This window comes from Crassostrea angulata, chromosome 8 (genome assembly GCF_025612915.1).
Source record: "Crassostrea angulata isolate pt1a10 chromosome 8, ASM2561291v2, whole genome shotgun sequence".
In the NCBI taxonomy this organism is placed as follows: Eukaryota; Metazoa; Mollusca; class Bivalvia; order Ostreida; family Ostreidae; genus Magallana; species Magallana angulata.
In genome coordinates, this window is record NC_069118.1 from 25467726 (window position 1) to 25539814 (window position 72089).

General features: G+C 33.0%; 1 protein-coding gene and 2 long non-coding RNA genes across 3 annotated transcripts; all 3 read right to left on the bottom strand.

Annotated features, from left to right (window-relative positions):
* Positions 1-1528: 1528 nt before the first annotated feature.
* On the bottom strand, positions 1529-4797 carry LOC128157713 (uncharacterized). The gene is made up of 2 exons (XR_008239850.1): positions 4381-4797; positions 1529-3085 (listed from the first exon to the last, which is right to left on the bottom strand). It is a non-coding gene; the product is annotated as an uncharacterized LOC128157713 (long non-coding RNA).
* A 23707-nt stretch (positions 4798-28504) lies between these two features.
* LOC128160841 (uncharacterized) lies at positions 28505-29341 on the bottom strand. Its single transcript, XM_052824156.1, has one exon. The coding sequence runs from the start codon at positions 29339-29341 to the stop codon at positions 28505-28507; it is 837 nt and encodes a 278-aa protein (XP_052680116.1).
* Positions 29342-46907: 17566 nt separating this feature from the next.
* LOC128160680 (uncharacterized) lies at positions 46908-48085 on the bottom strand. Its single transcript, XR_008240321.1, has 3 exons — positions 47742-48085; positions 47441-47566; positions 46908-47024 (listed from the first exon to the last, which is right to left on the bottom strand). It is a non-coding gene; the product is annotated as an uncharacterized LOC128160680 (long non-coding RNA).
* Between the last annotated feature and the right edge of the window lie 24004 nt (positions 48086-72089).

Below are 72089 nucleotides of genomic sequence, written 5' to 3' on the forward strand. Positions count from 1 at the left end.
ATAATTTACTTTGAGAACAGTATATATAAGTGTTCTCAAAAAATGATAAAATTTTTAGTGAATCGTGCATAATTGTGAAGCTGTGTTACTAAAAATAGATCCACTCTGTCACAGTTTTTAAACACAATGAAAACACTATGGTATGAAGATCTGACAGGATTTTCAGAAATTCAGTGTCAATTCATTTATTCAAAAATGTTGGTATGAAGAGAAGACAATGCCCTCTTCTTTTTTCTAATGTTAAAGATGTAGTATACCATTGGTTTCCATGGCAACCACGACAATAATGAGCCATACAGTCTTTAAAATTAGAGAAAAACGATCACTTTTATGTCTCTTTTTAAAAAAAACAGCAAACATATATGACTGTGTATTATTAATAAATGAATAAAGGATATTCTGAAATATTTTTTTACATAATAAAAAGTTTTGAAAAATTAACAGACGGTTTACATAATCTAAGCAATCATGTGGGATTCCTAACAAAATTTTAAAAATCTTTATCATTTTTACATGTATCTAAGAGTAATATTATAATTATATTGCATATTCATAGTTTCATTTTAAAACAAGGATTATACTTTAATTTCATTGATGTGTAAATGTTATTGTTTTAACCCATTACCTGTGAAAATGTGATCGTACATCATTATTGATCGGGATCGGAATACCAAATATTGTGTTTCAAATTTATACCGAATTTTCTCAGACTTCTAAAAGATACGTTCATAAAGTTATCAAAAGTTTAGTTTTCAACAATATTTAATGATGTATCACAAGTCTTAAAACAATATATAAGTATGTCTGTCAAAAAATAATGGAAGTAGCCAAAGTTAGCAAGTCTTACGATAACTAACAGGGAAAAGGAACATTATAAACTGTCCGACCTGCTGTATATCATGGTTATAGTGAGTAATATGTACAACCATTAAAAAACTTATATACAATATTGTTTGTCTCGGTAGTCAATAACACCTGAACCTACATGTACTTTTGAGGAATTCATATTATTTTTACGTAATTTTAAATGAGGTTGTTGGGGATGTTGACTTTAAAAAAAATAACACAATTCTTTTTTTTAACAAAGATGTCTGCAGATTTGTTAAATACCATGTACACCATATTAAGCAATTAAAATGAATTTATCTTTTTATGTGGACCCTTAGCCCAGCCTTTCCAATCAAAAATAAATATATTTTATACTATTACAATGTACAGTAAAACAGGCTCATATCTGATATATAAATTTAGAATATGTTTGTAGACTATATGGGGGGGGGGGGGGGGTCCTCAGTAAGCATCAATTTATTGTAAGCGTAATTATTGTAACCCTGTATTAGTTTATATAATGTGCATTGGATACAGTTTAATCATTAAGGGCATGCTTTATATTCCAGAATTTAACAAAACATATAAGCATTTTTCACTCCCTTTATATATATATAAATATAGATATACATTTTTAGATATTTATTCAAATATACTACAAGGTAGTATACTTAATAAAAACAACCATATGTAGAAAACATGTGTGACACCATAACAAGTACTTTATTAAACTGACTTCCAGTCATACATATAATAAACAAGTTGCACATGAATAACTCGATATACATGACACCATACATGTCAAAATGTATCACACATACTATAGATGGCTATATCAAACATCAACCAATAGATTACATATTGATTTTTTTCCCTCAATTTGGACCCTGGAAAGGCTAAAAGTTTACAATTTTTTAAAAAGAAAATCCTAAGTGAACGATTGCACACAAACAAGACATGTTTGTGAAACAACTATGCCCCCTCCTTTGGAAACATCTGAGAAGAAAATGCAAATAATTGGAATTTTTTTTAATTCCAAGGTCAAAAATTGCTCAATCATACCCAAAAAATAACTTTGCCTAGATCTTATTCAGATAAATCTGTATACCAAATTTCATTTCAAAATGTGGAACCCCTGTGAAGAAAATGAATGATAACTGTTGGTGGACTGGCCGTCTGACCAACAGACAGACAGAGAGAGAGACGCACAGCAGCAAAGTGATATGCCATACCTTCTTCGAAGGGGGGATAAAAATAGTGCATACATTTATATGAATGTGCAGCAGTTGGGTAAATGCTGTGTATACAAATTTATGCTATTAGAATATTCCTATATACATGTATATGTAGTCCAAAAATGTAGCTACCATCATGGTAATTACATAAATACAAAATATGAATTTCATGAAAATGCATTAATTATAGTGCATATCATGCAGTACATTTCATCAGATGGTTATATTATTTTTACCCGAAGTGTTTTTGCCCCAGTGTGGGCCCTTTAACACTGCACCGTGCACCTACTCTGACAAATTTCCCCCCATGCATCAAACATTTTCTGGGGAAAACACTGTATGTAGTCCAAATAATGTAGCTACCATCATGGTAATTACATAAATACACATATTAGTAATTAAAGATGAAATCATGATATATCATGATAAGTACAAAGTATTTCACTTGTTATTATATAAATATCATAGCATTTTGAGATTCTTTTTTTATATTAGAAATTCAATTAACTTAATCATTAGTTATTGTTCTGTCTTCCTTGGTTATTAACCATGCAGCTAAATTTGTCTTTCTTAATGCTAATTACACATAATTTTTCTTGAAGTAATGATCAGATATAAAATTTCTTTATTCTTTCTATACATGTATAATGGACAATCAGTGAAAAAGGGACTTACATATATGCACTTATCTTCTACATAAATTAGTTATACATGTACATCTTATTACTGTTATATATATTAACATAGTTTTTTGACATTGAAAAAATTTGAGTGTGAAGTTCAATGTTAGTTATCTCCTCATATACATGTAGTTTGTAAGCTCTTTATCTGTTGGAGTTGTTTAAGGTCCTAACATAATCAATTGTTTTAATTTCTCTGATTGCCCTGGTGCAATCAGATTAAGCACTGGGTCAACACATTCTTCGACTTTTCGCTTGTTGAAACATTCTGTAAGATATATTCTGCCTCATCAGTCCAGTTTGATGTTCTGACAGGGTCTGTGATTGTCAAAGTTCTGAGTCCTGAAATAGAAAGATTTAAAAACTAGAAATATTGTTACTTGTCATATGTAATGTAAAACAACATATAAATATTAATACACCAGTCATGTCAACAAAGCCTAGATAAAACATTGATTCCTATTCCAGTCTGAAAAGAAAGAATCAGTAGATAGGGAAAGTTGATGGTTGGGTGGATTGGTCAATGGGTGGATTGGTCTATGTTAATAAAATTGAAGGTAGGGCCAATTGTGGAACCCTATTAGACACAATTAAATCAATGTAATCTTAGATGAATATTAATCAAAGAAGATTTGAACTTCTGCAATAGGATCTAAACCCATGACCATTTATGATACACTGAATGGTTTGGAATAGGGAAAAACAACAGGGGATACTTGCCAAACCATTACATAAATTAAATAGATCTTCAAATACCAGCAACAAATATAATTGTTAAGGGTGTGGTACGTGTGAATTGACCAATGAATTATAAAAATATGGGATAAGAGATAACCCCCGGGCATTTGCATACCAAAGTAATCGCCACGTCTAATCATGAGCTGTATCAAAGAATTTACATGTACCCGTACATTTAGGGATGGGGATCTCTACTGGAACACAGCGAATTACCAGTATATATTAAGGGGGTGGAAATGACCTAATCATTATTTTAATCTTTGCAATTATTTTATGAAATTATATTATCAGTCAAATATTGTTAAAAAGAAATTTCTAAAAGAGTGAAAGTGTTTTGATTATAATATACTTGTACTTTTATCCACATCAATACCGACAGGTGTTCATACCCCCAAGTTTAGTGAGGGAAAAAAACCCACCTTATTTTTACCCCACAATGAAAACAGCTGTGAAAAAAAACTACAATGTGGAACTTTTCATTCAAGATTGACTGGTGTTTTGTTTCAATTGTTGATTGAGGCATGAACATATATTAGTTTCTAATATACATGTAGGGATACATCATTTTTCAATGTATCTGAAAACAAAGGGCAGTGTAAGGCTACTGCAGTACATTTATTCAAATCAAGATATGAATATAAGTCATAACAACGCACCTTTTATAATTAGACTTGTAAATGAACAGATGAAAGCATACATTCGTAAAGTATACAGTTATATTTGATTGCCAAAATCAATCGCTTTGATGTTCTAAAAATAGATTCGGGGAAAACCAGTATGATCACCGATACATGTAGTGAAATATGCCAATAAAACAAGAACTTCACTGCAGTTGTTAGTGAACTTATATCACTGTTTGAAAAAGCTTATTTCATTCAACATGTATAGCAATAATATACCTGTATATAATGTGATTCTTTGGGGTATGACTTCCTTCGCTGTCCGCGGCTGGGTTGGCAGGTTGTTTGTCGGCCATCACTAAGTTTTAAACCTTGCAGATGTCTTGTTATGTCTCTGCAACAATTACAAAGGGTCACTGGAGTTGTTTATTCTGGATCGGCTTTATACAGACTTGTGAAACTGTTTGCGTAGTGTCCCGAAACCGTGTAGTCTACTCGAACTTCCATTTTCGCGCACTAGCGTACGTAGCAACGAGGCGCCATCTAGCGACGATATTGTGAATCAACCAAGAAAGACAACCAGATTTCACTCGAATTTGCTAATTTTAACGGCAATTTAAACTCGAAACTCAAACTTTTCAATACTTTTTAAAATTGGAAATCATTGTGCTGAGTGAGTTTCGTAATTATTTATAATCAAATTCTCTCGTAAGGTTTGCTGTTTTTAGTAATTTGATAAAAATATATGCTATTTTACTAAGACTTGCACGGCGTCAAAATTGAGCGCCTTGTCAATATATCGGGCCCGTATTCAAAAACGAAACGGAATATTTCAGAATAATTTGGCATATACATTCTAAACATCCCAGTTTCTTGCTGGGTAAAATTTCGTTTTATTTTGCGTCTTATCACTTATCACAAAATTTCGATATTGCCTGATTCTTACGTGAACCTGTACTTAATTATTTCTTTTCAAAAATTTCAAAAAATTTTGAACTCCTTGTTATAACCATTTGCTTAAATAGCAACTTAAGAGTAGCGCAATATCAAAAGAAAGATAACTCCAGAACTTTACAAGTAGCTACACTTCTAATTTCCGGAGGAATATTTTTAAAAAAAAATATTTTAAAGTAAGTATTCATTTGTCGGACACCAAATTTGGTATGCCTTCAGTATTTATACTCTTTATTCTTACAGCAAAGCGGGAAAACTCTTTCTAATTTTTTATTGGAAATTTTAACAAGTTATGATCTTTAGGCCTTTCAAACCTCTATAAAGGGTCAAAAAGTGGCCCCTCGGACCATAGTTTAAAGATTGTACTCTTTATTCTGAACAATAAACCGAAATCGGACAAAGAATAAAAAAGATACAGCTAAAGGGCTGTTTTGAACGTTGGCCCTTGCACATCCCTAATATTTCCAAATTGTGTAGCCAAAACCTTTTCCGATCTGCGCATTGTGTGTTTTATTATACTAATGAAATATTGTAATGTTTACTTGAAAGGTTTTTGAGAAAACGTGGAACGCGTGATTTCAATTTAACATTGAAACTCCCATAGACGATTCTCATCAACTCATAAAACCGGAAGTACTCGATATTATTTGTTGAGACTTAGAGCGTATTTTAACTACTCCTACGTTAACAATATCAATGCGTCATCTTAAATTTCTAAGGTCATTTGTATTTTTTTGTTTTTTCATCCCCACTTTTCTAAAGTGTGAGGTCTAATATCTCAAAAACGATAACACTGTCAGTTTTGTACAGCTTGACAAGATACATCTAATTCTAAAATTTGATTGCTCTAACTCATCAACAATTGCTCTAGGAAAGTTGAATAATTGTTTTAATTTTCTTTTCCGTTTTTAAAAAATCGCTGACACAAATCCTGTCGAGAATGATAATAAAAAAAGACGAAAACAATAGGTCTTTTCGACTGAAAGTCGAAAGGCCTTAATAAAACATTAAAATAACAATAGGTCTTTTCGACCGAAAGTCGAAAATCCCTAAAAATGTCGATACTACAAAGGATACTGTGAACAATATATGTTTTTTTTTTTAAATCATGGCGGTCGAGGGATATAACTCTAGAAAAGTGTGGATTGGTCTTTAACTGTATCAATAGATAAATGGAGGATGTCATTTTTGACTTGCATTTAATCCTCAAACTTTTGGTACTGACTTCTTTTGTTCATCACTGATTGCGTTCTTATATCATGTTAAGAAAACCGGCTTTACCGCTTTCACCACTTACATGTAGCTCATTCCTCACCTCGAGTCGTGCATATATTTGATGCCAATACTGAGACACGAGGCAATTATTGAACTGTCAGAAAGTATGTTTCGACAGGGCATGGATTGTTTATTGTGGAAAATCTTCCTTATCAAATTACGATAAATCAAGTCCTAAATATTACAAATAATCACAGCACACTGTGGCATAAGACAAAAAAACCATGATCCTACTTCTGATAACCCTCACATATATCAATAGCAAACTGACGTGACGGTAATTGGATTGACAGCAATATGTCACTTCGAGAACTTGGATTAAAATATGAGTATTTCCAAAAACATTCTGTAAAGTGATCTGGTATCATGAAATATTTTATTAATGTACGGACATCAAAAATTGTGAATAAATCATGCTCACTTTCCGCCTCTTAATGAATATCACTGTTCGCATAATAAATAAATGCACTTTTATTTTACGAATGATGAAGCAAATTTGTATCAGTAATCCTTCTTTAATCTTACATGTCATTAAATAAACCAGATAATCATATAAAACAATCCAATTATTCATAAAAGTGCCAAATACATTTCAAGGATATTCTTAGAACCTTTAAAACAAGACATTGTTTTTAACATGTATTTACAATCCAGCGTGTTGCTGAACAACCATTAAACTTACATTTGATACTTCAATGTCTATTTCGTAATTAATATACATGTATATATACACCAATGGATAAATTTAATCATTTTTAAAAGAAGCGAATTGATTTGAGGCATTGTTGTTCGAGTGTAAGATAAAATACCCGATTTTGCTCGTTTCAGTTGAACTTGGGTACCATAAACACCGTTAATCCATTAAAACGTTGCATCCTAATAAAAAAACACAAACCATTCAAAAAACATTATATATAATTGTTATTTATAGTTATTAGTTATTTAATCTGATTTCATATTACTAGTTGTTAAAACAATAAGAGAATTTGATCTTGATTATTTTTCTGATGCAGTGTTACTGCTCTCTTAATGAAGTAAATCATCTTAGCGCATGTTTCTACCACAGTAAAGAACCAGTCATAGTTTCTTAAACCTCAGTGTATTTAATAATTCAAAAAAAAATTGCATTCTATTAATTAAAAGTACATTAATGGATCAGATGATGTTGGGTTTTTTTAAATAGTGGATGTTAGCATCAAGCAAGTTATAGTTTAAATTCAATGCTTTTTGATGATTTACAATATAACCTCATTTCATCTGCATTGAAGTTCTAAATTAGAAAGGACGAGTGCACTAAGTCTTATGGGCCCCGGTAAAAACTGAAAAAATGAAGATTCAAATTAAGCATAATTTTTTACCTAACATTACCTACTGATATCTAATCCATAAGAATCAGTAAGTTTTAACGCTGAATTTACTGTATATAAAAAGCACGAAGCTTTAGAACATAGTAAGGGTCAGCCGACATTCGTGGTTTTGTATAGTAAATCGAGGACCGGCATTTATTTCAAAGTCTTTGTTTAGTAAGCCTAATCGAGTACAAACTTGTGGAAAAGAAAATTATGCATTTAGAAAACTCCAGTGAAAATAAGAAGTTTGTACTACATTAGGCTGGTACCAAAAAAATGGAAAACGTATGGAAATTTCATTGACCCATGTTTGAACCTAAGCATGGAATAAATGATTTCAAACAATCACGTGGGTTCTATCTATGTAGACGTTTGTCAAATGTGCTCACTGTAAAACATTTACACGTATTAAATCAACTTGGTATGGTAAGGACACAGGATGAATCTCTGCAATTCAGTCAATTGAAAGGTGACTGAAAGGTAACTGAAATGTGACTGAATGGCTTATGTGTGCCATTCAGTCACCTTTCCAGACCATTCAGTTATCATTCAGTTGACTGAATGGCAGAGATTCATCCTGTGGGAATGTTTGTTTGATCACTTTGGTAATATGCAACTTCAAAGCTTTATTCAAGCTTTTTTTCAGATCACGTAAAATAATGCATAAAGTATTATTCAGCAAACGTTCTAATCGATCCACCAACAGAAAAATGCTGATTTAAATGTCTCCTCCTTCTGATTTAAATAGACACAATTCAAGTAGGTTCGGTTCGAATTTTCCGGATTTATATCATTTAAAGGGAAAAAAAATCCTGAATTATTTGAACTGTATGCTAATTTTGGTAAATTTAAGCGTGCATATAAAAAAAGAAATATCCATCAGGGCTTACCTATTACAGGAAAAAAAGCATTTGTTGATATTTTCTAAATAAAAATGGCATTGAAAAAGCGCCCATTCTTTATAGTTTAAGTGCACTTGTTCTTAATGAAACAATTTAAAGAAATACATAACAATTTTTAATATATAAACTGTTTCTCTATAAAATACATTTCAATTTTAAACAGGCTTCATAAAAGTACTACACTGGCTTTATTAGTCCCCTACCGGTTTTCACCGGAGGGGACTATAGCTTTTTCATATAGTCAACTTCTCTATTATTTACTTTTTATGCAAATCAACATAAAGGTTAAAACAAAATACACAAAAGAGAACAGAACTGATATGTTGCATTTCTGTAATGGGTTCTTCTGAGAAAAGTGTGTTATACGATTGATAGAAATATACAAATGTTGAAAATGATTTGCAAACTGTAGTTGATCTACCAAATATATATATTTTTAACAATTTATAATCCCCCAAAATATTTCCCGAGGAAACCTCTGGATTTTTTCATTTTAGCGGTCAATTTTTTTTTAAAAAATTCACGTCACTCTGTGTTTTTTTTTTATTTCACTTTTAGAAATCATCGTTACGATGATCAACGTTGAAAGGAGTCGACGACAATTATGTTCTTTGTGTTACCTGCAGGTGCAAGCCAGGCTGTGGTATAAGCCTATATAATGCATGCTGTGAAAACATAACCTGTGATCAGTTGATGCAAACAGCGAAGTTGTGAATCTTTTATTCTTGAATTTTCATCATATTACACAATAACACAAACCATTGATTAGATTTGTCTTAAGGCGTTTTGTTTTTGTATACTTGTAGGAAATATTTCTCTTTGCCGAGTCAAATCCTGAAGCTTTTCAATCGCGTTTGCTGAAAGGCCATTGAAAGGGCTATTAAAGTTAGTCTGTGAGACTGGCATGCATATATGTAAAAGAATAGTCACATTCCACGCCACTTAGTTCAAAAACCAATTTCTGCTAAATATCGTACACGCCAAATATTATACGTTTGCAATACCCCCGAATAGGAAATAGCGAACTTGTTGTTTGCTTATATACGAACTGATGTTAAATCTTCGACATGGGTAGTTTAATCATCGTTGAACAGTGTAGTTGACAAAAGGTCTATTAAAACAATTAAAAGTTAGAATATATACACTTTTTGGATCATAACAACACAAAAATGATATTCATGGTTATGGTATTGTTGTAAATACTTTTTCCTGTTCAGATTGTGTTTTGTTACATACTATGCATCAACCCCCGAGTACTCTTTAGGCATAGAACATGCAACCTTATTAAGGTCTTCCGTTTCCAACGGAAGACCTTGTACTGATTCTGATGGTTCTTCTTCATTATAATTTTTCTTCTTCTAGACGTTTTTAAATCCTCAATAACTTTTTTGTTTGTCATCTGATTTCATTCAAATTTTCACGGTATATTGTAAATTGAATTAGGTTTCTAAAGCACAAAAAAAATTGAAATAGCAACTTCCGGTTTTGAGTTATTCCCCTTTTTCTAAAATTTTAGGGGCGTTAGTTTCCAGACAAAGGCTCCGAAATGGTCCGTTGCAAATAATTTATAGTTAAAAATCTTTATTATTGACACTTTGAATATTGTCCTCTGATTTTTGGATTTTAGTTTCTTCCAATTATTCCACTCGAATTAATCAATCGAAATCTTTGTTTTAAAAATAGCGAAATTTTTCACATGTTTTAGCTTCGTAACTTTTTAAATTGAAATATTTCCTAAATACATAGAACAAAAGTTGTGCATAATGTTAAGGGTTTTCATTTGACACCAATAACAAAGGGCTGGCCCCTTAAATTAAGGGCCAGTAGCCCTCAAAAGAGTTTGCTTATTAACACAAAAACGGTTAGGATTTCGATATTGCTGTTGCTGGAAAAGTTGTTTGTTGGGATCTTATAAAGGTCGTTACAATGTTATTTTGTAAGTGATTTGTGTAGTTTGAGTGTAAAAAGCTTTACATGTTAACATGTACTTGCTTTCATTTGGCAAGTTAACGAAAGTCTTTGCGCGTAAAACTGGCAAAAAGTTACCACAGAAAGTACGATGGTTTATACAGGAGGCTTTAATTCATGAGAAAAAAATTAGAACACAAGCTTTTTTTTTTTTTTAGAAGTTAAAGTCATTGTTGTTTAGTTCTTATAGTGCACAATCCTTAAAGACGAGAATCGAAAAACAAAACATTCTTTTTCTTTTCTAGTAAAACACAAAATACTTATTGAAAAAAAATTCTGTGCATTACATTTTACATGTAGTTATCATACTGCATGCATTTAAAATCCACCTTGAATCAGAGATGTGTATTATTACGTAAGCTATCCCTCGCCCACGGCCGAGAAAATTGGTCACAATGGTCGCGGCTGGACTACCTAGCGGTCAGCGGTTATCTAATACACGAGAGTTGCGTCTCTCATATATGAGTTAATCCAGCTGCGAACTGAAGAATTATTTCAGTTTTGATTACACATAAAGGTTTATTCTTCAATTGGATTAAACGATATGGTGTCAATTAAGAAATCGTTCAGTTAATTAATAAAAGCAATGCCATTCTCAATATAATGCAATATCAGACATACATGTATATATCAATTGTGGGTTTTAAGTAAAAAAAGAATTTCTATTTGATAGAATTTAGTCGTTAAATTGCAAACTTTTCAAATCTTCCTAGGTTCTGAGCTGTGCGTGTGTATGCGTTAAATCTTTATGTAATCTATCCTTCGCCCGCGGCCGAGGAAATCATCCACGGCTGCACTACCTAGCGGTAAACGGTTATCTAATACACAAAATTCGCACCCGCACACTTACCTGAATATGAACGTGTTTGAGTTTATATAGCCGTTAATACACAGTAAAGTACACTGTTTTAATTTTATGTTATAAAAGTTTGTTCATTTTGTATTTAGTTAAATTAAACATTGGAGAGTAAATTAAAAAGTCGTTCTGAAAATTAATAAAAGCGATATTACTCCAAATCGAAAATACTCGTGAGACATATTTGAATGGTTGGTTTGTAAGTCTTAAATGTTTTAAAAACTGTACAACAACACAAATATTAAAACCTTTAAATAATGATCATCCCTCGCACATGGCCGAGGAGATCCCGCACAAGTGACCTCTACATGTACCTTATCACGCGTGCATGTTTGGTATTTTGTACGAACGCAACTATTTTTATTATGTTTTAAACTATTATATTGGTTTCAGATGAACCGATAAATTTATTTTACTCGTACAGTTGATTTAGCATTGATTTAAATACGACAGCGTACAAGGTAATTTAAAAAATCAAATCAAATTATGATCAAAGTGCCATGTTTGCGGTAGGTGCTGACACGATAAGAGAATGTCCTGAATTAAGGCATTCGGTGATTATTTTAAAGAATATTCACATGAGTTTTGAAACAAGTTTTGTTTAGATTCTATCGGTCACATATTAATAACTTCTGTAGTGTTTCTACATTGTCGTTAGTTTCATTGTGAAAACGAACTTATTTCTGTGTTGCCCTCCCACCGTCCCGCTGCCAAGTGCTCTCTAGATTTTTTTTTTAAATTCCAGATCTGTCGAAAATCATTTGATAGTGACTTCTTATGTGTAACATTTTCTCCTGAGCGTGTTTCTCTTTCCCATCCGTTTTTTTATTCGGTCAGTCTTTGTAAATTTCAACTTTCTTTATTGCGTAAATTCAATCGCCACGTGCTACCGAAAATCTTGTGTCACTTTGAACAGCGCAAACAGCTCAGAACATATATAGCCCCAGCTTATTTATGGCTGCAGATCATCAATTGTTATGTAATTAATCAACAGTTCGAAGGGTGCTTTCTTCAAAGTGGTCAATTTTCAAACAACAAGACTTTCATTTTCACATTAAAGGTGCGGGATCGTAATCTAAGAACGTGGCTATAATAAATTAACATGTCGAACACGCTAAACTTCTATTATATATAGTTATGAACAGAATAATATATATTATAATTAAATGTTTTAAGTCAAATGTAATAGAAAAGTTAGCATTTTGTGTTTCACTTTATTCATAATTATGCCTGACTCAATATTACACCTCATTGATTCATTAGCTGTGCTATGCTGACTGTAATTCTGCTGCTCTATAAACATCTATAAACATCTAATCCTAATGCATGTTGACAGGTTCTGATAACAAACCAATTAAACTGTGTTTAAAACAAGCAGTGTTGGTCATTTCATTATGGTGGCTGCAACAAATTCCCCAGGGCCCTGAACTTGGGGCTTCGACCAAGAATCGACTGGAAATCCCAGCAGTTTTGTTTCAAGTGTAGACTGCGCTGTCATTTCCATATTGCGATGCAAGCAGAAATTTCTGAATAACTGTATATTTTTTGAATTTTTTTCTAGGTAAATAGACTATTTTAATATAAGAATATTGAAGATTTGATGCATCAGATATTTCTAACAGCTAAATAGGGGTCGGATACCGTAACGTCATTACAATGTTGTAACTTTGATAACCTAGTTAATTTTGGGAGTTCATAAATGCCCAATTTTTTTTGTTTTTAATCCAATACATGTATTAGATATAAGTAACAATATGTGTCAAATTGTTATATATATATATGTAATAGGCTTTTGTGTAAAGTGTACATAACTGAAAAAATACCACTATTTTGAGCCTGGTTTTACCCACGGGGGGCCTCAAGGCGGGCCCCAAAACCCCTGCCTCAATAATTTTATCAACGCCCCCCCCCCCCCCCTAACTACAAATCCTGTATCTGCCCCTGACAATGATTACCCAATCTATGAAAATACAAGATAAATAGAGAAGGCAAATATTGCTTGTGACATGTACGTAGTTTATTTTTTATATATCTTTATGATAAAGCAGAGTAAAGCAAAAAATAAAAAATAAAAACAAAAAAACCCCCCAAAAAACCAAACATGGAACTTGCATCAAATTTACTTCATGTACATGTTACCAAAAAATCCGACCGAATATGCGCCTTTGTCACATTTAATTAAAATAATGTTATTTAATTTTACGTTACATAGCGGTGTCTGTATATCAGGAGTAAAATTTAGATGCTCACTTATGCATAAATTCTCCCGATGATCTTAGATAGCTGATTATTATTTTAAATGTTCAAGTCTTCTCGTATTATCAAATACATGTAATATCAGCCCTGAATAAATTTTCATAGATGCCTTCAATTTTGGCTATTTACCAAATTTTGACAGCACAAAACAAATTCAAACTTGCACATAGTCTTCAAAAAATTTGAAAGATTTATTTACAGAAGTTACGTGTTTTTTATGCACGTTTTTACTTACATTTCCTTACATGAATCATAAGTACATGTAATATATAACAATCCATGCTACCCTGAAAAATTTAACTCGCCATTAAACTTCTCATTGTTTAAACCCCTGTCACACTGGAGCTGCGTCCTCACAGCGATCCCGCTGCATAATTGAATAATGTAAAACGCCATGGTAAACGAACTAGAGTCTTCTACAGCGCCGTAACAACTCAACGGCATCTTCGTTCGCCGCGGTGGGATATCCTAGCCTAGAACATTTTAGAACGCCATGCGACGGCGCGTACTTTGAACATGCACAAAGTACGCGCCGTGGCTCTGCGTTCCGATAAACACGCCTTAGAAGTGGAGTAAGGTCGCCATGACAGCGCCGTAAAGTCTCCAACAGCGCATGTGCCATCAGTCAGCGCGCAGAGCACGCTGTGGATGCGCGGTAAAAATTCCTAGCACGTCATGAGCGCTCGGCGGATACCCAGCGAGAGGGCAGTCAATCGCCAAGTAGAAACGTGGAAACGTAGTTGGGAGTACTGAATTTTCCTTGCGATCCTACGGCGATTCCATTAATTTTACAACGCCGTGAACACGCACTGGGAACGCAACTTTGTGTGACAGGGCCTTAAAGAGTTTTCAAAACAATTACACAAACTGTTCGACAAATAGTTTTCCTAAAACATTTTCTTCCTGTCTTTATACAGGCTTTCAATCACAGCACGTTTTTATAACAAAAGCAGAAGTGAAATTTTAGTCATTAGTCATTATAATCGTTTGACACCAAATCACATAAATGTTCATCTCGCAGCAACAACGGAAGACCTACTCGTGGCTTTGCCACGAGCTCTGCTCTAGTTGTTATAATTATGCATACTGTATATTGTTAGGTAGTTTGGACGTTTAGAAAAATGTTGTCTAGTCCCTAAAATAATAAACGAATGAACTAACTTTATTATTTATTTAATCATAAAAAAAATCGACAAACGTTTTTGTTTTCTCCAAGAAATAAGACACTATGAGGGTTGTTAGAAAAGTTCGATTCGCAGACGAAGTGATTTCCGGCACCGTGTACTTTATAGGATGACGTTTGTTTTATCAAATGACTACCAATGGAAAAAAAGCATGCAATTGCAAAAAATCATATAGTTTTGAAGTTGTTATCAAATGATACAGCGATTTTTATTTGCATGAATTGGATTTACGGAGCACCATGTCAGATTTCCATGACGTCACACTACTGAAAGGCAATTTAATCTTGTCACTCTTTTTCAAAGTAAACACCTTTTAGTTCCCACATTTGTCATGCCATTAACCCTTTATAAAACACATGTTCACACCATTATTTATCAAATTTTAGTATAATGTTTTTTGTGTCATAACGCAGATTGTTTAGATCCGATCACTGTCCACGCAGTTTCGACTTTGGATTAGGAAATTAAGCGAAATCCATAGGTGCAAGATTCGGGCTGTATTGGGGGGGGGGGGGGAGGAGGTGGGATGCTGCAAGAGCTCAATATCCATCGGAGATTTTTCTGCGTGCACACAAAATTTACTGAATGCCCGGTGCCTCAAGGTGTCCAATTATGTTAACTTTTGGACTTATTATTCTAGCGTTTGTCGTCCATATTTGGCGATAAAACGGTCAGAAATTCTTCAATTTAATTGAATTTTTCACAAAATGACCTTCATACCTTATTATGATCTCATATGAAATATCGTTTATTTTTACGCTTAAACTGTACATTTTCTTATGATGAAAACGCGCATACAAAATATGAAACAATTAAAAATTGACCTGCTCCGTGAAGCATATCCTATCAAAATAATTAATCTGTATAATTTTTAAGGTGCATTTAAAATAAACAAATCTTTATATATTTCTTAGAAAATACGTCAAGATTAAATATAAAAAGTTTCGCTGGTATTATGCTAATAGTTCGCTACAATCGATAACTTTTCTAATAATTTTTTAATTCTTATAATAAAACAATACATATTTGTAAGTAGATATAAAAATGTCTAAAACTGAATTTCAGTGCACTTGAAAAAATAATGAAAAACAGAATATCGGTTAAAAAATATATTTTTTTTTAAAACTTTAGATTCTAAGAGTTTGAAAGGCACTGTCAAGGGGAATATATGACTTACTATTATGACTTATTAGTTACATTTATCAGATTCAATAGGTAATAAAAATAACCCCCCCCCCCCCACACACACACACATACAAACACTTTTCTCTCAAGAGTTTCGCACTTTCATCTCATTTTCACTGACTTTAACTTTCTTTTACATTTAGTGCACATGTACATATGTAAACGAGTTATATGTGTAATATACAGTACATGTATATGCGACTTAGGCCTTTATTATAGTCTTATACTTTAAGAGACAATTTGTTGCAATGTGAGATATGTGTACTTGTATCCTTTGTATGCTTCTCTACTGTCTTTGTCAATAAAATTCTTCAAAAAAAAAAAAAATATTAATCAAACAAAAAACATAATAAGGCAGCGTTTTTAAGCCAGAATAGATCTTTCCTTTATACGAGCGTTAAAAAAATGGCTAAGATTAGCAAGAATTGTCATTCCTGGAAATGAATATTGTTGTAAGAGGGTGGATTTTGAATAAATATTTCACTTTGATATTTATTGAATGTTAACATAAAAAGAAAATTATCTGTGGTTTTGGGGGATTGAATCGGGTGACTATGGTGTGTAAGCATGCGACTCATTCCACTAGGCTTAGTCGGATTTATATTGAAAGTATCATATTTTCTTTATTTTAGAAAGTTTATTTAGGTTTTTGGTTTATTATTTTGTGATATCATAGAAAGAATAGCATTCTTGGTAATTCTTGCCTAGCTCACTTTCATTGTCCAAGAGAAAGGCAAGGAGAGAGGATGCAACTACGGTGTCAACAAATTAATTTTACATTCACAGTGTGTCCTTGCTTAGGTACATGTATGTGTATTTGGTAATTACTTTGCTTATTGCAATGATAGTGTGTGTATGAACAAATTTTAATTCTATTTATTACTGAAATATATTATTTTTTAAAATTTTTGAATGAGAAAAGATAAACCTGTACTTTCATGTAATAGACAAAGAAAAACGGTAATTCTTTAGATAGATGAGTAATAAATGTATAATAATGATATTCACATTGTATATTACAAGTACGATAAACAATCTTTAGGATCTGTCAACATGTATGTATGCTAACTGAAAGTAGAAATACAGAACCTCAACACAATAATCAAAGTGTTACATTTGGCGTCGCCGGTAGGATTTCATTCGGTTTCTCTGAGAAGACTTAAAAAAGGAAGACAGCTAAAATACAAGTTGACAGCGCGCATAGTGAACAGTGAGTAATTGATATCAATTCAGAGTGATTAGTGTTTACAACATTGAATTTTCAACAGAGAGAGTTGTACAATCTCTTGACAAGTTTTACAAGCCATAATCGAGGAAGAAATAAAGAAGTTACAGGATCAAATCAAGAACCTAGAGGATAAGGGATCCTAAGTACCAGTTTTATGTCTGAAATCAAACCGGAAATTTCTCAAGTTCTGAGGCCAACCTGTCAAATGTCTACGAATGGATTTCCGATATGAGGGAACACATACAGTCTACTAAATCGAAAGACAATTTTGTAGATTTCGTCATGAACCACCTGACTGGATCAGCGAAATCAGAGGTCAAACTTCGACCAGTGCAGGAGAGAGAAACAGGAAAAGAAACATTTGACATTGGTAGACCTTTATATGGATATAAAGGGCTACCATATTGTACGAAATAAATGCCTTAAAATAATTTGGACTTCATGTATATATTTTATCTTTTCAAAAGTTTGCTTTGAAAATATAAAAATACTTGTAAATAATAGTAAAAATACAACACTACCAATTGCTACCATGTTTTGCTGCCATGTTTTGCATTTCATTAGCGTGTGCTTAAATGTATAAATAGGTGAATGGTATTTTTTTAAACCATCTCACATAGCAAACTTTTTGGTCAAATCTATAATATAATGAGTAAATATTGTTTAAATTAATGATTTTTTTTCCACTGATGGACGATTAGATAATTACTAGAAGAGTTTTCAAAGGAAACGGACTTCCCATCAGAGAAAAAAGAATGAAATGAAGGATAGAAATGCTTTATGTACTTATTCTACGTTTTTATGGTTTTGTTGATCTGTACTCATATCATTTGAGCATAACATATTAAGATGGTTGGGGTTGTGTTGTACCATTTAGAAGAAGAACTCTACATGTATATAAAGATGAAATTAAATGAATTTTATCAAATAACAGTTTAAAGCTTCAAGTATCCTAACAGATATTTAAACACATCTACCTCATTAAAAGCCAAGATGTTTATGGCAACTGTAAAGTTATCCTCAAACTATTAAACTATAACGATTGTCGCACTTCAGGCACACAAATGATTCTATACAATGTCAACCAGATGTAAATCATTTAGAATCTTCATCTCATATTATTCTTTTTAAAATCTAAGTTTAATATCAATAAGACTAGTACTGAGCATTTTAAAAATTAAACTTTATAATAGATGAGAATGGCGAGACATCTTTCTGGTTTTTATACCATTTAACAATGTACACCTTTTAATTGTAGGGATCATAATAATGTAAACGCTGTTACTTTATAAACTTCTAATCATCGCACCTGAAGGCACTTAATTATTGAAATAATGATTAATTATTAAGATTAAACTATGTATATGTTCAGACGATGTTGATTTCATTGAGAAAATGGTAGAAATTATTTATTATATGTAGATATACATCACTATTAAGATCATTTAAATCACCAAGCACAGAGAGTGAAGATGAAAATTTAAAGATATAAGACAAAAAACCATTAAAGAAAAACGCATTGCTGTTAAAGATGGAAGAACAATTAAAATGGGATGGACACATTTTGAACATCCGGACGAAATTCAAGTCAGATCTGAAAAAGGAGGAGGAACAGATGATATTTTTGTACCTAAAAAATAGACGAAGCTGTTGGCCTCGGGAAATAGATCATACTGAGCTGTTCCCTGCACTTCGGGAAAAATTTTGGGTCAGCTCTGAAAAAGTAGGAGGAACAGATGATATTCTTGCACCTAAAAAATAGACGAGGCCGTTGGCCTCCGGCAATTATAGATCTTACTGAGCTGTTCCCTGCACCTCGGGAAAAATATTCGGGTCTATTGACTGCTTAAACATTAAATAATTGTATATTACAGTATATAATTATGAGTATTGGATATTAAATGAACATTGTCACGACTTTGATCAAAATTATTTTTTTCATTTTAATATTGTTTCAAATGCTTAAGTAAGCCATTTCAAATAATCAACAACTTTAGTTTTAGTTAAACCAATAAAAAAAAACAAGTGAAAAGCTGTAAATGTGACAGCAAACCGGATTTTCTTTTATGTGAACTGTTTCCATAATCCATGTCAACCCATATCCAGTGAAATTGTGTACCCTATATGCAATATTTTGCCAAGAACAACTTCCTATCTTGAAAAGTGTAGGAGGAGTTATCCGTACAATGAGGGTACCCTATATGCAATATTTTGCCAAAAAATGACTAAGTTCAAAAGCTGGTATTTTTTTCATAAATTATTGGAAATCAAAATCCTAGCAATATGCACACCTTTGATATATGTACAATTGATCTGCAAAAGAGCAACTTCTTATCTTGAAAAGTGTAGGAGGAGTTATCCGTACAATGAGGGTACCCTATATGCAATATTTTGCCAAAATATGACTAAGTTCAAAAGCTGGTATTTTTTTCATTAATTATCAGAAATCGAAATCCTAGCAATATGCACACCTTTGATATATGTACAATTGATCTGCAAAAGAACAATTTCCTATCTTGAAAACTGTAGGAGGAGGTAACCGTACAATGAGGGTTCCCTATATGCAATATTTTCCCAAAAAATGACCAAGTTCAAAAGCTGGTCTTTAAGATGTCATTGGACACCTACAAACCCATTTGTAGAAACAATTTTAATTGCACACACAGGTAGATGTATAATGAAGTTGGTACTCAAAAGGTGTTTAAAGTTTTGAACACACAAGATAGCGAAATTTTATCTATTTTCTTAATGCACCAATATAAAAAAAAACCATACTTTACATTTAGCTGTGTAGATTCTTTCCGCTGAAAAGAATACACAGCAAATGTTATTACGTTAACAGCACTAAATTGACGACACATAAACTGTTAGGAAAACTGAATGATATATACAAATGTTGTATTTGTTCATTACAATTTAAAGGGTTTTTACTACATACAGATGTTCCATACACCAAAATTGTAGAACATTAACACTTAAAAATTTTATTTAAAAACATCATTCTTTTTTAGGTTTGCAATTGATTATATCCGGTTCTCACTCTTTTTCCTTCTTTACATACACCGCCAGTTTAAAGCAACTTTGGCCATATAAAAATCCATTCCCCCCGCGACTGGAGTTTGCAGAGGCCAAATGTCAATCTTCTGTTCCTCTGTCAACTCGCAGGAAAGCTACGCTACCTTGGGAAAATAACGAAACTTGTCAAATAAAATGCACAACTTGTTGATAATTCAAAAGGCGCCATTTTGTCAAAATAGTACTTTCCCTAATATCTAAACCCAAACAGATCATAATCACCCCGGTGATACAGGCTGTAATACAAGACTTGATGTCAGTTTTTGCCTCTCTTTTTTTGTTGTTTTAGCACCCATGCCAACTTGAGTTTTCAATTCTGCACCTTGGTCGACTTTATAACAATTAAAACACTGTACTGAACATGCTGTTGGGTCTATAAAATCATTGATAAACAAATTTTCGGCGTAAAAGAGATGATGAATGAGGCGTTTGTCCCATCCTTTTCGAGTACAAGGCCTGGAGGAGAAACCTGGGAAATGGCGGGGAATCAAAGGGCCCAGCCAACCGTTTGAAAAACACTTCTGAATTTTGAATTTAACTCTATTTAAATTAAAATGCAAGTAATCAGACCTCTGGTACAATCTAGGACCCATATACTGAAGACTAAAACCACAAGAAAACCAATGCCTATCGTTGTGTCCCCAATGTTTACATAGCTTTTGTAAAATAATAGATGTTATGCCCAAGAAATGTAAAGAATCATTAGTTTGCACATCTGTTACTTGGGTGGATGTCTCCATCTTTGCTGCATGCATGTCTGTACATGCAATGCTTTCACGACTGGACGATTTCGATGCTAGGAATGAAACCATGGGCTCTACCGCTTCAGTCTGTGCCGCTGGCAATGCATTCACTACCGCTCGTGGTGCAATTTGTTCCGGCTGGGTTGAGGGCATCTGAGGCTGGCTCACTTTTTCAATTCAAACTTCCTGTAGGTGCTGGCACGATAAAAAGAAAAACCTATGTTAAATAGTCCATTAAACATAAGCACTAGACTACTCTAAATTCCTGATTGTAGTTCTCAGGAAGTCTGAATTATAGCAATTGAATAAAGTTATTTTTTTGAACCTCTGTATTTTCGCATAGGATTAAAACAGCAGTATTCCTAAAACTCGAATTTTAAGTTGCTGAGGAAAATGTTTGTATTAATTATTTTCTTAACTATACCCAGTACATTTAAAGTATATCATAAGAAATTGGCACCTCTCAAGTTAGTTATTAGAAAATAATATGCATTGAAAACTGTACGATGCATGGTTTATAGCGAGCAGAGCGAGCTCTAAGAACCAGAGTGCGGGGGAAAAAGAAGGAGCTTAACCTAAAGATTCATAAAAAAATTGTCTACGTCCCATAATGCTCTCTAATGTTTTCACCCGTAGCACTATACCCAAAATATTATTTCCAAAAATATTCGTAATTACCAATGATCATTTACATAATTTCACCCTTTAATGCCACTACATTTCCAACTTGCTCGCAACTAATGCCTCGAAAAGGAGAATAGTACGTCTGTCAGATGAAACTGGAGAAAAAGAATTAAAACTCTGGGGTGACAAGACAAATATGATTCATGCATCAAACGAGACAGTAATCGACACATGTGTTTGTGTTGATATTTATATGAGCAAACTTTCCTTGAACACAACCATGTCTACAACAATCCAGGTATTCTCAACACCTTCTAGATTCCATTGTTTTGTTCTTCCTTTTCTTTTGATACTGTAAACAATATATTTCTTTGAAATGTTGCAAAAGTAGAATGGATCAATTCTCTAATAAAACATTAAATTACAGTAAAACTTGTCTAATCCAGCGGAGGAAAAATTAGGCTGGATTAGCCAACATATGGTTTGAAGGACATTATTGCAAATTAATACAAGTATTTAATGCAGTAGGTCTTGGTCGTCTATTCTTACAATATTTTCAATTCTTCTGAAATATATTAGACCTCGGTACCGATTTTCATTTTCATTTTTTTATTTGGAAAATAAGAATTGCTTAACGAAAAAAATACAGTGGAAATACCTTTTCAATAAAATCATTGTAATTTATTTATTTTCCAACACCCGAATAACCTAAGAAGTCCGACACGGGACAAGTACATGATTCATACAAAGAAACATTGACCAGGCGACAAGTCAACAGGTAGCTGATTACGTAATGGCGAACACTGTTTAAATGCAGGGAACAATTGATAAATATTCAAATATAACGGAATTTAATAAAGAATGGAGCATTATGTGTAAGACTCACCATACAACAAGCATTACAAACGATATCGGCAGTCTTACTCGTGCGGTATCCAGAATGGTCTGAAAAAAAAATTGGGTGGAGTATCAAACGCAATACCTTTTTGATCTAATTTTGGCTAAAAAAAATTAGGTATTTATTTATAATAAGAATTAATGGCCTAAACTGAAATGAGTTGTTAGTTTGGGATTTATATTCACAGTTGTTTTTATCAATAGCAACGACAGGAAAATTGATTGATAACTGAGCAGTAATTATCCCGCTTAAGACTAATCGATAAGTGGCCAAGATTACGGTTGATAACTCTCACTAATTATAAGCAGCCAGTTCTTTTCATCGCGGCCGGTTTACAGAATAAACAAGATCCAGATTGCACATATTTTAAGCAAAATGATAGGGACTGAATAATGTCGTCGGATTGGAAAACAATGCACAACATCTGGATTAAATGTAAACAAACTGCATCACTTTACTTTACGAGGCTGATGACGGAATTTAAAAATAAAGGGATGTTGTTTGTAGTAAAATGCCAAAGGCATTATTTGGAATCAAATGTTTGTGTAGAATGTGTAGGAAATAAGGTTTATCAGTTCAATCTCCTCAATGTATTGTACTCCGAAAACTGCAGTTCTCTCAGACCGGGAGCTACAGACCTGCAGCTACTTAAATAATCAAGATTATGGGGAAAAAACTACCAATTGTGATTGTTTTCATTTAATCTACAATTTATACATTTAAGAAAACATGTAAAACTTGATAATATATTCCCAATATCTAAACGATTGAATATTTATTTAAGTATTTTCTTTCCAACATCATATCAGATATTTGTTAATAGTTACCACATCCTTTTTTTTTCATACCATAACACATTTCAAAAAATTTATAGTAGAAAAAAATGTTTAATTATATATATATAGCTATCATATTTTGAAATTATGAATATCATTATCCTAAATATACTCATTGTATGTATATAAAAATCAAAGTACTGTATATTTTTTAAAAAATCCATATATGGTTATTTCAGTGATGTATTGTCTGTACTCATCAATGACCAGCTGTTCACCATTCCCCAAACTTTGATGGACAGAATATTTCCTCTTGGGGATTTTACTTCCGATGTCAATCAGTGTTGTTGTCAGGGGGAAACTATCATAAGCATGTACAGAACCGATCAGACCCAACCTAACACCAGAGTAAACCCCAATTAAACCTCGGGTTTACTTTCTGGGTTTACTTTTGGGTTTATTCGAGGAATGCTTTTGGAGTCAACTATACGCACTGAAGTCTGAAGCACGCCTGTATTTTAACTTATTTTCCTACTGTGCTTCCTGCCCCTTGTATATTCTGAATACATATGTAGCGTCTGCTTTCATGGTATACTTCTGATCGGGGTTTACTCTCTGTGCCCACTCTGGGTTTACTTGGGGTTTACTCTGGGTTCCCTCTAGTAAACTCAGGGTTTATCTGGGGTTTACTTTCTGTTAGGTTGGGTCTGATCGGTACTGTATGCTTTTATTGATATGATAACACACTATTCCATAATGTAGTAGTGGCTATTTTTGAAAGCTGCACATTTACTTAAACATCATTAATTGATTTTTTTTTTTTTTTTTTAACCAGTTACTGAATTTTTATTGTCTCAACGCATATATTGTCTTAATACATGTAGATAATGGATCATGTTTGTATATGTAAATATATTCACAATATTTTGAACAAATAAGTCAATACAGTATAAAGATATTATCAATATACTAGTAATCCATATACAGTGTCATGTATATTGCGATCAATTAATTCGAACACTTTCCATAGGTGGGACTACGCCACTGTAAATACTATTTTAGAAAAAGAATGCGGTGTGCAGAGATTGATTTTTTTTTTTTTCTTTTACATCATTTTATTCAATTTCGTACATGTAGTTATATATATATATATATATATATATATATATATCTAAATCATACAAAATAAATTGAAAAAAAAAACACACACACAAAAAAACCATGTGTCTCACAATCTTATAACAATTGTGTTACATTTTCAATCACATCAATTCTTAAGTCACATTTACTAAATTTCAATACATTTATCCAAAAAATAGTACACATTTTAACATGATTTCTTAGATTATATTCTGTTTCATCGAGACTTTCTAGTCTGCAAAACATCTTGTATTTGTAGATTTTTAAAGCAACAAAAGAAATGAGGTTATTTAATAAGCGTGTCTTTTTGTTACATTCAAAATAAAAGCCAAAAATAACATCTTTCCATTGAATTCTCACATTGATTACAAAAGATAATATGTTCCAAATGCTTCGTACATTCTCGCACGTGAATACAAGATGTTGAATATCTTCAATTTCAGAGAATAAAGTGCATTTGTTACATGTGTCTTTTTTCCACTTAAACATGATTTTCTTACAGCACAACATGTTATGTAACAAATTATAATTGAATTCAGCAATATTTCTATCTAAAGCGAATTTGATTTTTTGAAGATATATAGATCTCCAATTTTCAGGGAGTATATTATACATTTCTTTGTAAATACGATTATACTTTGGAGGTTCAAATTTTCTATATAATAATATATCATAGGAAAAATTACATTTCTTGTTTTCAATTGTACAATACTGTTTAAAAAACAAAAACATTCTCTTGTTTTTTATATTAATAAATTTTGCTTGAACTCCGTCAATATTTCTAATATTCTTAAAGGCAGAACTTATAATCTTATATTCACAAAGTAGATTTGCTTTACTGCAAACTTCATCACCAATTTCATACAATGATTTAAACCCATTGTCAGTGAATAGGTCTTTAACATACAGAATGTTACTTTTAATCCATTTCTTAAAAAGCATAGGTTTTCCAACAAATACAAAATGCCTATTATTCCATATAGGCTCTTGTAAAACATCGTTTATATTCATACTTGATATTTCTGTAATTTTTTTACATTGATTAAAATACATAAAAATTTCTTTATAAAACAAAGGTAGGTTTTTAAACATTTCAAAGTTAGCCTACTTAACACAGTTTAATTTCAACATATATTCAAAATCTATAGTGTTACTTTTTAATAGATGATCCAGGTGTTCACCCAGAATACTTCTACCTTTATTTCTCAAAAATCTTGGAATCCAAGCTGCTTTTAATGCTTGGAATTTTAAAAGTACATCAACAATACCTGTCCCTCCTTCTTCTATTTTTCCAATTATTGTTTTTCGTTTAATTCTATCTTTATTATTCCATATGAAGTTAAAAATATGGCTATACAATTTTTTAATTACATCTTCATTTGGTAATGGTAGGATTGATGCTACGTATATAAATTTACTTATACCTAGTGTGTTGACAATTTCAGTTTTACCAAAAATTGTGAGTTTTCTCCTTTTCCAAGATTCATATAGCTTTTTCATGTTTTCACATTTGTCTATCCAATTTTTCTTATAGCACTCATCTTTATTATGTCCAATATATATACCTAAACATTTAATGGATGACGTGTTTATTTTTATTCCAAAAATATCATTTTTACAACTTTTTAAACGACCTGTCAATATACATTCTGTTTTGTCAATGTTTAGTTTAGACCCTGCATGTTTAGAAAATTCTTTTATAGTCTTTATGGCCTCTTTTAGGGATTCCCTATTTCTTAAAAACAAAGTCAGATCATCTGCATGTTGTATATGTTTAAACTCTTTACTATAATTACTTGGTTTTATTCCTAGAATTTGATCATTGTTTTTCACTTTTAAAGCTAGAATATCGGCTACAAATAAATATAATATTGCCGAAATTGGACATCCTTGTCGTATTCCTCTGGACATATAGCATGTTTTAGAAATCCATCCATTATTTTTTATTCGAAACATCGGGTTATTGTACAGAATCTTCATCCACTTTATAAAATTATTTTTGAATTTGTATTTCTCTAGTGTTTTTAATAAGAAGTTCCATTCTATCGAATCAGAAGCCTTTTCAAAATCTAGGAAAAGAAAAATTCCCTCATTATTTGTTTCCTCGCAATAATCGAATAAATCTAAAATTATTCTTGCGTTTTTCTCCAATATACCTCCCTTTAATGTACGCCGATTGATTTTCGTTTATTAAGTTATCAATCACTTTTTGAAGTCTTCTTGCAAATACAAAAGCTATAATTTTATAATCTGTATTAGTCAAACTAATTGGTCTGTAATTTTTAATGTTGGTTTGATCGCCTTTTTTAAAAATAAGGGAAATAACTGCCAGTCTCTGTGAATAACTCATTTGATCATTTTCAAAAATGCATTTTAGTGTATCTTGAAATAGTTGCTTTAAATCTTTCCAAAAGCATTGATAAAATTCATTAGTTAGACCATCTAAACCTGGAGATTTGTTAAGTTTTTAACTCATGACAGCCTCAGTACATTCTTCACAAGACGGGAATTGCTCGCAAAAATTAGCATCATGCTCGCTAAGTTCATTATCAATTTCTACAGATGATAAATATTCATCAATGCAATTGTCGGAAACTTTGTTCGAGGAGTATAATTTTTCATAGAAATCGCACATTACGCCCATAATGTCATTTGTTTTATTAAATGTACCGTTGTCAGTTTTTAGTTCTTTAATTATACTTTGTTTTTGTCTACTTTTTTCTAAGTTAAAAAAATATTTTGAAGATTTTTCTCCCTCTAACATCCATTTAGACCTTGACCTTACAAATGCTCCTTTACATTTTATATCGTAAATTTTATCCAATTCAGCCTCAAGATTGCGTTTTTTAGTCATATCAATATGATGAAATTCCAATTTTTCAATATCGTCTATTTCTTTTTCCAATGATAATATTCTTTGTTTAATACTTTCTTTTGAGTTTTTTGCAAAGTTAATAGAAAATTCACGAGCTCTTGCTTTGAAAGATTCCCACTTTACCATAGGATTGGTGTTTTCTTCATATATTATTTCGTTAATCAAAGTTTGAATACCTTTTTGGTAATTTTCGTCAGATAAGTATGCATTGTTAAGCTTCCAATAACCGTTTCCCCTTTTGTTAATATTTGTTTTAAAAGAATGTTTCAGAAGTCTATGATCAGACATTCCCTTCCCATTAATTGTTCCGGGAATTTTCCGTAATGTAATTTTTTCAAAATCATAAATAAAATTTCTGCTCACAAATGTATAGTCAATTCTGCTACTAGGAACATTATCTGCGTTACACCAAGTATAACCATCCAAATCGGGATATTCTGTATGCCAAATATCATACATTTCTAGTGAAGAAACAATTTTATTTAGTTTATTTGAGCTTTGATCTTGTGGATTATTAGTTTTACAGCTACATGTAAAATCACCACACATTATTATATTATCAAGATCAACTACGCATCTTTTGTGTAAAAAACTGTTTAACTTAATAAAAAAATCATTTCTATATTTAGCAGAGTTTGGTGCATATACATTTACAAGAGTTAGTTCAATGCCGTTAATTTTTACTTTCAAAAATAGTCGTCTACCATCTATAGACCCATGATTTTCTATTAATTCTACATCTAATTCTTTTTTAAAAAGAATTGATACACCCCTACTAAATTTTGAATCGCTAAAACAATGATACGATTTTCCTAACCATCTAGCATCATATTTTAATACATCTTTTTCTATATAGTGGGTTTCTTGCACAAAAATTATATCTGTTTGAATATCATGTAACCATGCATATAATTTAGTTCTTTTTTCGTCCGAGTTCAGGCCTCGGGCATTAACTGTTAAAATTTCAAACTTATCCATTTAAAAATTTTACATGTATGAAATAAGCTATCGTTCTAAATGAAAAAAGAGTACAAATTGAAGCATGTTTAACAATATACAGTCTACAATACGCAGTCCTTAAAATCATGTCCGGGTCGATCATCAGACTACAGTGTTTAAGAGCGCGCACTAACCACTATCATAGTCCGTACCCAGTGGTTTTTCTCCGAGAGAGTTAACATCGGTGTTTTGTAGCCCGCATTTTTGCGCCTGTTGGTCCGCATAGATTTAAGCGGAGACCGAGAGTGGTCTTGCATAGTAGACGCTTGCTTATCAGCTCTTTTGTTGGATTTCCGAATCGAACTTAACATGTCTGAGATATGACGCTGTGAGGCTGCCTGTAGATTCCTAGGAACAGACTCAGATCTCCGTGGTGGCGCCGGCCTTCGCGTACTGACGATCTTACGAAAGATCTGCCCCAGCACATTCTGTCCAGGCCATTTTCTGTGATCGGTATGTTCTGTTCCGGCTTTGTTTAGACCTGTTCCCCAGAAATCGTCATAAACACTCTCAGCAAAGAGTGTTGATTGTTCTTGTTTGTCCAGAATTTCCCGGAAAGCTTCAACCAGATCATACTTTGCATTCACAATTTCTTCCATTAGTTTTTCCTGTTTATCAATGAATTCATCATTAATCTGGATTGTTTTACTAATCATTTTTGCGTCTAGAGCCGTTTCTGCTGCATGTATAGCTGTAGCCTTTGAGAGATCTCCGCAGCGAATGGCTTTAACATATTGAAAAGCGTGTTCTGCGGAGCGATGATGGATTCCAAAAACATGTATGGTACACGGAAAGAAATTCGATAATGGGTTATCGGCACCGGCAAAGGATATGACGTTCTTCTGGTTTTCGACAAAAGCCTCACACTTCTCTGATCCTGGTTCATGAAAATGCGACAACGCTTTTTGTCGCTGCATTGGGTACGCCAGTGTTCTCCCCAACAGTTTGTACATTTGGGTACTCGTTTTTTAGATGGCTGGCCTTTATGGTAAATGAGACATTTAATGCCTGCACAAAAAGCTGATCGTGGGAGTGATTGGCCATTTTGTAGAGGTTTGGCATACACAAAACGGTTCCCATTTAGGATGCTTGTCATTTTATGAGTAGTGGGATGTCTAATATTTTCATATTTAATTGGACTTGTAAGGCTAACTTTGTAGCTATCCAGCATTTTGATAATTTCACCATCGTCTACGGACAATGGTACTCCCTTGATTGTGATTCGCAGAACTTCCTCCAAGGGCGAGTTTGTTCCTGCAGAGAAAGGATTTGTTTCAAAGACATTGATATGTGTATTTCGAAAGTCAAAACCTTCGGTTAGTAGTTTATCCCTACTTTGGGTAGTGTTCACATAAATTCTCCAGAGACCTCGGTCTCTTTGAATACACTTGATTTCACTAGTACAGATTAAGACGGATTCATGAAGTTCATAGTCTGTAACAGGGTTTGAACCTTGAACAATATAGTTTCTCAAATAGACTGGTTTTAGCATACCAGTGGCCATTATGTACAGTTATTTACAGAGTATCTATATACACGTACAAAAGCTAACGGTACCTTGTCACGTTGATAACTGAAGAGTGGTCACTCACCGTGACGGTACTTCAGCAGGAATTCACAGGAGTATACAGGTATACAGGTATATTTACAAATAACGAAAAATCGCAAAAAACCCTCAAGAGTGTTGCTGATTGTTGGGGGTGGAAATTCCGGACAGAGAAAGTCGCATTCTAGCCTAGAACTTCACAAAATTGTCAAAATGACGAGAGCCAAGTTAAATACAACCGCCATGGTCCATGTCACGTGACTTCTCTCATCATTAATTGATTTGATAATTGATATATCTTCTTCCTTCTTAATAGCATTCACATCCAGGGAGAGGATCTTGATTAATCAACAAGGAATCAAACACAAAGATGAAACAATTACCTTTAACAGTTTTTAATAACGAAGTAAAAGGGGTCATTCAGAAACATGTACCATAACCTTTTTCTAAATAGATACCGGTTATATGTATTTTTAGGTGATCTAAGTCTCTCAGTTGACCTATTGCAATTGGTCTTCATCTGTTGTCATGCTTTAAACATCATCCGTCTCAGTTAACAATTTTGAATTTACATAACATTTGTAAACTCCTTAGCCAAGTATTACCAGTGTTGGTGTGAAGCATCTCTATGGTAAAAAGAATCTAAAATTGTGAAATTAACCATTGGGATTAACCACTCGCAGGGCCTCATAGGCGGAGACAAATATGCCAGAAAAAGGCCAAATTATTAAAAAATCTTTTCTACCTCTACAAATGTTGGGTTAAAACTAAAATCATTGTTATGAAGTCCATAAAGCCCTCTACCGATATTGTGAAAATCATGGCCCCTGGATCAGAGGTTCAGACTGAGTGCTGGGTCCAATACTGTACTAAGCCGATTCGGTACATATCACGATACATTGCAACTAAATGAAATAATGAATAAGGGTTTAAAATTTATTCAATTTGTCGATGTATTACTGCATGTCCAAGGCTGTTTTATGATATTAAAATGACTGTTGCAAAATTTACAAATTACTTTAGTCTCGTATACACAACTTTTTCATAAACAAGTAATCAAAAAATGTCCACACTCCAGATTTAGCTTCCTAACAGTTTTGTTAACTTTACGAGGTTTTCCGCCATCCTTGTACTTTCATATTTGGCACGCAGACTAAAAATAGCCAATATACATGTATGAAGCTCGGATATTTTTGAAAAAATAAAAAAAAGTATCGTTGTATCAATGGTAAAAGTATCGATCCAATTATCATCAAAATAAATAACGTGATGCACCGGCGCATCGTCCCATCCCTAGTTCAGACCCTAGAGTAGGTTCAATATGGCCATATTGTAAAAATGGATTTTGTTTCTATAAATCTTGTCTTTATTCCCATATATGATTGCATCGTTATGAAGTCCTCTCCGTAAATTGTAAAATTCATGGTACAGGTTTAGGCCGTTTGGTGAGGCCAATAAAGCATATTGAAAAAATGTTTTAAATCTTGAAAGAAAATTCTTATCCATACCCATGTATAATTGATAAAAACTAAATGCATAGTTATGGTGTACATGAAGTACTCTCCATAAATTTCTGAAATTTGTGCCCATGATGGCTCCTTGGTCATATGATCAGGCGCTAGGACGAGGCCAGTATGGACATATATTGAAAATGAATTACATTTTCAGAAAATTGACTTCTCTACTCCCGTAAATACTTGTGTAAACTAAATACATGGTCATAATATCCATTTTAAAAACATCTACCTTAATTGTGAAATCTATGTTCCCCGGAACAGGGGTTCAGGCCCTAGGGCAGGGTCAATACATGTAACTAAGGCCATAAATTGAAAATGTATTTTTAGGTCATTGCTGTCATTCATAAACAATTTTAACTTCATCTTAAAATTTACATGCTATTAAAATTGTCACTTCAATTAATTTATGAATTAAATATGTTGTCGCGATAGAAGCAAATGGTCGTATGTGGTAGATACTACCGAAAATAGGTTTTTAGCAATATCCCTATTTGATTGGTCATATCTATCACATGTCAAAAGGTCGTAACTGTAGCTGCATTTGTTAATGAGGAATACCAAGTACAATTTTGTCGTATGTGAAAATAGTTTAATATTTGTAATAAGAATAAGGTCGTATCTCCATTTTCTACAGAAGCAAAAGGTCATAAGTGGCACATACATCAATTTCAATTACAGAAACTACCTAAGGTATCTGCAGCAGTAGGTCTTATATACCACTTATGACCTTTAAAAACTTTTGAGGGATTTATAAACTATTTCTGAATTATATGTTAGTATATATTTGGTAATATTGTGATGTTCTTATTGATATCTGTCTGAAATAAGCATCCAATAAACCATTTATTTACCTACACCATGCCTAATAGTCAGTTCATGTCAGAATCCAGAGATTGACGGATGTGTATGACTGCAGCAACATTGGTAAGAAAATATTTTCTGTTTTATTACATTATATCTTGCACACTTCATAAATATAAAATCACAAATAAAATTATAATGTATTTGTATAAGAATTTTGACAATTATTAAGTTCTGAACCATAGAGATTTGATTTAAATGTGCCTGTAAACACTATAAAATATAAAAAGGTCGTAAGTGCAATAATAATTACTATAATAGACAATTAACAGAAAAGCTTTTTTAAAAGACTTAATTTAAATGATAATATATTTCCCCTTCATAATTATTGCAATTGTGAAATAATTGCAAATTAAAGCATTTTGAAATCAATGAAACCAAAGCATAATTTTATGATTTTTTTTTCTCAGAAGGGTCATATCTACCACATACGACATCATTCAGATGACAGATTGTATCTACTGTCAAAGACTTTCTGTAGTTTTGAGAGAATTGGAGGCTCAGCAGGAGATAGTATTAAGCAATTATACCTTTGCTTGTACATCTTTAAGAGAACAGGTATTTCAACCCTATATATCAAATGAAATAAAGTTGATGTGGGCCAGTCATGTACTGAACGACAAAAAGAGACTTGATGCACTCTGTGATAGGATAAAATATTGGAACAAAGCAGTTAAAGAACACGTAGAGTCTGGTCACCTTGCACAGAATTTTTGAAATGGCAGGTCCTGAAAGAGATTTTGACAGTGATGAGGATCTCATACTATGTCAAGCTTTCCAAGGGGAAAGTGATGTTTCAGATAGCGATGATATACCCTTGGCAAAATACAAAAAAATTTTAAATAAACATGTTCAAAAGAAGAAAAAGAAAACCTATACGGGTAATAAAAAATCTTTAGAAATAACAAAAGTGATAACAGAGTCATTGAATAATACAAAAGAAAAGATTGTGGCAAAAGATGATGCAAACAAAAGCACACAAAAGTACAAACGTGAGAAAGACAGTAATGTACCAACAAAGGTCACAAAAGACAATTTAGAATCAACAAGCAACACCTCAGAAAATTTATTGTCGACAGAGAAAACATTATTTAACACAGTATCAACAGATGTAACACAAATCAGCACTGTGTCTTCAAAAGACTCCCAAAACAATATTTCACAAACAAAAGATAAACAAGACAAACGTGTGTCAAAACAATGCACACAAGTTAGTCTTCAGACCAGAAAAGAAAACATAGTGTCGAGAAAAGACAACCAAGATAACACAGAGTCAACAAAGGGTACACAAAACAATATGATATTAGAGATAACTCAAGACAACAAAGTTGTTTTAGAGGGGATACAAGAGAACACAGCTGGTATAGAGGACATACAAGGGCACACGACAATAACAGAGTGTATGCAGGAGAACGCAAACTTAACAGAGAGCACACAAGAAAACACAGTTGTAACAAATGGTACAAAGGAGAATGCAGTTGAAGCAGAATGCATACAAGGTGATGCAAACGTAACACTGAACACACAAGAAAACACAGTTGTAACATATGTTACAAAAGAGAACGCAATTGAAACAGAATGCACACAAGGTGATGCAAACGTAACACAGAACACACAAGAAAACACAGTTGTAACATATGTTACAAAAGAGAACGCAGTTGAAGCAGAATGCACACAAGGTGATGCAAACGTAACACAGAACACACAAGAAAACACAGTTGTAACAGATGTTACAAAAGAGAACGCAGTTGAAGCAGAATGCACGCAAGGTGATGCAAACGTAACACAGAACACACAAGAAAACACAGTTGTAACAGATGTTACAAAAGAGAACGCAGTTGAAGCAGAATGCACACAAGGTGATGCAAACGAAACACAGACCAAACAAGAAAACACAGTTGTAACAGGTGGTACAAGGAAGAACAAATTTGAAATAGAGGGTACGCAAGAAAATGTTGTAGAAAGCATGGATACACAATATAGTGCAGTCGTAATAGGAGGCACACAAGCGAACACAGTTATAACAGAGGACACACGAGAAAATGCAGCCGTAAGAAAGGGCACAAAGGAAAACCCTATTGTAAGTGACTGTAACGAAGAGAACATAACGGACATACAAAACAAAGAAGTAGCAACAGAGGGCTCACAAGAAGAGACAGTTGTGTTAGAGTGTACAGAAGAGAATTCAGTTGTAACAGAAGGTGTCAAAAACAATACAAATCCAAACAAAGGCACTAAAAAACAAAGACTGCAAACTGTTCACCAAAAAAGCAAGATAGTAGAAGGTGCACATGATAACACAATTTCAATTAAGGAGATACACAATACTAGTGATACTGTTTCCACAGAAAGCTCACAAGACGATACAATATCAACAGAAAGCCTGAATACTTCTTTATCAGCAGAGCAACTAGACCAAATACTAAACGCCCTTGGTGGCATTCCCTGCAATGAAGTTATAGTTGAGCTCACATCTATTAATGCAAGAAACGATGAAATTAATTTGTCAGAATCTGAAAACTCTGTGCCAGTTGATGGTACGCAAGGTGCAGAAAGTCAGAGGACTGGAAGGTACCCAACCAGGGTCACTCTGAAATATAAAACTCAGCATGATAGTAGTTCTGATCAATTTGATGATTCCTCAGATGAGTATGTACCTCCAAAGAGACACAAGAGAAAAAGATTAACTTATGATTCTTCCTCTGACAGTTCAAGCTCCTCAAGGGAAAGGAAAACTAAATGTAGAAAGAAGAAGAAAAAGAAGAGCGATGCATGTAAAGAGGCAGACGGACAGAAACATGAAGAAAATAACAACAACAGTCTTAATGAATCTTCAAGTGTTTCTTGTCAAGTTAAATCTAGAAGAAAGCAAAGGAATCCTTCTGGATGGCAAAGAAACAAAACGAAACTACTTCGAAACAAAGGAAAAAAATACACAAACAAGAAAGGCAAAGTAATTCCTGAAAAAACACCAAAAGAAATAACTTGTAAATGCAAGTACAAATGTTTGAACAAAATTGCACACAACAAAATATCAGAAATATTTCAAAGTCACTGGAACTTGAGCTATGATCGACAAAGAGATTTTATAAGATGCAATGCAATTATGACTGAAAAGCGTAGAAAGACAAAAAAACCAGAAGAGGAGTCAAGAAGAAAACACACCATTCACTACTATCTGCCAATAGATGAATTTAAGGTAGAGGTGTGCAAAAAGACATTTTTAGGAATATTAGACATTGGAGAAAAAACAGTCACATATACATTAAACAAGAAAAAGAACCCCTTCACTTCCACTGATAATAGGGGGAAACATGTTCCAAAAAATAAAATTTCAGAGAAAGACAAAGATCCTATCAGGGAACACATTCGTTCTTTTCCGAAAACAGAATCACATTACTGTAGAAAATCAACCCAGAGAGAATATTTGGACAGCTCTCTCTCCATTAGGAAAATGTACAATCTGTACATAGAAAAATGCAAAGAGGACCACAATGATGCACAAAAGTTCTGGCTTTATGATAAAATGTTTGCCACTGAGTTCAACTTGGGGTTTCATAAACCCAAAAAGGATGTATGCTCATTTTGTGATGCATATGGAAAAATGTCTGAGAAAGAAAAACAGGAAAATAGGAATGAATTTGAAAAGCATCAGCAACGAAAGCAGGAAGCCAGAATGCAAAAGCAGGAAGATAAGCAAAGATCGATGGAAAATGAAATGATCAAAACTTTGCAGAAGGTACTCGTTACCCCCAAGGCTCAAATTAATGAACTGTACTACAGCAGAAAACTTGCAACTTACAACTTTACTATATTTGATGTTGTATCCAAAGAAACTGTCTGTAATATGTGGTGGGAAACCATAGCAAAGCGGGGAAGTTGTGAAATAGCTTCCTGTCTCCTAGATTACAACAAAAGTGTTGGGTCTATTGATGAACTAGTGTACTATTCAGACAGTTGCACTGGCCAGCAAAGAAATCTGCCATTTAGTGGAATGTGTCTCTACTCTGTGGTTAATTTCCCAATTCAAAAAATAACACACAATTATTTTGAAAGAGGACACTCACAGATGGAAGGAGATTCTGTACATGCCACAATTGAGAGATCAACAAAACATTCAGATATGTTTTCCCCAAGTGATTGGATGGTTGGTGTCTGCAATGCTAAAGTAAACCCACCTAGGTATGTAGTGAAGGAGATTGGAAATAGGGATGTTATGAATTTCAAAGAGCTTACAGATGATTGTATAGGCAACAGGAACCGTGCAGAAGATGGATCAATAATGAAATGGAATAATATTCATTCATTCCAGTATCGAAAGGAAGAGCCAAACAAGATATTCTTCAAATACGAAATCAGTCAGCGAGAGTATAATTCCATTGATATTCGAAGTGGACGAAGAGGGGCGAAACTTAAGAACATGAAAAATTATCATCTGAAACCTCTTTACTCTTCCTTAGTCCCAATCTCAGATGCCAAATTCAAAGACTTAATGGGTTTGTGCAAGAAAAATGTAATTCCCCGAGTTCATCATGATTTCTACTCCCAGCTCCCTCATAAGGGAAGTGTCTGCAATTCGTTGGAGGAACCTGATGAAAATGACGACTCAGATTGACATTTCTTCCATAAAGCTTATGACACCCAGAGACTCTCTTTGGTTTTTTATTTTTGTTTGTTTTTTATGTTAAGTTTTGCCAAGTAGCATTTCATTATACCGTTTCAATTTAAGTGTACAGGAACCCATTTTTTATGCAAATTGACACACTGTAATGAAAAAAGAATTTTATAACAATTTTGCTTGTTATACAGTGCTTAATTTTCCAGATGTTGATGCTTCAAATCGTAATAAACGGTCTTAACAAAGAATTTAATGATGAACAAAAATGCATAATTATAAATGATGTTTTCCTATATCAGCAAACGTCAGAACTCTGAAATTTTATGAATTTACAATTTCTTTGTTTAAAATTTATGTTTTACCTTCTTTTTATTGCCATGGTTTTTGTGCCGAAATATTAAACTTAATGTTCCTTTCTTTTAAAAATACATTCTTGTACCAATAAAAGGGTTGTTTTGGTAAGTAAATCTTAATAGTTATACTTTGTTTTGTTTTTAAATAACTATTATTTAAAAAAAACACATATCCAAACTTTACCTGTCCTTTGAGTGACATGATCAATCTTATAATGCCAAAAAAATCAATGTCACTTAAAGCATAATTCACTTAAGTTAAATGATATCAAAATGCAAAAAGGTAGTATATGGAAGTTACTGCCTTAATTTACGTAAAAAGTAACACTACACCTAAAAGGCAAAAGGTTGTATGTGTAAAAATTGAATAAAAAACAAATATAAAACAATGTTTTTATTTTTTTTGTTACGATCTAAATACATTAAGTTATTATGTACAACATTGGAGAGTTTAAAAGAGAAGTTTTAGTCTTTCAAGTAAAGAAACAGTTTTTTGCGTTTTTCTCTGTTATTTGAAATCAATGGACGCCTATACATACGACCTTTTGCCTCTATGGCGACGATGTGTTGTATTTTAAAAATTCTACTTTTATATCCTTTGCATTGTATACTACAGAAAAGAGCTTTTGTCCTTAACAATTTTATATTTTTAACTTCTTAAATGTATAAACTACAAGCCAGATTGTTACCATTTATGGTGTGAGGCATCTCTATGGTAAGAGGAATCTTTATTGTGAAATGGCTCTCCCAACCCCGGGGCGCCGCATGTGGGGGCAAATATGCAAGAAAAAGCCAAATTTTCAAATATTCTTCTTTACTCCCACACATGTGAGGAAAAAAACTGGTTGCATAATTATGATGTCCATGAAGCCCTCTACCTAAATTGTGAAATTCATGAACCCTGGGTCAGGGGTTTAGGCTCTAGGGTGGGGCCAATATGGCCATATAGTTAAAATGTATTATATCTTGGAAAATCATCTTTTCGACTCCCATATATATTTGTTAAAAACTAATTGCATGATTAGAATATCCATGATGCCCTCTACTAAAATTGTGAAATTCATGACCCCTGGGTCAGGGCTTCAGGCTCTAGGGTCGGGCCAATATGGATGTATAGATGTTAATGCATATAATGATAAATCAAAGTACTGAAGTGCTGACGGGAGTTGATTTTATCGATTATCATTTATTTTAAAATCAATTTATCTTGCATGGCTATTAGTTTCTTGTTTGTATTTGAATTACGCACTTTTTGATAATATGAATTTTTAGACTTTTCCGACAAGAATTTCGAGTAACCCCATATGAATCATGTTGTGTAATATTTAAAGAGGTTCGTTCCTGTGTTTTTGGTAGCCATTTTTGGTCACCTCTATTCTAGAAAATATGCATCATATATTGATTCTACTCATAAATTCAAAGGACTGCGAACGATAGCATTGTCTAGCCGCCTAACTAAAAGTAACTTTTAGAAAGGTGTGTAATTAAAGTTATTTTTTTTATAATAATGTAAACATTTATGTATATTTTCATTAAATATAAATGATTTGGTCAAACAAAGAGCGATAACTTTGTATTTTGGGTTAAAATAGATAATTTCATAATAGAAAATAACGGAAATGTTTTTTAAACCATCTCCCCCCCCCCCCCCCCCCCTTGAAACAAAAAATCCTTTTCAGGGGTTTTAATTATTGTTATTAAGCATATTTTTACCAAAGGGTTTGTTGTTTCACGGGGGGGGGGGGGGGGGGGGGGGAGGGGGGGACATATATCTGCAGACCGAAATACATTCCAAAAAAAAATTTTGCTTCGTAAATTTTCGAAAAATAATTAACAGATATGAATTAAAATGAAATTTTACTTTGATACATATCGTAATTATGTTATTATTTAGTTTTTATGCACATATTGGCAGCTTAATAATATTTGCCTCACTCATAGGGACCGATTTCAATGAAATTTTTTTAAGACCCCGCGTTAGCAAAACTTTTGTTTAAAGATAAATGATTTGATTACAAATTTTATTTTTATATAAATTGATTAGGATTTGATTAAACTTTTTAGTAGAAAACTTAGTTTTTGAATATCTGACAGAAATTCCGAAATATTTGGATGTAAAATGTAGGCGGGAAACGGGCGTTAGCGTTCGCAGTTCCTTTATAATGCCAATTAAACTATTTTAAATGAAATAGTAATGAAATAGTAAAGGAAAAATTACATATTTTCAGAGTTTAGTATGGGACTAAATTTTGTGGCGGAAGGTTTTTAAGAAGAAAATTAATATATTTCATAACTCAGTTGTTTTAGAGTACCGTTACTTTAGCTTCATTATTTTCAGTTCAAACAAAATATCCAGATAGTTTGTGCATTAGGATATCTTCATTTTGTTACGAAAAACACAATTTTACAATATTTCTATCGACATATATTGGCAAATTTAACTTATAATTCATAAAAGTCAAGGAAAAATCAATTCCAATTTTAGCCTAAAATCAGCTTATTTCATGCCATATCTCAAATTTTACATAATAGACCTATCCTTTTTGTTTTATTTCCCGATATTTTAAGCTTTTTTTATCATAATTTGAGAAAAAGTTTGAGACTTTTAAATTACTTCATTACATGTTAAATTGGTATTGAATAAAAATAGCCTTTTATCAGTGCAAAAAGGTCAAAATATCAATAAGGTGAAGAAAAAGTAACATTTTTCTTTATGATGATTTTAATTTTATTTATTTTAAATAGTATAAATTTGTATTTGATGCCATGGTTCATTCTGATAATATATATAGAGTGAATAGCGATTTATATGCAATCTGCACTTTCAGTGCAGAAAGGTCATTTTAAATACACAGTAGCGCCAAATGAAGCATAAAGACCCCAAAATTTTGTTTTGAATTTTGATGAAGCTATGTTTGTAGATTTTAAACAAAATAATTTAGAAAAAAACTTTTAAGACTTTTGATTGCAGGATCCAGCGTCCTTAAAGTTAGATTTCAACCACTAGTATGTATTAGTTATCGAAACAAATCAAAAAATTGTATGGATCCAAGCACTATTGATATCGAACTCTAGTCTCGTTTAACTAGACGCTGGGCTGTCTCCGTTAATATCCGACAAGCAAGAGAGCCCCCTCTCTACTTGTCGCAGATTCACGGAGACAGCCGAGCGTCTGGTTGGACGAGACTATATTAACTCTGGCGTAGGAATACATGAGACTACAAAAATATCTAAATTGTTCGTAGTATATAAAATTTGACTATTTTCAAAGTGTTTATAGATAAGTTTCCTTGAACAACAATGCTTCAAACTACATTACATCGAATTTTTTTCTATTATTTTCCAGAACTTAGTCTTGTGAGCGGTGATGATTTGTGATTAGGTCCAAACACTGTTTCGCATTCGGTTTGCCAGAGTAACTGCATATGAGAGTTGATTAAAATCACCTCCCAAAAATTATCTTCTTTACTCCCAAACACCTGAAAAAAAACCCCTGAATTCACGATTTTGTAGACCAGATCTTTAAGTTTATCGCTAATATTATAGGTTTTACAGTTCTCTTTGAAAGAATTCAGGCAGGGAGGTGGTCGTCATTACAAAGGACGAGTGCACTTATGGGCCCCGGTGAAAAGTGAAAAAATGAAGAATCAAATTAAGCATATATTTTTCCTTAACATTATCTATTGATATCTATTCCATAAGAATTAACAAGTTTTAGCGCTGAAATTATTGTTTATGAAAAGCACGAAGCTTTAAAACATAGTAGGGGTCAGCAGACACTCGTGATTTTGTATAGTAAATCGAGGACAGGCATTCATTTTAAAGCCTTTGTTTACTGTCAGCCTAACCGAGTACAAACTTGTGGAAAAGACAATATACGCATTATACATTTAGTAAACTCCTGTGAAAGTAAGAAGTTTGTACTCGGTTAGGCTGGTACCTAAAAAATGAAAAACGTATGAAAATTTCAAGGTTTTTCCTACAGCAAGCGAAATCTATTACCTGCGTGACCCATGTTTGAACTCACGCATGGAATAAATTATTTCAAACAATCACGTGGTTTCTATCCAGGTAAACGTTTGTCAAATGTGTTCACTGTAAAACATTGACACGTTTTAGATCGCTTTCCTTCATCTTTGTATGGTCAGGAATATTTGTTTGTCACTATGGTAATATGCAACTTCAAAGCTTCATTCGATTTTTTTCCAGACGTAAAATAATACATAAAGTATAATTCAGCAAACGCGCCAATCGATCCACCAACAGAGCAATGTTGATTTAAATGTCTCCTCCCTCTGATTTAAATAGACACAATTCAAGTAGGTTCGGTTCGATTTTTCCGGATTTGGATTATTTATAGGCATTTAAAAATCCTCAATTTTTTAAATTGTATTCTAATTTTGGTAAATTTAAGCGTGCATATAAATCAGAAGTATCCATGAGTGCTTAACTATTATGAGAAAAAAGCAATTTGATGATATTTTCTACATATAAACGGCACTGAAAAAGGGCCCATTCTCTATAGCTTAAGTGCACTTGTTCTTTATGATTTTTTTACTCCAGTATGAAAACTATTTAATTAGATGCATATATGAGACTCCTCGACAAGTTTCTGTATGGGTTATATGCTACTCAGGTGACCGTTAAGGCCAATTTGCCTCTTGTTGAAAGTTTATATATTCATGAGTAGTACAAAAATACCAAATCCGATCGGAATTTCTTTTTCAAGTTGGTTTTTTGATAAGATGCGCAGAGTACTGTCTTTAAGCAAGAGAAACCCAGACTTGATGCAAAATAAAAAAAATAGCATAGATAGCGATAATAAAGAAAATGAACAAATCCTTTGACTTGATGAAATATATTTTTCAAATAAAACAACTCAGCAAGTTTTGTCTCTGATTTTGTCACTGAATACTATTTATTTTTAGGAAAGATGTACCGAACAGAAATGTAACCAATGTGCATAAATACTTTGCGTCTCTCTTCTCTCTCTCTCTCTTTCTCTCTCTCTCTCTCTCTCTCGTATCTCTATCTCTCTCTCCACTTTCAAAAGGTGGTTGAAACCACATTATTTTTCAATCCAATATAGCTCACCATTTAACGGGGAAAAACTCTTACTTCGCTTGATATATGAAAGTGTAAATTATTGGCCTCCCCGTTAATATTCAAAACCATGTTTCCATCATTTTTTTAATCTTTATAAATCAACATTTTATTTTTTAGCTCTTTTAAATATGTAATATAAATTTAATTTATGCCTGGCAAGAAGGCCATGGTTAATTTATAATACCTAATTAATATTAGAGATTCAAGTACTATTAAAGTCGTTAATTACGCTGGTGGTAAATTGCGCGTTTTCTATGGTCAAACAATACGCGTGGGTATTGAATACGCGGATGCGTGATATAACATCCTAAAATGTTTATTTTTTTACCATACGCGTGGGGGTATTTTACGCAGTTTTAAGCCATCGCGTAACTAGTATAGATTTACTTCACGTGTAAAAAAAAAACAATTTTACAGTAATTAACCGAATGAGTTTTATTCCTTACATATAATCCGTTCATTAATTCACTACATAAGGCTACCAATTTTTTTCGAATGCGGATGTGCAATACAGTGAATAGCGCAATGGTTCGATAAAAATAGGAGGATAGAGCGAAAAAGACCTAACGATGGCGCGATAGAGCATCGCGTTTTCGTCATTGAAACATCCGGTCATCGACATCGCACCTTCACATAACGTTCTCTTACCATCGTGTCACTGCCTTATCGCTCATCGCACAATCTTCATTGCATTGTCGCGTCATCATCATCGTTTTGTGTCATAGTTATTTCGTATTCGCATTTTGCATCATCATGCTATCGACGATAACTTTGATGATGCGATATTAACTCATGTTCCTATTCGGATTCCATTCCCTTTGGCCATACTGTTATCATCAACTTAAAATGCAAATTATCTAATAACTAAAGGGTATTGTAAACTGCATTATTTTACATTAAAAAAAAAACAAACACCATATGTAATAGGTTATCAAATGACGCACACTTTCTCACCCCTATACCCTTACTTCGAAATAATTGCGAAAAAACCCTTTTTTTGGGGTGGGGGGGGGGAGGTATGCAATCGTGCGTTTTAAAAGTTAGAAGCGTCGTGTTTTATTGTTTGTTTCTGAATTATTTGGGTATGACGATGGTGACAGAAATTATACACTTATTTTGCAAAACAAATGTGTTGTGCACTCCTTTGTTATTTTTTGCTCTTTTACAAGTATGTTTATGCGATCCTTAAAGTCTACCTTAAGTGTTAATTGTCTAAGCATATTAGTAAATGGCGACATAGTAAAATGAGTAAAAACAAATTGTCAAATAATTGCAGACTCCTTCATTTTTATTAGAACTTTTTAAATTTTCACAAGAGGCAAATATATTTTACATTATACATGTATATTTACAAGTTCACCGCCGTCTTCCGGGACGAGGAGCACCAAAAGCACTAATGAGGGTGTGAACACTAGGTTCGAAACTTTCCATCACAGCATTGACACTACTTTCATCCTCGTCTGGAGCTTTATCGCCATCCTCTTATTCACCTTCAGAGGTGTTAATCACCTCTAACCCTCCAGCACCTCCAATAAAATGTGATGAGAAAACAGGATCATGATCATCATCATGATCATCATGTCCGTTATCATGCTCTGAAAGAGCGGAGCTGGACGCAATTAATGCACAAATGACCACCAGAGAATTCATCTTTGTAAAAATGGAAATATCAAAGCCAAGAAAGATCTGAAATTTACAAAGAAAAAAAAACTAGAATTGATATTATTAAAAAAAAAAGAAAATTTGAATTGAAAATATACATGTATTTATACCTCCCGCAAACAAAGTTTGGGGGGGTATATAGGATCGGAATCACCTTGTCTGTCTGTGCAATCGTGTCCGGTCCATATCTTTCTTATAAAGAAAAATTGGAAGTTCTTGCCTCACACAAAGATTGCTTATAACCTAAGGGTGTGTCATGACCTTGACCCAAGGTCATTTGGGAAAGGTCAAGGTCACTGGCAGAAAAAATGCAAAATTCGTGTCCGGTCCATATCTTTCTTATGGGGAAACATTGGAAGTTTTTACTTCACACAAGGATTGCTTAAGACCTAATGGTTTGTCATGTCCTTGACCAAAGGTCATGATGAGTTTTTGAGAAGAAGATTTTTAAAGATTTACTCTATTTATTCCTATGTAAATATCGACCCCCCATTGTGGCCCCACCCTACCCCCGGGGGTCATGATTTTCACAACTTTGAATCTACACTATCTGAGGATGCTTCCACACAAGTCTCAGCTTTCCTGGCTGATTAGTTTATGATAAGAAGATTTTTAAACATTTGCTCTATATACTTTGACCCAAGGTCAATTAAGGAAGTTCAAGGTCATTGTTTCAAAATGCTAAATTCTGTCGGTGTCATGTCTTGTATTAATGGAAATATTAGAAGCTTAAATTTGACACAAAGCATGCCTGTCTCAGGCCACATAAAACTATTTTTAGACTCTCATCCCCGTCTCTCTGAAAAAGGCCTGCCCCGATGAAATTTTTTAAGGAAAAAAAATGTGTGGAAAAAATATTTCGGAAAAAATCCGGCTCAGTATACATGTACCAATAATTCAAAATGTTTCAATATCAAATTTTTCTTAGCGGGGGGGGGGGGGGGGGGTATCAATTGTGAGCTTGCTCAAAGTACCTCTAGTGTTAGATCTATGTTTTAAGAGAAGAAAAAAATGTTTAAAAATTTATACTAATTTCCGAAAATGTCTTTGTCGAACATAACACTTAGTCTACTAGACTGTATAATTGACATTTGAACAATATATCATGTACTGAAAATAATTCAAATTAGAATTTAGTCATCAATGACGCTAATAATTTTAATGGGACACAAGCGCATGAATTATTTATTAGCAAATTACTCTATGAGGCTGAAGTTTTTGTAAAGTTTAATGAAAATAATAAAAAAGTAAAAAGAACCACTCCTTGAAAAAAAATGCGGTTATAAAATACAGCCGTGGTTAATTAAATTCAAAATTAAGTATTTTGAGCTTTATTACAATTGATCTCCCCCTTCCGCGCGTATGTTATCGTATTACCTTGATATATACTTTGTAAACATATATGTAAATGCAACGTGGAAACTGTTTCAGAAGTAGAACATACAAGAGTTCATAAACAAAACTTTTGTCATATTCAAGGTTGATTTGATACACGTTTCAGCTTCACAGTCACATTTTTTTAACATTAAATGTGTGCGTAAAGTATTAATTGTAAAACATGTTTTAAGAAAACAGATATAAACATTTTCACACAATTAATAGTTATATATTGTACTCACCGTTAGAGTCTGTCCGAGGCACCTTCTTATTGGAAATGTTTGGTTACGAATATTTCACTTTTATAACTTTCCTAAAACAAAAAAAAAGATGAACATGTCTCTAGTTAATTGCTCTCTAATTTTGTATATTCTTCCTGGTTGAATGACATAAGTTTGTTTGACACACATAAGTTACTTAGGTCAGAAATTATATAATTATTTAGAAGATCTGTGTTTTTATGTCAGTTACGTACGTAAGGTGACAGTGAGAGATATTTTAGTGTTCTGAGAAGATTAAAATGCATGTCCATTCCACAATGAACAGTGACAAATTGTCATCGCACAGACTTCTCCTTATCTACATGAATAAGGACTTCGAAATAGTTTCTAGCTGCTAAATACCGCAGGGTTTTAGTATCTCAGCATCAAAACATCATATATAAACACGTGTTGTTTTTTTTTGTTAAATTGGTATTTGAAATTGGATTGATACTCTTAAAATTTTGAAAAGAAGAAAGACGTATTTAAACGGCATCAAATAATGGTTAAGAATTCAAGTGCACTTAATCAAGATGCTGTCATCAGAGAGTTTATCTTCCCAAGTCAAGGGTTTCTGATCCGCACCTCTCTACATAAACCCTTGACCGAAAAGACAACACATATACGGGTTAACGATTACGCCATCTAGTGAGAGTACTCATTCATAAACTATTGTGACCTCTTTTTCTGACCAATCAGAGAATGCTTTATAAACAGAAACAGTATAGCAATATGGCTGCTCCCATGAACAAAATCAGATTCGTAATCTAATTCGAAAATATGGATTTACTCGGACTAAAAACCAATAACAGTAGGTCAAATACTTACTTTTCCGTTTCAAATTCATCAGACAACGGTTCAACATTGATCAATTAACAATTAACATCATTATTAAGGTATCCCGCTGGGAGCAGAAGACCTTACTATTATTCTGAAAAATTTTCAGAATTCTTATTTTTTTCTTCTTCTAGACGACAACTTTGATCCTTAAGGTGGATCTCTACACCAAATAAGTGTAGGAGATTTTTGTTGCATGCATTTGTTACCAATACTAGGCACAGTATTGAACAATAATATACCTCAAAATACAATACACTATTTTCTAGAGAATTTTTAAAATATCAGTCTGGTTCCAGATAACCCCTTATTAATCAAATTTTTAAACATTCCTGTTTTAAAATTATTATGAAAGTGAAATGTTATTAAGTTTAGAAATGAAAAACAAAAAAATCATGAATGAAGTTTGTATGATTTTTATTAGAATCCACATAAATATGAAACTAAAATATAAAAAAATTCTTTTAAGGCAAACTGCTGCACAAAATCCCACAAAAACCTGAAAATATAAACAATATTCGTTGGTGAATGGGATGAAGAAAAGAAATTGAATGAAATTGAAAAATTAAAGGAAATACTTAATTATTGCCAAAATCTTGGTATGAAAGATCCTGTTTAAGAGTTGTCTTTCTTTATATTACATGGTCTCAAATATCTTGGGATCAATTTTTTAATTAATAAAAATCACGAAGAAAAATTAAAAAAGGAACAAGTTTATGCTAAATATGTAGATATAAGATAAGTAGTGCTTATGATAATGTTTGAAGCTGAAAAATCATATTAATGATGAATGCATTATATATATTTAACTCTTCAGAACAAAATATTAGTAGTTAATTATATTATAAATTGCCTTTTACTTTTTTATATACAATAGCAATTATAAACAACAACCATACGCATATTAATACATACATTAGATGTCCATAGTGATACACATGCATGTGTGGAAATGAAAAACATGCTCCTTTTCAGAATTCTGTCTTTCCCTCATTTGGCTTGCAAATCCGGGCTTCCACTGCTATTGCTACCTAGTTGTATCTATTTTAATCAAAATACATTAGTTTAATGTCAAAGTTTCAGTGAAAGTCTTTTACTGCAAATGTTTTTTTTTAATTTGGGAAGTTAGGATCAATTCAAGAGATCGTACTACGGTACTTTCGTTTTAAATTCATCATACATATATAGTTTAAATGAAAATTTGACATCTGCTTACCTATATCGATAATCCGCCACATATGTATGATCGTCTGTTGCAGATGACATGACAAAAATGTGTTGCCAATAGCAGCAGAGCAGGGAAACGGTATATTATTTAGATTCCACGTTTTCCGTACAAAACAGCTGATAATCAATGTTAGTTAAAAGCTTTAAACAGGAAGAAAATTGACATATTTTCTAAGCGTTTCGGTGATTTCATTCCTATCTCACCTCCTTAGTTAGAAGAGTTCAATTAAACGGTGTATAGCTATTTTGTACCACGACATAATGTTATCAATCCGGAACACAATGGCGTTTCGAACGGAAGTCAGACATGTTTTGACGATGTAGCCTTCCACCTTAAAATCTCGCTCGTTTGTTTACCGATTGTTTTGAAATTTTCAGGTCTGATAACATGCCGCGCGATGTTGTTGCATATTTTAGTTGATGAAAATCTTCATCCGGTTTTGAGTTATTTCCCTTTTTGTAACATTGAACGACCTCTTTTGTCCGATGGGTTTAGCTTTAACGATGACTAGCAGAGTCTCAAAGAAGGACTGCTGATACAATCAATTTGTGCGAGACATATTTTATTAATTTTGTAATTTAAATGCAAATAAAAGGTGTATTATAGATGTTGAAACAAAAGTTAGAAAAAAATGCAAAACAATTCGCATTTTTTCCGTTTTAGTTTTTTTCCTGATAAAAATTTGTTATAAGATGTATTTTAAAAATTCTTGGTCTTACCGAGACCTTTCATTCGGAATACAGAAAAAAGGGGCTGCCCCTTTAAGTAGGGAGTTAGAGGCGTCCAAAGTTTTTTGTCAATAACTTGTAAAGGAATACAAATTTCTAATGCATTATTGAAGCAAAGATATACAGAAATAAATTCCAAATCCTTCCGTACTTTTTAATTTGTTTTCGTAATTTATAGTCAGTATTTGCAGAAACAATTGTTGTCAGTTTGGTCCATTTTTGTGGGGATGTGCACATTTAGGAGGTTATAAAAGGGCTTCATGTAATGCACTAACTGATAGATGCAGCGCGTAAAGATGATTCCACATAAAATTCCCAAATGTTTTTATTCAAATGTACATTTTCATTTCATAAAGATGAACCTCTTTGACTTTATTTTTGTTGTTTGTTTCATAACTGTGCCCCTTTCTATATTTAGATGCATTACGAGACTCTGGTAACCGATCGATAGTAGAGCCGCTAGCTGTATTCAGGCCGTCGCCCAGACGACAGTGCATGTGCTTGTAGAGCTGGACGTACACATGTTTAACGCCCAACTGTTTTACGGTAAAGGAGACATATTGAATTGTTTCATTACCGGGAGATGTGTTAATAAAATGGTTGCAGTGCATGGTAATTATAACCCCGCAAACGAAGTTTGGGGGGGGGGGGGGGTATATATGAATCACCTTGTCCGTCCGTCCGTCTGTCTGTTCAATTCGTGTCCGGTCCATATCTTTGGAGAAACATTGGAAGTTCTTACTTCACACAATGATTGCTTATGACCTAAGGGTGTGTCATGACCTTGACACAATGTCGTTTGGTCAAGGTCACTGGCAGAAAAGATGCAAAATTATTGTCCGGTCCATATCTTTCTTATGGAGAAGCATTGGAAGTTCTTACTTCAAACAAAGATTTCTTATGACCTAAGGTGTGTCGTGACCTTGACCCAAGGTCATTTAGGCAATGTCAAGGTCACTGGCAGAAAAAGTGCAAAATTCGTGTCCGGTCCATATCTTTTTAATGGAGAAACATTGGAAGTTCTTACTTAACACAAAGATTGCTTATGACCTAAGGGTGTGTCATGACCTTGACCAAGGTCATTCGGACAAGGTCAAGGTCACTGGAAGAAAAAATGCAAAATTCGTGTCCGGTCCATATCTTTCTTATGGAGAAGCATTGGAAGTTCTTACTTCACACAAAGATTGCTTATGACCTCAGGGTGTGTCATGACCTTGACCAAAGGTCGTTTTGGCAAGGCCAAGGTCACTGGCAGAAAAGTGCAAATTTATGTCCAGTCCGTGTCTTCCTAATGGACAAATATTGGAAGTTCTTAATTCACATCAAGATTGCTTATAACCTTAAGGTGTGTAATGACCTTGACCCAAGGTCAATTTAGGAAGTTCAAGGTCATTGTTTTGCAAAAAATTGGGCTCACTATACCAATAATTCAAAATGTTTATATTAAATGGCTGCTTGACATGTGGAATTTTGTTGATTCGAGTCATGTTTGTTAACATAAGGATGCAAATGCCCTCATGCATTAATAGTTAACTTCAACTCAAATGAAATTTAAAGAATAGAAATTGGTCTGTGTACTCATATTAGCATTAACAGTTGTTATGTATAGAAAATGGACGGTGAAATAGATTAATCCAATATTTTCTATCATAGGAAAAGAAATGGCTTATGATTTTTTCTTAGAGGGGAGTATCAATTGTGAGCTTGCTCACAGTACCTCTAGTAAAACTCAACTTTTCTACAATACAAGGCCGTCATATAAAGCACAATGTGTATTACTGACATGACAAATGCACGCTGGCAATTTAAACGAACACGGGATTGCTTCCGATAGAACATTTCTTATAAAGCAAAACAAAATACTCATTTACGATGAAGATATTATCATCGTGGAGATGATTTTAAAAAGTGAACTTAATATTCGTATACGATAATATTTGAATTTTCATTTGTCAGACTTACACTATTGAGTTGACCCCATATTGATCCTGTAACAATTTCGTATTAAATTTGTGTATTACATGTATAAGTAAGTGTAGAGACTTATCATTTTTATATGAGTTATAATAGGAAGGAAGGGGTCTTTTATGGAACGCCATCGCTGCCTTATAGCATAAAACTATAGGTACATTATGTCAAATTATGTCAAATTATCATTACATTATGTCAAAGTTCATTACGTGGTGTTAATATATCTTTAGATTTGGTCAAATCATTATTACATGATGTCAAACGCACGTTAGGTGAAGTTAACATGTCCTTACATGATGTAAACTTTTTACGTTAGGATGTAAAATCATTCTTACGTTATGTCAACAATGTACAACCAAAGGTCAATACACCATGACATTATTTCGACACTGTATTACATGGGGGAAATGTATCCTTACATTATGTCAACATTTTATAACATGTTATCACTATAATTTTACATTTTGTCAACACCTTTATACATGGTGTTAACACATCCTTTCATTATGTCATTGCTTTATCACTTTATGTCAAAAGTACATTACTTGATATAAAAATGTTTTGACTTTTTGTCTAAACTTCATTACGTGAGTTTTTACATTAGGCCAATTCTCTATTCCGTGATGTATACGCTCCATTACTTTTAGTCGAAACATCATTCCGTTATGCAAACACGAAATACTTGGCCTTTATATATTTGTAATGTTTTAAATTAAAAATTTACAACATAACATAAACATGGAAATGATACGCCGATTTACCCAAATGGACCCAGAAAAACCCAAACAGTAGATACTAGTAAGAAGCAGTGATTAAATCATTATAAGAAGGAAAATATATATAGGCCTACGTATGCTCTTCTGAAAGCTGTGACTTATTTGCTGACAATTTAATTTCCCAAAAGCGAATGAACATCTACGTATATAAACATTGAATTTATAGTTTACTGATAAACCTTAGTAATAAGAATAAGACTTAATTAAAATGCAAGTTTTCTCGTGCTCATTGGCCCTTGAATACTTAAAATGAAATAGATATTGAATTTAAAATTAACCCCTTCATTCTTCTTTTTTAATTAAAAATTTTATTTTTGATTTATACTTTTATTATTGTTTCGATGGGGATGTGTTCCTAACGAATACTGAATAAAGGAGCGGAATTCATACTGCATGAAGTTTATTAAATGACGCAGTGTCAAGACGCAATATTTTGACAATGATAATTCAACACACACGCACGTTCTCATCAACTTGCACCTCGCATTCCGTCATATACGTGAAACTGTAATTAAACAAAGAATATAACTAATATCGTGCATTAATATAAACGCTACTGAATTATATAATAATAAAATTTCATGTTAATACATCTATATATCTCTACATACCTCCTTGTGCCCACTTATAAACATCTCTTTCGCACTCTGTAGCTTAGATTTTTTCCAAAAAGGTAAAAAAAACTTCTCTTCGGAACAATAAGATTACCCTTTGCCTTACAGCTTACAAAATAATTGATAGTCTTAATTATCAGAATAACAGGATGGCACAAACCAGTTATTTTCATCACTCCAGTTCTGAAAAAAAAATCGACATTTTCTGAACCTGGATTCCAAAACAAGGAATCAAATCTTTCCAACTTTTTATAATAGAAATTTGTAGGGCGATCTATTGTTTGCGGACCCCATAGAAATTTGTAGGGCGATCTATTGTTTGCGGACCCCATTGAAATTTGTAGGGCGATCTATTGTTTGCAGACCCCATAGAAATGTGTAGGGCGATCTATTGTTTTCGGACCCCATAATCCATCCATGAATCGGAAAAATTCCTTAGTCACACCCCAATCTCCATAGTCTGTGATATTGCTCATATAATCAGCTTTGATATTTTTTTGTCTTGGAATCCATTGAATATCATTATTAATACCTTTCTGAATACATGCAGAGAAAATATTAATGGCTAACTCTTGTAGTTCCAATTTCATACTCCCACATTGCACTATTTTTACACATGCTTGATTATTTGTGAACCACTTAATAGTCTTTGATGCAAATCTGTCTTGAAAACATTTCACAGTTTGTTCAATGACTCTTTATTCACGCCACGTTGAACTTTTCTTAGCCTCATGCTCTTTCCACATTACCTGCAAAACATCTTGATTTACATTAATAGTATAAGACCCAGCTGCAACATTACTTGCATAAGAATAAACAACATCTTTCTCAAAAAACACTACATATTTTTTGTTAGAAACAAAAACATTCAATAGCCAAAAATTCAATTCTTTCAATATGTGTTCGATTTTATCTGAACTGGGAACACTATCCCAAGACAACCTTGTAACTATTTTCATTTAACAAGAGCGTGTCATAATTCTACAACCATTCCCGAAGACGGGAGAGAGTGAAATAATATTTACCTGTTACCTAAGATAGCAAGGGACAGTTTCGAATAAAGTACCCGTCAATATTTTTGAAAAATTGAGAGTTGCTGTACTTGAAGGCTTATGAGTGTTGCTAAAATTCATGAAATGATTTTTAATGATTATCATTAGTTAGAGGGGTGTCTGTTGTTGAAATTGATATGCAATATGTAGGCCCCTGATGTTAGGTACATGAGAATCAGAAGTAAAATGCGAAACCTGCGGCTATGACTGTTGTGCTGACTTTACACAGTGAAATTGGAAGGAGGTAAAATAACAAGAAAAGTAGGTGGATGGGACATTGTAAACTATACACCGGTAAGTTTCTGACATGTGATAGTGCAACATGCACGCGGTACGGAAGGTCAACCCTCTGCAGGGAATTAGCTGGGGGAGGTCTAAAAAGCTGAAAAATCATTAAAAATTAGCAAAATATGAAACGGTCAAAATCTCATAAAAACCAGTATGTAGAGAATTTTACAGGTTTTGACTAATAATTTTCTTCAGAAAATGGTGATTGGCCTTATAAAGAGTGAATTAAAGGTATTTGTGCTGAATGGGAACTGAGGAAATTCTAGTTACAGAGTTCCGAAGACATGCATCCCTTGGCTACAATGAATTGTATAAAAAAAACTGTCCCCTGCCACCTTAGCAAGTTGTCTCGCCGTAACTTTAGGCATTAATTTTAACAAGAGTCGATCAAATTCCACACTAAACACAACAATTCTAACTACTGAACTGGTTGAAGAACAGACTTTTCGATATTAACTAGAAAACCAGCCTTGTCCTACGTATCTTGTACGAATTTTGAAACATTTTCACACTGATTTTTTTTTAATTTGACAACACTAAACCATCATCTTAGTTCAAAACAATGTCTATACAATTTTCTCTAAAGTAATTAACAATAGGGCGAAAGCATTTAGTAAATACATCCGGCGCTTGCACCAAGTCCAAATGGTAAAACCGTTACCAGTAAAGCTTGTCCATCCATGAAAAATCTAAACATGTCAGGGACTTTGTAGAAATATCAATGTGATGGTAACCTGAACGTAAATCAAACTTGATACAAAAACAATCTTGTCAGAAGTATTCTAAAGCTTTTTTCCAGTCTTCAAATTTAATGCATTCTTTTTTAATGTAAGTATTCAGAGTGCTCAAATCCAAAATTAAACGTTTTTAACCGGGTTTTCCAACGGAAAAATCCGGTTTTTAAAATGGTGATAATTTATGAAAAAAAAAATACCAGCTTTTGAACTTCGTCATTTTTTGGCAAAATATTGCATATAGGGTACCCTTATTGTACGGATAACTCCTCCTACAGTTTTCAAGATAGGAAGTTGTTCTTTTGTTCATTAATTGTACATATATTAGACGTGTGCACATTGCTAGGATTTTGATATACTTTATTTTTACACATCTGGGTTTTTTTCTGGTCTTGTTTTGTTTTGTTTTTATACCCCTGCTCCGAAGGATATGCTATAAATTTTTACACAGTGTTTGTGAAGGCATGCCATATCGTGGGATGTATTTTTGTACCAATCGGACGTCAACTTCCTGTTAAATGACGACATAACTTATTTTTTAACCAAAATTTTCAAACAAATTTTCGTCAAAGATTTCTCAGCAAATATTTATCGCAGATGCTTGAAATTTTTATACAGCGTTTGTTAAGGCATGCCATATCGTGGGATATATTTTTGTACCAATCGGGCGTCAACTTCCTGTTAAATGACGACTTTGTTTATTTTTAGCCAAAATTTTCTAACAAATTTTTGTCAAAAAATTCTCAGCAACTGTTTATCGCAGATGCTTGAATTTTTTACAGTCTTTGAGAGTATTTGTATAGGCATGCTATATTGTTGGATATATTTTTGTATCAATCGGACGTCAACTTCCTGTTAAATGAGTACTTTGTTTATTTTAGCCAAAATTTTCAAACAAATTTTCCTCAAAGATTTCTCAGCAGCTATTTATCGCAGATGCTTGAAATTTTAACACACTATTTGTTTAGGCATGCTATATTGTGGGATATATTTCTGTACCAATCGGATGCCAGCTTTCTGTTAGGTGTCGACTTTGCTTATTTTGCATATTCACATCAGAGCGGGGGTATCACTAGTGAGCATTGGCTCACAGATATCTTGTTTATCCTAAAATTTCTTTATGAGTTAAAGTATATTTGGGAGTTGATTTAATAAATTCCCCTGTGCAGCTACACTGGCAAATGGGAAGGGAAACAATGTTTGGCCCTAAGCACAAGCCATCTCCGCTGACAAGACTTCACACCTTTCAGTACTTAAAAAAATTAAATAATCGATAAATTCGGAGTATTGTATTCAGAATCATTGTTTTTCACGAAGAGTTAGTTATAAATACCTTGAAAATAGTTTGGTTTTAAACTTTTCAGTACAAAGAAGCATATTATCTAGCTAGCTTTACTGGCATCAGAGCCAGAATGCTCTAATTAATGGTTAAAACCATTTAACATTAAAAATGAAATTGAACAAGTATATAGACAAATCTAAAGTGTAAAATAAGTACATATAATATTGTTAAAGTATTTTATAAAATTACACCTTACTTAGTATAAATCAAATCGAGACACCCAGGACACTACTTAGTCGATTTAAAAATATTTTGTTTTCATTGTGCATTTTCCATCTCTTTCTATGTATGTACATGTACTATTTATTCTAACGCTATAAAAATGCAATTAGATTGTTCCTTGATTAAAGAAAAAGTGTTAAAAAGGTCAGATCCTTAAAAGAAACATGATGTTTACATCAAGGACTTTCATTTACACATTTGTTTGTATGCTCGTCGATTTCTTTATAGTGTTTTCATGCTGAAAAGTCGTACTGACATGATACCGACAATAGGGTTATTAATATATAAATTTGAATTCATCTGATGAATGAAAGAATTATTTGAAATGTTTATTTGTTTGACACAATTTAGTTATCAAAACAGGTTTAGGTTGCAAATGTTATCCTGGTAATAGGCAATTCATGTCTGATTTACATCAATATATTCATAAATAATGCATACAATTACATATTTTGTGAATATGGAAACACATAAAAATGCATCTCTTTTTTTGCCATAAATGCTATCATTTTTGGTTGCAGCCAAATATTATATAAGAAGAAAGATGTACGAGTACATTGCTATATATAATTATGGTATTTGATGATGCGAGTCTTTTTGTCGACCTACCAGATATTTATTTAATAAATAACTGATATTCAAATACTGATAATATAAGCAAATAGCCATAATTCTATTAAAGATGTATATCTTAAATTCAAAAACAGTCTGTTGGAAAATAATTTTTATTAGTTCCTGAAATTCACAATTGACGGGTCTTCCTAAACTGTCCACAAGACCAGCACCAACGCAATCGATTCCAACTCCAAATATCAATACCAACATCATTTTAAATATCATTGCCTACTTCATACATTTCTGTGTCCATCTACAGTTATCCCAATCCACCTTTTCCTCCACCAAGACCACCAAAACTAATTCCTGTATATCCGCCATCTCCAATTAATTGCATTGAATCACCAGTTTCATATTGATTGTTGTCATGTCCTCCATCATCATGTTCTATATTGTCAGGCTTGGCGGTAGGGTAATCGTCAGCAAAGCAGGACACAAATAATAGACACATTACCATTAAAGCCTTCATGTTTGTGAAAGCAATCCAAGGTAATCTGAAATTTACAATAAACTCATTTTTTAATATTAGAGAGAAACACAAGAGTATCTTAATTAATTCATGACATCTGTAACTGATGGTATGGAAATATAAATAAGTATAAGAAACTTATTCTAAATAATCAGTGTATAAACTTGATGTAAAGAAATAAATCAGTTTGAAATATAGATAAATAGCCCTTCTTTGTTGCATTGGCAATTAAGTAAAGATTACCTCTTTGTTGCTTTTGTTTTATGTACATTTATAAAGGAAAAAAAGTAAATGCATCAATTATATTTCAAAAAAATATCAAAACATTTGACTTCCTTCATAAAAAATTCATAAAAAAATTACAACGTAAAAAAGACACATACAAAATTAGGTCAAAAGAGAGATTTTACGCAATACAAGTCATCACCTATCAGTTTAAAAATCCTAAAAGCTCATCCGGAATTCGCTCATGTACATGTAAATAAACCAAGTTGTTTTGGACATTGATTTAGTGTTATAAAATTGCGATTGCTGTCTAAAAGTAGATACAGTGGGATTGACGCAATCAGAAAAGTGTTTGAAGCTAGACGATGTATGTAGTAGGTTGCATGCATTCATGGAGAGTGCAACTTAATAAATTTACAAATAATATTTTTAAACACACCAGGTCTCATCGAGAGGCTGCATGAATGTGATAATATGCCACGCTACAATATTTGCATTCCCCTGCGCTTCCGTGGACATGAAGCTGAAGGGGAACTTAAAAATATTTATAGGGAAGCCCAATATATAATTGTTGGTTTTTTGTTTTGTTCTTTTTTGTTTTTGTTTTTGTTTGTTTGTTTGTTTTTTATGTTTGTTTGTTTTTTCCTTTGGAAATCATTACATTTGGATACAGTTGTTTTTAGCTCACCTGAGCTGAAAGCTCAAGTGAACTATTCTGATCACATTTTGTCTGTCGTCCGTCTGTCCGTAAACTTTTCACATTTTCAACATCTTCTCAAGAACTACTGGGCCAATTTCAACCAAACTTGGCACAAATCATTCTTAAGCAAAGGGGATTCAGAGTTGTGAAAATTTAAGGCCACACCCATTTTCAAGGGGAGATAATTAGAAATTATTTAAAAAAATTGAGACATTTTCAAAAATCTTCTTTTCAAGAACCATTAAGCCAGGAAAGCTGAAACTTTTGTGGAAGCATCCTCAGGTAGTGTAGATTCAAAGTTGTGAAATTCATGACCCCCGGGGGTAGGGTGGGGCCACAATGGGGGGTCGAAGTTTTACATAGGAATATATAGAGTAAATCTTTAAAAATCTTCTCAGAAACTAATCAGCCAGGAAAGCTGAAACTTGTGTGGAAGCATCCTCAGGTAGTGTCAATTCAAAGTTGTGAAAATCATGACCCCCGGGGGTAGGGTGGGGCGACAATGGGGGCTCGAAGTTTTACATAGGAACATATAGAGTAAATCTTTAAAAATCTTATTCTCAGAAACTAATCAGCCAGGAAAGCTGAAACTTGTGTGGAAGCATCCTCAGGTAGTGTCAATTCAAAGTTGTGAAAATCATGATCCCCGGGGGTAGGATGGGGCCACAATGGGGGGTCGTAGTTTTACATAGAATATATAGAGTAAATCTTTTAAAATCTTCTTCTCAAAAACTAATCAGCCAGGAAAGCTGAAACTTGTGTGGAAGCATCCTCAGGTATTGTCAGTTCAAAGTTGTGAAAATCATGATCCCCGGGGGTAGGATGGGGCCACAATAGGGGGTCGTAGTTTTACATAGGAATATATGGAGTAAATTTTTAAAAATCTTCTCAGAAACTAATTAGCCAGGAAAGCTGAAACTTGTGTGGAAGTATTCTCAGGTAGTGTAGATTCAAAGTTGTGAAAATCATGATCCCTGGGGGTAGGGTGGGGCCACATGGGGGAGAGGGGGTATAAGTTTTACATAGGAATATATAGAGTAAATTTTTAAAAATCTTCTCAGAAACTAATCAGCCAGATGATTCTTTATAATTGTTAAGTCTTTGGCTCTAGGACAATTCTTCGGCCTCACAAGAAGGTTCGGAGTTTGATGTAGCTTTATATCCCATAAATAAACAATTATTAAGGATCTTTTTGAAAACTGCAATACTCATCATGTGATATGACTATAAAATCATCCTGTTAGAAAATGGACTAATGATTATAAACATAAGAATATCCAGGGCGGAAAATGGATTTTATTTATACAGTAATTACATGTATTATTGTACATTGTCTGTATTATGACTCCATTAAGATGATTTTATCATACACTGTACCTATTGTTCCTCAGGTGAACGATGTGGCCCATGGGCCTCTTTTTTAACAGTTTTTCTTCTAATGATATAAACAATATGTTTAAAATTCCGTGTTATGCATTTGTGCGTCTCAATTCCTCTTTAGTCTTTCATTATGAGACCTTGAAGAATTCAAATACAAGTTTCAACATTAAAGATCAAGCTTAAAGGGTACCTGCAGCCCAGCCGATGTGCAACATATGTTAAAGAGTTTATTTACCAAAATTTAATGCAAAAAACTGCATCGAAATCGGTGCAAAAATAACGGAGTTACGCCTCTTCAAAGTGGCTATTTTTACCTGCTTTGGAAAATCTAATCAAGAGAAAACAGAATTAGGCGATAACGAGGCTTCAGCGGAAGTGACGTCACGAGGTCAACGGGAGGGAAATTTCCTTACAAAGCTATACAAATTAAATTCGATTTTTCAGCCAAAATGATCGATATAGGTCTTATGTTTTGACGTATCTTGTTATTTTAAGTATTGTAGATCTAGAAATTTGTATCTGTTATTATTTTATTACAATCAGATTTCTTTTTAAAAGATTTTAAAATTTGTTATTCTCGTCGCCTTTTTACCGATGAATGCGATATCTTAAAACGCTTACATGGGCTGATTTATGTTCATTATTCATTTTTTTGACACACGAGTGATCCGAGACAATGGCACAGGTATAACAGGTAAACTAACGAAGCCACTGCTCCAGACACACGTGTATCTGGGGTATGTATACACAAGGTACACGAGTCTGGTGAACAAAGAGAGAGTTTCACACCTCTAGACTGGTAAATTGATTTGTGTATAATTAGGTACTCAATTGTTAAAAGATAAAACAGAAAAATAAATCAAGCATTCGTCAGTTAAAACATGTGTTTAGTCCGTCAATCAGTGATTAAAGAATCATGCATGAAACTATTAAATAGTAAACCTAATGTTCGAAGTAAATGCCTTTATTGTTACTTATCTAATCACTTTAATAATGACCAAAGTTACAATTCAGCGAAGGATGTAAATAAATGTAAAATTAAATTCCATTATCGTATTTTTAAAAGAATATGAGATCGACAGACTTAATCATGCAGTCATCTTGGACTTTCGCCTTGATCCGTTAATAATCCCGTGTATGTTTGTTAAAGAATGCATACAATATTGATTTTTATTGGTCCGATATCAATATTATTGAATAATCAGGTGACATCATTTGTAATTTTATGCCTTATACGAGGAATAGACCCCGAGTTACCTTTCACGAAATATCATTATGTATTCTCAATATTATTAATCAGTTAATAATGTCACTGAGAAATCATTCGCAAGAATGACAATATTAACAAAATATGTTTCTTATAACAATAATGCTTTGAATAATTGCCATTTTGCTACATATGGTGTGCATTTATATGTAAAATGTGTTACACATTTGACGAAATTCATGAAGCAAACAATTATCCGAATTCGGCATTATATATTGTTCGATAAAATACAGGTTAAACTCAAACAACAGTATAATTAGTCATCCAGGGTTTATAAGGAAATAAAACAACAGAAAAAAGGTTCATATATCGATAAAACAATGCAAGAAAACGAACAGTTTTCATACGATATTCCTGCTTCTCATACAGCGGCGTTGACCCCGTGACGTCACAGTTCATCTCGCGCCAAATCGGCTTGATTCAAAACTCGTTCAGGTGTGAAATCGGGTTTTCCCCAAATATCTCGAAAACTACTTATGCGATCGCTGTAAAATTTTCAGGATGATGTTTTTACACATAGATCTCCATTATATCAAAAATTGACCGGCACTGCAGGTACCCTTTAAAGTTTTTATCGTTCATGTTGCGGTCAGCCAAGTTGGATGCACATTGGATTTTAACTTAAATACTATTTAACATTCTCAAACGTACATGTACAAGTATCTCTTATTTCTCAAACATGAGTATCGGATTTCCGAGACCACAACCTGAAGCTGACATAAATTCAATAATTCGCATCAATTCTTTTTATCACTAATCACCAGGACATTAGTTGTCGAATTCTATTGTACCATCATCGTTTCTCATCCCCTAAAAAGGCCGATAGAACTACTCATGCTTCACAGCAGTTAGGTTTTTCATTCATCAAAACACGTTACACTAGACGGAACGATTTGTAGAAACCCGTTTTGAAAAAGAATATGACTACCAATGTACTAATAACTGTAAGCTATATTCAAAGAAAGGTGAATCAAAACGGCACACATATATCAAACACACTCGATCACTGTTGAACGTTTTCCTTTATCGAACTGTTACAATATTGCACATGCGCAATTTACACACTGTATTATATCCTTCAGAGAACTCAAGAATTTTTGAAAATTGAGTGTTTTATTGAAACTTAGAAAAAAGAATTCACGTTGTTACAGACCCTGAAACGTACTACTACACCAAAAAAGCGTGTGCCTTTCGTGCGAGAAACGTTTCGTGTAAACCGTTTAGAGTTTCGTGTAAACCGTTTAGCGTTTCGTGTGAATCGTGAAGCGTTTCGTGTAAACCGTTTAGCGTTTCGGGCAAAGCGTGCAGCGTTTCGGGCAAAGCGTGTAAATCGTTTAAACTGAATATATACATATATAATATTGATATTAATTATAACTTATCGGATCCAGGGGGCCCCTGGCACCCCAGATGACGATATACCTGAGGGTCTCTGCGGAGATGTTGCCTCGCTTGTAATGTAATTTATTGAATAAAATATATATATATGAAAAAAAAATGAAAAAAACTTTGATCCACATTAGCGATTCAAATGATGTTTTGTGCAATTTATTGAATGATCCTCTTTTTGTTATACCAACACAAGGTCTAGAGTTCAAACAACTTTACAAATCAGGTAAACTTTAAGGTTGCCCAATTGCGAAAGAACATGATGCAATTTAACAAAATCCGAATTAACAAGCTTACCTTCAATTTTTGAATAAATCCATATTCATAAACTTTCTTTTCAATTTTTATAAGACTTTATTCTATGCATTGTTTGTATTTTTTGATTTGCTCTACGAAAATAAAAAAAAGACGTTAAGGTGAATTGCACTTTAATTATTTATTTCAATTTTTTTCTATTACTAATGTTATGGTTTTGTCGACATTAATTTTCAGGCAAACATATTTCAACTTTTAAAACGAGGTTTGTTTTATACTATAATTTTAGTTTTAATTTAGTGAAAATTATTTTTATGGTCACTAATTTCCCAAGCAATAATTCTTTAACATACTGTGGAATTATTAGACTTTGTGGTGGCTCAATTTTTGTGAAATTTGTGAGTATCTCTCACTCGCAAACTAACATCCTCCAAGTATTAAATTAGAGTTAGAAAGTAATATTCCCTGGTGTAAGTATTACATGACACAAAATAACGTGCCCACGAACATATAACGAACCTATAACATTTCAGCAATCCACGAAAATTTCCATTTTTTTTTTTGTTTACATTATATGTATACGAAAAGTATTTCTAAAACTTAGAATGTTTCAGAAATAAACCCACTTCAGTAAATCATGCAGAAGGGTATACGTATTTGCCCTGCCAACGAAAAATTTCATAGAAATAATGACTGTATATTGTACTCATCGTTAGAGTCCGTTCAGGGTGACTTCTTTTTGAACATTTTTGTCGAGAACGTTTCTTTTTTATACCTTTCCTAAAAAGATATACTTGTCTCTAGTTAATAACTTTCTAATTTTGTATATCCTTTAAGATTATGTATTTCCGTAATAATTCATATTCTAAACATGGACACAAATAATAAATTATTTTGGTTTCACACATATAAGTAATGTAGGTAAGAAATTGCATAATAATTTAGAGAATCTGTGTTTTTATGTCATTTAGGTAAGTTGACAATGAAATATATCTTTCAGTGTTCGGAGGTGACTTAAAACGTTTCTCCCTTCCGCAGTGAACAATATGAGATTGTCATCGCTCAGACTAAACAGTTTCTAGCTGGTAAATACCGCAGGGTTTTAGTAACTCGGCAATCAAACATGAGACATAAAAACATGTTTTATGTAAGATTTATGTCTCCCCTTTCAAAGGGGAGACATATTGTTTTTGTCGACTTTCTTTTTCTTCTTCTTCTTATTCTTCTTATTCTTCTTATTCTTCTTATTCTTATTCTTCTTCATCCAAATTTGTCCAAGCCGTAACTTAAATACCTTTTGACATTAAGACTTCAAACTTGAAACATAGGTAGATGGTATTAAGAAGGAGTGCACGCCACCAAAATGTTTGACCTTGACCTATTTTCTTTTTCAAGGTCAAGCATTTTATAAAAAATAGAGTTTGGACTATAACACAAGATTCCTTAAACATACAAACTTTTAACTTGTATCATAGATAGATGGTATATTGTCCAGTTGAACCTTACCAAAAATTTTGACCTTGACCTTAAAATTTTATTTCAAGGTCAAATCAGAAAAAACTTCATTGTTCACTTCCCTAAATATTCTTTGACAGAAGGACTTCAAACTTTACACAAAGAACAATTATAATACACTGACGTGTACTATTGATAAATATTTGACCTTGACCTTGTTTTACTCAAGGTCAACTTGAGAAAAATAATTAAGTTTTGTCTGGGTGGTAACTTAGATACCTTTTGACATTAAGACTTCAAACTTGGAGCATAGGTAGATGGTATTGAGAAGAAGTGCACGCCATCAAAATTTTTGACCTTGACCTATTCTTCAAGGTCAAGCGTTTTATAAAAAATATAATCCGGACCATAACACAAGACTCCTTAATCATACAATCTTTTAATTTGTATCATACATAGATGGTATATAGTCCAGTTCAACCTTACCAAAATTTTTGACCTTGACCTAAAATTTTATTTCAAGGTCAAATTAGAAAAAAACTTCATTGTTCACCTCCTAAATATTCTTTGACAGAAGGACTTCAAACTTTACACAAAGAACAATTATAATACACTGAGGTGTACTATTGATAAATATCTGACCTTGACCTTGTTTTACTCAAGGTCAACTTGAGAAAAAATAATTAAATTTTGTCTGGGTGGTAACTTAGATACCTTTTGACATTAAGACTTCAAACTTAGAACGTAGGTAGATGGTATTGAGAAGAAGTGCACGCCATCAGAATTTTTGACCTTGACCTATTCTTCAAGGTCAAGCATTTTATAAAAAATATAGTCCGGACCATAACACAAGACTCCTTAATCATACAATCTTTTAATTTGTATCATACACAGATGGTAGTTAGTCCAGTTCAACCTTACCAAAATTTTTGACCTTGACCTAAAAAAATTATTTCAAGGTCAAATTAGAAAAAACTTCATTGTTCACCTCCTAAATATTCTTTGACAGAAGGACTTCAAACTTTACACAAAGAACAATTATAATACACTGAGGTGTACTATTGATTAATATTTGAACTTGACCTTGTTTTACTCAAGGTCAAATTAAGAAAAAATAATTAAATTTTGTCTGGGTGGTAACTTGGATACCTTTTGACATTAAGGCTTCAAACTTGGAACATAGGTAGATGGTATTGAGAAGGAGTGCACGCCTCCATAATTTTTGTCCTTGACCAATCTTGTGTCTCAAGTTAATTCATTTTCTAAACTGTATCATATATGGATGATATCTAACATATAGCTGACTTCATTCTTTTTCACTTTTTAAATTTGCCCCATATTACAATCCTTGGGGAGAAGGGGAGACATGTGTTTTTTTGTATAAAAAAACAATACCCACTAGTTTTAAGTGAAAGTTTGAATTGTCTTTTCCTAAATTTTGAGCAACAAAAGATTGAACAGTAATAAGCACATACACACTGTAGAACTAAATGCAGTTATAAGAAAGTGATATCCGCGCGTGTACCAAGTGTTTACCCCTTATGCCCTTCCTTGTATCTGAAAAAAATTAGGGTCGGTAGGTCGGCTTTTTTCCCCCCTCTCCATCTGTTCAATTGTGCATATTAAACCATTTATCTATTAAACTGGGAAAGATAAAAAAACAACAAGAAGTATTTGTTGTCATTGTTTAATTTTGTCTGTGCAAGAAATTACAATATTTACTTTCACCCTGAATCTTACATTTCTCGAGCTCAACTGGAACGATATGTGCTGTCATTTGTAAATAACAAACATCTACACAACACTGATGACATCTAAATAAGTTCTATAAGCGTTTTTACGACTCAAATTCAGAGGACACATTAAATTTTTAAATTGGATAAAAACGAAATTTTAACAAAAAACGGATTTAAACTGAAATTTATGAAAAAACTCGAAACATTTTTTTGGGGTCGGCGGGTTTTAGTTAGGGTCGATCGGAAAAGCGGAAACAAACCTATTTTTTTTTGTTAGGCCTAACCAACATGCTTATTCTATTATGACCTGTCCCGAGACACAGTTAGATTATTTTATTAAGGAGAACGTCTTTGAACTTCGAACAACTTTGAAGGCTGTTGCACACCCGAAACAATCTGAATATAAATAATTTAGCTAATGAAACGGTCTCATATCAAGTGTAATATATGACTGACTTTAAACGACGTCACTAATATCAGACGAAAAAAAAGGTAAGTGTATGGATTGAAAGAACGTTATCATGATTATGCTACAGCTGTGTTTTGACATAGTATGTTGGTTACAAATGTAAAAGGTTATATGATATATTATACAATTATTGTTGGGTTTTTTTAGGTCAGTACGAGGACTGCTAAAAAGTCTGGTCCAATTAAGTCGAAAAAAAATTAACGGCCAAAAATAATCATTATATCATCCAGCAAAGCTTTCTTTATCATGATAAAAAAAATGCTGATTCCGACAAACATGCTGGCTTCCTAAAAATGGCATTAAGGACGATGTTTACTCAGGGTTTGATTTCTCAAATACGAATCGTTATAAAGTTCAATTATATGAGTAAAATTTGTTTAAATTACAAAAGTATTTCTGAAATGAATTATAACATAAAATTTAATTTTTTGACTAATTGTAGGATTTGTAGCAAAACAGAGAAAATTAGAACTAAATTTTCATATTTTTTCACTGAAATATTGTTGGTTCAGTGTACATGTAGTACTATTAATAATATCTAAAGTTAAGATTTTATTTTGTTATCAATATATTTTTGTATATTTGAATTGATTTTATTTTACCTTTAGATACATTGTAATCGCATGGTACGCACTACAAAAATATTGAAAAAATGCTTGAAAGCGATAAAAGACACCATATCTCAAAATTTTGATCATTAACCTCATAAAGATTTAATGCCAGCAAAGTAAAACAATATACTCAGCTTTTTAATACTATAAATGTTTAACCGTTATCATAATTCAGTTTTTTGTTTAATTGAATAAAAAATGGTTATGGATTTTAAAACTGATTGAGGAAATTCGCACTGACTGGAATATTTATAAAAATTGTGGATGAAAACTTTATATCCATCTAGCAAGTGCCACTGTCAATCATAAACAGTACTTTATTTTTAAAAGTATTTTCACAATTAAGAAAGTCTCAATCCCAGTGTTAAATTCTTAAAAATATAAAAAATTATTCAATTGCCATTAACTCAAAAAGGTGCGTGGTAGGTCATTGATCTCCTCTTTTGAAAGTGGAAAATAACAATACCATGAAAGGTCTATTCCTTCCTTTCGTAATGTTTGCTCATACGAGTTATCGGTAAAGAGTTGCATAGCGCCATATTCCAAACGATGCGATGGAACCACTTCGAAATGAAGGCACAGACTTGCCGTTGTCATGCAATAACACGGTGGAAGATATACTTAATTATGAGAAATCTCAAATACAAACATTTCTGCGAGTAAATCACATAAAAGTGAGTGGCAACAAGCTGGAACTCGCCCAACGTGTAGTGAAGGCTATTAAAAGATCGTTCGTGCACGACGCCCAGTCTCATACCCCCACATCAATCGTGTCAAACTTCAGACATACCTGTACCAGATATAAAGAATTTGCATTCAGGTTGGGCAGGTAATCGGATTTGTTTCCCAAAATTAAAATTCAAGATGTGGAGAATTATTTGATCCACTGTAGCCACAGGACTGTTGATGCAAAGAAAACGCAGTGCTATAGACAATATATTAGTGGATTAATTTTTTTTCAAATAGGGCTACATACATAAGATTATGATGAATGAGATAAAACATGCGAATATTGTTACAGACGATCAAAATGATATCCTTCAATGAAGCAGGGTGTGTATGAGCAGTGGATCCTAATAACAAAGAAGCCCCCCTTTCACGTCCAGAAAGGAAGTTGCACGTGCCCAGCAGGGTATAAATTACCAGTATTAACTAAATGAAAATCACTTTCTTAAACGACATAAATATGCAAAATTAGAATTATGACATAAATGGATTATTTCTCTCATTATTTAATTAATTATGCATGCATTCATTAAAACAATAATTCAAACAATTAACACTTTAATTTAATTTTTGATATCTCAGTGAATAGCATTATTTAATCAAATTGATAAATGTTATAAACTCTCATAGCTAAAATGAATCCATGTATATGATTATGTTATGTATTTGCAGCCTTAGTTAGGGATGTACCCATGTTGCTGGACTGTTGTTTGCCCTGGAAGGACGCCCTGTGACGGACGATGATGTCCCATGCACTTCAAAGCCTTGTTAGTGGAATCGACCCAGCAAAAAAAGGAAAGATACAAAACCCGTGCAAGACATGAGTTTCAAGAAGATCAAATTATCTGGAGAAAATGTAAAGAATAAAAAACCTGTGAATTATAAAGTAGATAGCATAAAATTTAGAAACTCATTGTGCGAAAAACTTGGAAATAACTCACGTGCTGCTATTTTTTTACATTCTTCCCTCGTGTGCTAATTACAATATTGATGTACAAAGTGACCTTAATGTTGCTCATTTTGAAGAAATAGAATCTAGTGACCACATTCTTCACCTCTCTAACAAATATATTGCATTAAAAAACTGTTCAAGATGGAAATATGTCCCAATCTGATTTTTTAACTTTTATTTCCAAATGCAGTCAAGAAATTGTTGATGAATTTGAAGTTCGAACGAAAGGGCAACATAACAATCCTTTGTGGGTTTCAGCTCGAACAGCTCTTATAACAGCTTCAAATTTTCATGAAATTAAAACAAAGAAAGTCTCCACAAAATCGGAAAATATCATATGTCGACTCTTGGGTCAGGGTAAACCTTTAGAAAATAGTGCTGTGCATTGGGGGATTAAGCAAAAACCCATTGCTAAAAAAAGGTACAAAGCTTACATGAAATTGAAGAAAAAACAGAATGTCATTGTTGAAGATATGGGACGGGTTTTGTATACACATTGCTCTTACTTAGGTGCAAGCCCTGATGGCATAGTGAAGTTTAAAACTCATAAATATATTTTGGAACTAAAGTGTTCTTTTAAATGGAGACAGTGTACTATTTTAGAAGCGTGCAAGGATAAAACATTTTGTTGTTATATTGACGATACCAATACAATTCAGTTAAAGAAAAGTCAGAAATAGTATACCCAGGTACAGGGTCAATGGGTGTATGTCAAATGGAGAGATGTGACTTTGTTATTTATACAATCAAAGACTTTTTAGTCATTCCCATCCACTATGACAACTCTTTTTGGGAATCATTACTCATAAAGGTAAAGAAGTTCTATATTGAAGCGCTCTTTCCAAAATTGAAAAACTAAGACTAAATTTTATGAGCATTTGAATTGCATAATTTTGTGTAAAATGATAAATCATAGTCTATGCATGTATCCAATGTTTTATTCCTGTAATAGCATGTGTCATTTGACAATATTGACATTGGTCAACCATGTTTTTATCTTTAATGACAAAGCATGAGTGAAACTTTAATAACTGGCGATAAGAGATTTTACAGTTTTAGTGCACTTGTTTTCTTTGTATAAATTCTTTAAAGATTTGTATTACATCAGATATGCAATGCATATACATTATTCATTGTATTTCTGTAAAAATTAGTTAATACTTAGATATATAACATACTTATAAATGTATAAAATTGTTAAAGCTGAACACTACTTATAAGTAAATACAAGCACACTGTTATAAAACCTGTACATTTGAAGTTACCTTTCCCCTGGCTTAAAATAAGTGCATAAAATTTTATTATTTCATCCTGACAAAATAACATGGCAATGTAAAGTGTTTGTCCACACAGGTGAGACATGCGCAGCGAAGAACTGTTTAAAGAGGTCTGGACTTATGCAAGGGGTTAATTGTAGGGATAGTGATGAGTAAGAGAATATGGCAAAGTTGAAACAATGCCTTTTACGAGTAGTGTTTAGCTTTTAGTTGATCAATCAAAAATTAAAAACATTATTTTTTTTACAAATGTACAACTTACTGGTAAATGTATGAATAAACATGTATCATACACCAGGTAAATGGGTACATGTACCGGTATATGTAAAATATACACATGTGATACTGATCATATTAAAGTAAGAATAAGAAATAAAATCAAAGTAAAACAATTCATTTGATTTTTTTATAAAACATTTCATGTTCAAAGAGAAAGTACCAGTAATTTATCCAGACACCAGGGGTGATAGAAGGTTGGTAAGAGCAGCATACACAAAGAATATTTGGTCAGCAAAGTAACATATTGCTAAAGGCATAATACCCTGTAAAATTCTGAAATTCTTTATCTGTTCCATCTTGCGTTCTACATGAATTCTTGCAGAAGCTTTTCTACGAGTAGTTTCTACTTCAATTCACTCCTACTAAACTGGAGTTCTGATTTAAAAGGCGGACAATAAATAAATTTCTGTAAGTTGTAATTTTACGGACTACTTCTTTTAGCGCAGTTATACAAGTAGTTGTTTGGCTATAGTACAGACCCTGAAACGTACTACTACACCACACGCTCGCTGCACGCTCGCTACACGCTCGCTAAACGGTTTACACGAAACGATTCTCGCACGAAACGATTTGCTCGCTTTTCACACGCTTTTATCCTGATCGATTCGGGTACTCTCGGATTTTTACCCTGACTCTGTTAGTAAGAATTAATTTTAAGGAAACACGAAATAATAGAAAAACTGATATTAGAAACATATATGTTCAGTTGTATATATAGAACCGATCAGGTATAGACAGGTCATCGAAGAGCAATCAACCCTTTCGAACACGGTTTTTTCTTGCCGTACTTATGACTGAGACGAGTTCAAGCCACGAGGGAGAAGAGCGGGCTTTTCATGCTGCGCCTAGAGGTTCACAACACGGGCCCATGCAAGATTCTATGGATGATTTTACGACCGCTGAAGCATTGGATATCTTTTCTGACAAGCTAGAGAGAGCACTGAGAAGGCAGAAACAGGAGATAATCAACGAATTGCATTTGACTTCAAAATCAACGTAGAAAAAGGTACCGGACTTTAAATTTCAAAGTAACAAGATCCAATTTGAATTTAACTCGGACAGAGAACATGACATTCTTAGTTAATCTATTAAAAAGCAATAACGTTGAATCTGCAATTGACGCTTTAAATTCTGTTGTAAAAGACTTGAACAAAAGAAATAAAGTTGTACGTATTGCCGACAAGTATGGGTGGGATGTCGTGCAAGAATATCAAGATGACCCTATTACTGATGATGCTACTAAGCTTAGACAAGCTATTTTTAGAGCAAAGAAAAGAAACAACACAGAAAGCCTTATGAGCGTAACAACCGTTCGTATTCTGGACAAGATTCGCAGGGACTTCCGGGACAGTTTTTTCGTCCGCATGGGCAGGATTTTGGATCAAGTTTCACCAGAGCAGAGTATGGAAGATATCCCTATTATCAGCCGTACACATCATCTCAGCAATGGTACAGAAAGGCGGCATCATCTTCAAGTGGAAGTAGCGGAGCAGCAGCCGGGAACATCTGCTTCTACATCAACAAATTCGAACAGTGGGCCAACAAATGTCCGGAAAAGGGAAACGGCAGTTTAACAAACACAGCACCAGCAACAGCATCAGGCAGCAACCAATGACTTGGTGAGAGACTGTATTTTGTACAATGTGTTTGAATTTAAAATCTCTACTTCATCCAAAGTTAAAGGCAATTTAAAAATGCATTTAGATTTTTGGGAAAGCCAAATACATGCTTCAGATTTTATTATGAATGTTATACGATATGGTTATTTTATTTCATTTGTAACTGAGCCGATAGCAGTGTTGCTGAGGAATGACAAATCTGCATTTCAGCACAGAGATTTTGTTGAGTCTGCTATTAATGAGTTATTGGTTTCAGGAGTAGTTGAGGAGCAGACAGATAAACCTTTTGTTGTTAATCCTTTATCTGTAGCTGTTAACTCGGAAGGTAAATGTAGGTTGATTTACGACCTTAGACACGTTAATCAATGTATTGACGAAAGAAAATTTAAAATGGAAGGTATTGTGCATGCATTACAAATGGTTATGAAAAACGGATTCATGTACAAATTTGACTTAAAGTCTGGGTATCATCATGTTGATATTCATACATCAAAAGTATCTAGGATTTTCATGGACGTTTAAAAGCAAAACAAGATATTTTATTTTTACATGTTTACCTTTTTGATTATCAAGTGCTCCATATTAATTTACAAAGTTGCTCAGACCATTGATGTAAAGGATTTAAATGTATTGTTTATTTAGATGACGGATGGGGTATAGCTGAACATTATGCTACCTGTGTAAAGGTTGCTATGGAAGTTGAAAAAGACGTACATTGTGCAGGTTTTGTAGTGAATAAAGAAAAGAGTGATTTTAAACCTAAGCAAGTTATTAAGTGGTTAGTTTTTGTATGGAATACAAACAATGGAACTCTTGCAGTACCAGACGAAAAATATTTTAAATTTCAGGAAGATATTAAATTTGTTGCTCATAACAAAAATTCTGTTACAGCAAGACAGTTGGCTAAAGTTACAGGGAAGATTGTTTCATTTTCATTTAGCCTTGGTAATATTTGTTATATAATGTCTAGATACATGCATATAGCTATAGCAGAATGTTTATCTTGGGATCAGATTATCTTATTCAATGATAATATACTTCACGAAATTATGTTTTGGTTAAACAATTGTAGATTTCTAGCCATAGTGTGTCATTTTGTAAGTGATAATCCTCCTGAGGATTTTATATACAGATGCAAGCAACACGGCAGGAGCAGGTTATTCTGTTAAAACTTTTAATTCTGTA

What these genes read in the sequence shown, in the direction of transcription:
- LOC128160841 (XM_052824156.1), bottom strand. Translation starts at nt 29,341, where the DNA reads ATGTACAAACTGTTGGGGAGAACACTGGCGTACCCAATGCAGCGACAA.